Source organism: Sus scrofa, chromosome 2 (assembly GCF_054392235.1).
Source record: "Sus scrofa isolate SSC_HxYL_T2T_F1_AM1 chromosome 2, Sscrofa_HxYL_maternal_Yorkshire_Landrace_v2.0, whole genome shotgun sequence".
NCBI classification, from domain to species: Eukaryota; Metazoa; Chordata; class Mammalia; order Artiodactyla; family Suidae; genus Sus; species Sus scrofa.
The window spans coordinates 1,483,487-1,550,634 of NC_139384.1; the positions used below are offsets into that span (position 1 = coordinate 1,483,487).

Genomic DNA, 67,148 nt, shown 5'->3' on the forward strand with positions numbered 1-67,148 from the left:
CTCTCCGCATCCGAGGGCTGGCTGTCGCTGCCATTACGGAGCACCGGCTGTGTGCCCGGCCCACGCTGAGTGAGCCCGTTGCACCCGTGGGCTCTGCCTTACAGGGGAGCCGACGGGGCAGGTTGGAACCCAGAGCGGCTCCCCCTCCCAGGCCCTGCCACCTCCGCTCCCCACTACTCTCACCTCAGGACTCCTTTCCTTCCGTAAGCATCACCGAGGACCCCACAGAGCTTTGGCCCCTGCTGAGATCTGCCGAATAGAGGTGGAAACCAAGACCCGAAAAAATGTCCACATTTTTCAATTATTAGAAATTTAGAAAAATATTTTACAGGAGTTAAAAGGTATTCCATTCTGGGGGCGGGTGGGCATGCCCACGGCATGCAGGCATTCCCCGACCAGCGACTGAACTCGAGCCACGGCAGCGACCATGCTGGATCCTTAACCTGCTGAGCCCCTGGGCAACTCCAGACACTCCATATTCATGTAAACTATTTTTTAACCAAAAAAATGACAAAGCTTTTCAAAACAAAACACATTTCATGGGAAGAGTGGCATTGCTTCACGCCTGGATGGTCGCTGCGGCTTGCGGGACGACGAGGGCCCCCGCGGGAGCGCCTCCGCACGGCGCATCAGGACGTGGTGTCCAGGGAAGCGGGGTCACTTCACGGCCTCTCGGGTGCGCGTGGGTTTCCTTTTCGGCACCACACCCGGACTCAGCACTTGGGGGTTCTTAAACGTGAGAGGCGCTGCGGGGCTCGAAGCCACATCACTGACCTCCTCAGACTCTGTTATGTGAAAACCCATCCGTCCACGAGACCAAAGAGACAGACGAACAAACGCAAGGTGGCGCCTAGGTTGGGCACAGCAGGAGGGCAGAGCGGAAACCTTGGCGACATCCCGGCTTCGCCGGGATGTCGCCAGCTCTTACTTGACGCAAACATAGGGGGATTCAGGAACTCTCTTTACCGCATTTGCAATTAATTTGCTGTAAATCTAAAATCGTTCCAAAGCACAATGCTCACTGCAGGGAAAAACCCAGGGGTAGGTCTCGCCCGATCAGGATGTTTTCCCGTGCCCTCTGTGCGGGTGCTGCCCCCTGCGCTGGTCAGTGAGAAGTGTCCCTCCACCGACGACATGAAACTTCCCAGGTCCACGCTCTCTGCCGTCCTGGACGAAAACTCATCTCTGTGAATCTCCCGCCAGCTCCGCGGGAGCCTTCCAGGGCTGGAAGGACGGCTGTCCCGTTCCAGGGGGCAGGTGCACGCTTCCCAAAGCTCCGCGTCCTGCTAGGACGCTCAGACGGCATCACCCACAAACCCCACGAACTGTTTCCCTCGAGGCGACAGGCTCGCCCTTCTCCGAGAAAGCAGCCCGCACACGTCAGCAAGGGGCCAGCTGCGTTTGTAACTCAAATGGCCACATAGAGTTTGTCCTGGAGGCACCGGGTCTGTCTGGGCCGCACCACTGCACACGCAGAATATGCTGGGACACGCTCCGGGGTCCAGCTTCATGGAATTAATAAAGTTTACTGCTTCACCAAGTACATTCTTAAGTGTAGCTGGCCGCCAGCCTGGGCATCCGCTCCGAGGCTGCCTCTCGGCCTGGAACCCTTGTGCTGGGGGACCCTCTCTCCAGCCCCACCCCAGCCCCGAGCCCAGGCAAACATCCCTCTTGTAAAGACACCCGCTCACCCTGCCCTCCCCGCTTCTCCTTCCTCTGGATTCAATTCTCCTCCGTCTTTAGGCCTTCTTGGAGGCTCGCCTCTTCCAGGGAGCCCTCCCGGACCAGCCCCACTTAGAGGATGCACTTCTTGGAGCTCCCTCGGCCCTTCCCTCTCCCCCCAATGCAGGGTGTGGACTCGTGGGGGCAGAGTCCCTGCGCCCCTTGAACCCCCCTGCTTTTCCAGGCTGGAAGTGGGCCTCAAGTTCCGCCAGAAAGCCCGTCACTGCCCCTGACTGCAGCCCTGGTCGCGGCCAGACTCCGTGGGTTCTGGGAATTCTTCTGACCCCCCAGTGAACCGCTGAGAGCCAAACACTGGCCTCTCAGCTAATCACAAGCAGAGTGTGGCGGGAGCACGGCTCTCGCAGCCACGGCCCGGCCCCTCCTGCAGTAAGAGGCTTCCTCGAATGTCACAGGGAATTAGACTGAAATCCCCGCGTTGAGAGGCGTTTCCATGGAACTCATGGTGGGCGGGAACGACCGGGATTAAGGGGCCTGAGCCCCCTCGGGCTTCCTCTCCTGGGGGCCCCGGGCCGGGCTGGCCGGGGGTCGTGTGTTCCAGGGGCCCCGCCCTGAAGCAGCCCCTTTCTTCAGCTGTGCCTGGAAGTGGCTCTGGTCGGCCGGGGCCCCACCAGCCACGGGATGGAACGTGCTGGGTGCCTGGCCCCCGTCACCAGCTCAGGGGTGCCCCCTGCACGCACGATGCCTTGATGCCTCCAGGGGGGTACGCCCCCCCGCCCCGGTCCAGGGAGGGATGAGACCTGGTGATGGCCTGGACCGCACCTGCAGCAGGTAGAGGCACCCCCTTTCCTGTCACTCCTGCTTCCAGGCCCCGAGGAGGAGACCTCTCTGTCCAGTGACCCAGGCAAGGGAGTCTGGACACAGGGCCGCCCGGCTCCTCCTCCAAGCCTGGCAGTGCTTCCGGGCCCCTGGATCTGGGAGGTGCCTGGAAGGGCCGCCCCGCACGGAGTGGCCTCCCCCAGGGGGGCAGGGGACGGGGGGTGGTCCTTGAGAGACCCTGACATTCTTCCCTCTTGGTCTGCCTGCCTCCATCTGCTCACCTGGACCATGGGGCCAGTGACGGCAGAGTCTGCACCCCGGAACGTCGGGCACATGCAGAAGGAGTGTGCACTGGGGTGCAAGGTGCAGGCCTGGCGCCGGCCGCCGTGAGCTTCGGAAAACGTGGATAACACTCATGCTTCGCAGGAGGGGTGTGCGAGGGTCCGGGAAAGTCAGAAGCAGGTTCTGGTCACCTCTGCATGTGTGGCAGGAAGGTCACTCCGGACTGGGAGTGAGGCTGGGCCCAGCAGGGGTTGGCGCTCTGATCCCACACCAACCACACTGGGCTCCAGCCCTGCCCTGGGGAGGCCTCTGGCCATTCCCGCGGCTTCCTTTCCAAGCACCTCTTGGGGGATGCCCCGTCCCCACCCCATCCCATCCCCCACATGCGGGAAGCTGAGTCTGGGACCGCCTGGAAGGGACCAGCCCACAGGCTTGTCCTGCCTCAACCTGGGGAGGCGAGAGGACCCAGGCCCGCCCCTCAGCCTCAGGATCCTGGGGAGGGTGGGCTCGGCAGGCCCACGAGCCCATCCCTCTCTGCAGCGCGTCCTTATGTAACCGGCTCATTAAACACCCCGTTGGTTGTCACTCTCCCTCCAGACGGTGAGCCCTGGGCAGGCGGCCCGCAGGTCCGCACAGCCATGGCCCGCCCAGGCCTGAGCAGGGGAATTGGGAGCCATCGACGCCACTGGTGAGTCCTGGCCCTCCTCGGGTGACCTCCTGTAAGATGCGGGCAACGGGTACCACCGGCGAGGCTTAAATGATAGCCCAGATGTGCGCAGGTGCAAAGAGGGGCGCCCAGACTTATGGATGAAGTCTGCCCATAAGCATCCTTTTGGCCGGATGATAGGCACCTGGGATGTGCAAGGTGAGAGAGATGGGAATTGCTTCACCCGGAACGCTGGCTCAGGCAACCGAGCGACTGGCACGGCCACTCCTTGAGATGGGGGCGCCTGGGGGAGGCTGTGGGTGGAATGTGAAGAATTTGAGGTGCTCGCGAGTAAACTGAGCAGACGCTGGATCCAGGGTCCTGACCCTGGGTGGGTGGAACCAGGATCCACATGGGAGGATGCTTCAGGGTGTCCGTGACACTGTGGGTGGACGGCCTCCTGCCGGGGGACGTGTCCAGGATGGGGAAGAGAGAAGAGGCTGCAGGCCAGCACGGGGCACACCGACACCTAAGGGGAGGGAGACCATGCCCTCAAAAGACAGACGGGGACCCGGGACCCCACCTCACAGCCGCCCAGAGGCCTTGAGAATGTTCCATTGTCTCCGGGCTTCCGTGGTTTCTGCCGTGAGGTCTGTGGCCTGCGACACCTTGTTCTCGGTGACATAATGTGTCCTTTCAAATCTCTTCAAATTTTCATTTTTATCAGTTTGACTTTGATAAGCCCAGGAATGGTGTTCTCCAAATCGAACTTATTTAGGTTTTGCTAAACTTCTCGAATCTGTACATTTATATTTTTAGTCAATTTGGGCTTGCTTGCTTTTCTTTCTTTCTTTTTCTTTCTTTCTTTCTTTCTTTCTTTCTTTCTTTCTTTCTTTCTTTCTTTCTTTCTTTCTTTCTTTCTTTCTTTCTTTCTTTCTTTCTTTCTTTCCTTCTTTCCTTTTTAGGGCCATACCTGCAGCATACGGAATTTCCTGGCCTGGGGTCAAATTGGAGCTACAGCTGAGGGCTATGCCACAGCCACAGCAGAGCTGGATCCAAGCCACATCTGCGACCTATGCTGCAGCTCGCCGCAATGCTGGACTCTTAACCCACCAGTCGAGGCCAGGGATTGAACTTGCATCCTCACAGACACTACGCTGTGTTCTTAACCTACAGAGCCCCAATGGGAACTCCAATGTGGGCAGTTTTTAGCCATTATGTCTTCAATATTTTTTCTCTCCCCCTCTCTTTCTTCTCCCCTTCTGGAACCCTGATTACCCATCTGTTAGGCATTTTAATGCCGTACATAGGACCTTGAACCACTGTTCTTTTTTTGAATTTGTTTCTCTTCTTCACGTTTGATGACACCTACTGACCTATCTTCAAGTTCACAGACTCTTTTTTTGTCATCTCCTTTCTGCTACCAATGTTTTCCCGTAGTTTTTTTTTATCTGAGATTGTATTTTTCTGTTTTAGACGCTCTCTTAGATGTTTTTAATATTTTCTACTTGCTGAAATGTGCTATCTTTTCATTCATGTGCGTGTGTGTTCCTTTATCTTCACAGGCATAGTTATCATAGCTCTTTTAAAGTCCTTATCTGATAACTCCCGTATCTGAGTGACCTCAGAGTTGGCCTCGGCTAATTGTCTTTTCCCTTGAGAGGAAAACACGTGTTCTTAGCCCTCAGGTGTGTCATGTAGTTTTGGATTGTCCCATGGACTTTGTGAATGCTATACTGGAGAGGCTCTGAATAAGTTGTGTTTCTTGGATGGGCACTGGAGTGTTTGTTTCAGCAGGCAATTCACTTGATTAAGTTCCAAGGACAAACTCTGTCTCTCCTCTGGTGATAGGTGGTTCAAATCTTACTACAGGGCAGTAGCATTTGTGGTATAGTGGTGAGCATAGCTGCCTTCCAAATCGTACTACAGGGAGTTCCCACTGTGGCTCAGTGGGTTATGAACCTGATGAGTATCCATGAGGATGCAGGTTCAATTCCTGGCCTCACTCAGTGGTTTAAGGACGCAGCAATGCTGTGAGCTGTGGTGTAGGTCACAGACGTGGCTCAGATCTGGTGTTGCTGCGGCTGTGGTGTAGGCTGGCACTTGCAGCTCCGATTCAACCCCTAGCCTGGTAACTTCTGTATGCTGCAGGTGTGGCCCTAAAAAGCAAATAATAGTAATAATTTAAAATCTTATTGCATAATGCTTTCAGATCTCCCCACACCAGGAATGTGAGCAGAATTTATGCGTAGTATTTGGGGTGTCCCCTTCTCTGGCTCTTTTTGGATCCCCACTTACTCCCCAGCAACTTTGATAGCCCCAGGCGATCTGCTGGTTCCTCCAGCCAGAAAGATTGGGATTTTAGATGCCTGAACTGTGCTATGACTGCCCTTCCAAAAACAACCTGCTTTTGCTAATTCTCTAGAGCCCTTGGGTAGTTTTTGGTTTGTTTGATCATTTGCTGTCCAGGGTTTATGGTTGCTATCTGCAGGAGAGCTGGTTTGTTAGAAATTTGCTACTCCATGTGGGAAGTGTAACTGAGAGAAGTTTCGGTATGGGGTGGGGGTCGGGGCCAGCAGCAGCAAAAGTTCCTGAGAGATCCCATCTTTAAAAAAACAAAAAAAAGTGACCCTTGAATTGGCTGCAGGGATGTTTGTGGCGCTGCTGCAGAGCCACTCAGAGGATGATGGGTTAGCAGGTGGGACAGAGGGTCGGGGTAAGCGGTTAAACCTCTTCTCTGGGGCGAAGGGAGTGTCGCCTTATTCCCAGCAGATTACACACATGCTTTATAACTGCGAGTGTAATTTCAACTTTATGAAACCTGTTTGGGCCCCTATCTATATTCTTACATGGTTTTCTCTTCTCTCGTCCGTCCTATGGCCTATTAACAAGATGATATTAATGGATTTCTTAATGTTGAGTCATCCTTGCATTCCTGGAAGTAAACTCTGTTTGGTCATGGTGTGTTATTACTCTAATTCAATACACTGCTGGATTTAATTTGCTCATTCTTTTATTTACAATTTTTGTGTCTATCTTCACATGTGAACTTGGTCTGAGGTTTTTCCTTTTTTTGCGCTGTCCTGATTGGGTTCGGTATGAGGGTTATGTGAACACAGAACTTGCATCAGAACGCTGTTCACCGTCAGGCTCACACCCTTTTGCACAGCACAGGCATGATCTTGAACGTGGGGGTGGGAGGGGAGCCGTGCCCATAAAACCCTCCAGGCCCTGTGCCTTTTTCTCGGGTAGGTTTTACAGCTTTCACTTGGCAACCTGTCTATTGACAGGCTCAGACTTCTTGGTCCTCTTAGGACAATTTCCAGACGCGTGTTCATCCAGACAAGGCCTTTAAACTCCCTTGAATCCGCACATATCTTCCAATCCCTGTTGCGTTCCAGACCCCAGAAGTAGATACATGACAATCTGAATTGGCACACAGAACGTCGGTGAGGATCGACGTTCAATAGCACTCAGTCTCTGACTGCCCCCTCCTCCTAGGGACTATCGCTGTCACGAGGGACAACACGGGGGGCGTTGCTCCTCTCGCAGCTGCCTTGTATACGTCCACGCATCAGTTCAAACACATGCCCATCCCCGCATCTACCCATCCCCCGTCCACCCGTCCATCCACCTACATACGTGCATTCGTATATGTGTACATACGTGCGCACACATACATCTACCTGTCCACCCTCTTGTCCCTCTGTCCATTCAGGGAGCCCACACCGAGTCTCTACTCTGTATCAGATATTGGTCTGTATACTGGGGTCCATGGAGCTATGAGCTGAGTGCTTAAGGGCTGGAAGACCAAATAAACATCAAAGCGCCCCAGCAGGTGACATCATGAACAGAAGATAAGATGTGGCACTGGCGTCCGAGGAACCAAGGGGCAGATCTGGCTCATTTGGGGCGCGCCACTCCCAGGCTCTGAACAGGGCTGCTCTAGCACAGGGCCCACCTGAGCAGGGGCTGAGAGCTCAGAGGCCCCTTGGTGGTGGGCCACCCGGAGCAGAGGTCCAGGGTCCCAGGGTAACTCCCTTGACCTGGACACCTCCTCGGCCCTGCTGTCCCGGTTACCCCAGAGCTGACACGCCAGGCTCCTCCTTCACGGTCATTGTCTTCAGGGCAGGAATGGAACCTTTCTGGTCTCACTCGGAGCCGGGCACAAACACGGAAGAAAGGAGGCCGGGAGAACCGAGGGCTGGAGGCAGCGAGCAGCCCTGCCGATGTCAAAGGAGCTGGGAGGGCGCTGCCTCCGCGTGGGTCTGGCTTTCCTCCCTCCCACGGAAGTTCTGTGCCGGGGTCCCAGGCGTGGGAGATCCTCCCGCAGCCCTGACCCCCGTCCGTGGAACCCCCCAGCACCCCAAGAGGCCTGGAAAACCTTTCCTCCCATAGCTGCCTAGCCTGGGCAAGAGCCCGGCTAGGGAGTCCCCCAGGCCCCTGGGCTCCAGGAAGGTAGGGGTGGGAGTTGTTTGTTCTCACTCCTCCCCCTCACCGGCTCCGCTGAGAACCAAATCGCCTTATCAGAAACTCCCTCGAGTGACTGGTTAACCAAATAGCTAGAATTCCTGCTCAGAGGCACATCTGTTCCTGATCGAGGGGAGGCCAAGGATGACAAGGAGGGAGGGGGAAGCAGAGGTATAAGGCCAGACCTTCCCAAAATGATGCTCTGGCCGGGGCCGGGTGAGGGGACGTGGGCTGCCAGCCTGGCAGAAACGGAACCCCATTGTCTCCAGGGCCTGGGACAGGACGAGCCCCCCCAGCCCACCTCCAGCCCCCCCCCCCCACTGTGGGCAGCTGAGACCCACCCACGGGGCAGGAGAAGGGTGGCGCACCCCCGGTGCCCTGGAGCGGGGATGCTGGGCTCCACCAAGCTCCTCCAGCTGGCGTCCCTCCGGCCGACCTCTGCCCTTCCACCCCTAACACATCCCCAACCCTCAGGCTCCAGCTGGTGCCTCGTACGCACCTGAGCGGCTTTGCTCATGAAGGCGGCAGGTCGCCCAAAGCCGCCCACCTCTTCCCTCTGCCTAGAATGCCCTTCCCGCCCTCGGCATCTGGCCAACTCCTGCGCCTTTGGCAGCAAAGTCTCCCCATCTGGGTGGTCCTCCTTGGGCATGTGGGCTTCGAGGGCACCCTTGCCTCCCCCGCCACTGGTGCGTTTGTGGATGGGTCCCCCGCAACACTGGAGCCCTAGCTCAGGAACCCCACATCCTCCTAGGCTCTGGTTCCCTGGCACCGGCACCGGCCAGGATAACGGGAGGATGGGAGAGGACACGGGGCGGGGGTGGGGGGGTCAAGGAGGAGGAGACGCGAGGCTGAGGCAGAGGGGGGGGCGAGGAGGGAGGCCGTGCGGGGCGGGTCCCCGTAGGGCTGCGTGGGGACTGCGCGGTCTGGGATGATCACTCCCTGGTCCCTCCTCTGGGCCGGGCACCTTGCGTCCTGCCTGCCCCTGGGGTTGGGAGGGGCCCCGCCTCGCTCTCCCTGATGCAGGCTGGCCAAGCTCTCCACCTGCCATCCCATAGACACCGCCTTCCTGGGCGCCTGCCCCGGGACAGAGGAGTCTCTCACCCTGGGCTCCAGGGCTGCGCTGGGTGAGGGACGCAGGCCCTCATGTTAGGAGGGGAGGGTGGGGAGTAGGCGTGCAGGCTGCCGAGGAAGGCGGGTGACGGTCACCAGCGTCTGGTCACCCCAGGGGTCTGTGTGAAGGGGTGGGAGCGGAGGGCCTTCCTCGGAGGACAGCAGCTGGGGGCCAGGTCTCCTCCGGCCCCTCTGTGCTCTGTGGAACCCCCACCCCGGCTAGACGGGGGCGGGGGGAACCCCAGCGCCCAGCAGGCGCCCAGTCCCCAACACCCCAGAGGAGGCAGCCCCCCGACCCCAGCCTGCCGCTCTCCCCTCGGCCTGGCCCCGCACCCCTTCTGCGAGGCCGCCTAGAGTGGAGGGCTGGGCCTGGGGCGAGGGCCAGTGTAAACAGATCGTTTCTGTCTGCCTGGGGGGTGGGGGTGGGGGGAGCTGTCTTGAGCTTTGTTATGTTCTGAAAAAAAAGGCAAAAAATTTGGGTCACAAACCACAAACTGTTTTGCTTTCGGCATAACTGGCACAAACAGGCATTTTCTCTGTGGTTTCTGGCCGCTGAGGCCTGGGCTGGCTGGGCTGGGATGGGGAGGCTGGAGGCTGTGCTAATGAGGCCAGGGGGGGCTGGGCAGGTAGGGGCTGGGCCTCTTGGGGTGGCCTGTAGGTCTGTGTCCCCCCCGCCACTGGCCCTGCCGCACCTGCGCAGGGGTGCCAGGTGTGTGCCAGGCCCAGGCAGTTTGGAGGAGGACCCCGGCAGCCAGGACTAGCCAGGCAGGTGGACACAGGCTGCTGGGGATGAGAGCCAGGGACCAGGCCAGGCGAGGAGGCCCGCCTCCAGGAAGGCAGGGTTCTCCCTGAAGGAGGAGAGCGGGTGGGACAGGGCAGTGAGGGGTCCCCAGGAGCCGGTGCCCCAGGTCCCTCCCTGCAGCCTCCAGGGGCTTCTCCCTGGCCAGCTCTGTGCTGGCGGCAGCCCCGAGCACACCAGAGATCTTGGGGACCTGACAAGGGGCGGGCGTGAAAATGCACCTGCGGTTATGGCATGTCTGGGGGCAGAGGCAGGGGCTGAGTGCCAGACCGCTGTCTACACGGGCAGGGCAGCGCTGGACACCAGGGACTCAGGAGTTTGGGGAGCTGTGCCAGGGCAGCACAGAGGGGGCAGGGGGCAGGGGCGCCCAGGGTAAAGCAGATGCCAGTGGGCCCACAAGAGAGTCACTGGCCAGTGTGAAGCCTGGGGGTGGGGGGAGCATGGGGATGGGGAGAGGAAGAGCCAGGGGGTGGCTGGGGGCCTCCGAGAAACCGGAAGAACCTGGCCTGGGGTTTGCACTCTGCCCAGTGCCCCACGGGAGCCACAGGGAGTCCTAAGGGGAGAGCAGCCGACTTACAGGGAGCAGAGCCAGCTTGTCCAGGTGCATATGGAGGGTGCCTGGAGGGGAGACTGGAAGCCAGACAGCAGTGGCGTCCAGGGGCTGGTAGAGCCATGGGCCTTGTCGATCTACTGGGCACAGGGAAGGGGGCAGAGGACCCTGGAGCGGGCTAGGTTGGGGTCCACCGCGCGTGGAAGCTGAACAGCCCCAGCCGGTGCCCTTCTGCAGCTCAGGTAAAAACGGCAGGTGGAAAGCCAGGTGGGGCGGGCGGGTAGGTCCAGCTCCTCTAGTGAGGCAAATGGCTCGCGTCCTTCCCCGGACCTCAGTCACGCCTTGTTGCCACCTCCTGCCCTCCCCACTCTTCATTCAGCAAGAGGTTAGGGACAGGGCACCCCGATTGCTCGTGAGGGGGGCTCAGGGCAGGGGTCCCGGCGGGGGGACAGTTTGGCACCGAGGGATGAAGGCAGGACCAGGCAGATGCCTGCAGGGAAGGCCCCCCGGGGCAGAGGCAGGGTGCCCAGGCCCCGAGGCGGGAGGCCGAACGTGTGTTCAAACGGCCGGGAAGGGGCTGACCCAGGGTGGCCTCACCAGTCACTGTGAGGCCTCTTCCTGGCTCCAGAGAAGCCGAGAGAAGAGGCGGGACCTGGTCCGATGTTTTAAAAGACCACTGGGGCTCCGTGCGGAGGTCAGGAGGGGACACAGGCAGGAAACATCCTGGCAGGAGGGGCGGGCACGGCCACCTGCTCAGCCTGCTGCCGTGTCCTCGGCCCCTGGAGCAGAGACGGGCAGGTTAGGTACGGCTAGTTTCCTAAATGACCATGAAGTGGTGGCTAAAACTGTAGCTGTTCACTCTCTCCCAGGCCTGGAGCGCAGAGGTCTGAAATCAGTTTCACTGGACAGGAACCAAGGTGCCCAGGGCCAGGCTCCCTCCAGAAGCTCCAGGGAGGGTCCTCCTGGCCTCGGCCAGCTCCTGGGGCTCCGGGCAAGCGTCCTTGGGCTCCTGGCTGCATCCCCCAGTCTCTGCTCCATCCTCGCCCGGCCCCATCTCTTCCCTGAGAGAGACCCTGTCACTGGCCCTCCTTAAACCCAGGCTGACCTCGTCTCCAGACCCCCAATCACACCCGCAAAGACCCTTTGCCCACGTAGGGTATGTTCGCGGACTCCCGGGGTGCGGGCGTGGACGTGTCTCCGGGGCGGACACACGGCAGCACCATGAGGATAAATATCCTTGAGCGAATGACCGTGGCTTCCGACCGCATCTCCTACCCTGGCCCCCTCCTCTTGCTGCAGCCCCATCCTCAACCCCAGACCCCCCAGGGCCAGCTCCGTCTATCCTCCTGGGAGACCCCCACCTCCTTTGGGCCTGCACCCCTGACTCAGTTTCGCCGTGAGGCCCTCCTCCTCTCACCCCAGGGTCTCCCCCACCGTGACACACAGCCCATCTGTGTGTCTGTGAACCAACGGGTGAGCAGGGAGCGGAGCCCCAAGGGAGCTGAGGGTTTGCAGAGCGGGGGGGGTGGCGGGGAGCAGAGGCCGGCAGACCCAGGACACCTGGCCGGCTGGGCCAAGTAGGCCCCAGTCGGGGGAACGGGGGAGGCCTGGGCTAGCTCAGGAGGTCGGGGGGGAGCTGGCTGCTCCCCAGGCTGCCTGCCAGCCAGGCAGGTCGTGGGGGTCCCGGGGAAGGCAGGGTTCAGGCACAGTCATGGGTGAATGGGCTGCAGTGAGGGTGAGGAGGCTGGGCGAGGGGGCAGCTGGACAGGACATGGGCTCCCTGGAGCAGGAAGGAGGGGACACCCCAAGCCCAGCGTCCTAAGGGTCCCGGGAGGGGTCACCGGGCAGGCCTGCAGGGGAACTTGAGGGTGAGTCCTGTGTGGAGCTGGTGGGGGACAAACTTCAGGCTGTTCCCAGCAGAGTTCAGGGCTGGGCAGAGGGTCCCGACCTGGGGCCACACCCCACCCTCAAAGGGCCTCACTTAGGGGTGAGCTAGAACCGCTGGGGCCTGGGCCCTCTGCCCCTTCCCGGCCCCCAGCCTCGGCATCAGGCCCCTAGCTGCCCCAGGAGGGGTAGGGTGCCCCGGCCAGCTAGCTCTTCCCTGCCCTACCCACCCTTGGAGGCCGACCCCCTCCTCCAGGCAGCACCCCCAGCAGCTTCGTTCTCAGTGAGGGTGGACGCCATTGCTGACCCAGAGGCCACAGCCCAGCACCAGGCCAGCGACGGATGGAGTGAGCAGATTCAGGGCCCATGCCTCCCCAGCCCAGACGGGGGCTGTGAGCGCTGGGCCACCTGCCAGAGGCTGCCCAGCCCCCAGGCAGGGCCCACCGCCCTCTCGCACGGGGCCCAGGGGCACCCCTGCTGCCCGAGGGCGTGGGGGTAGGTAAGCATGAGGAGGGCGCTAGGCCAGGCCTCGAGCATCCGGGCTGCCAGCCGCGCTGCCACCCAAGCAGCACGGGGACCGTGACGGTCAGAGGCCAGGTGGTCAGGGCAGGGGCGCAGGGCTGAGTAGGGAGGGGTTTCTAGTGCCCTCTGCCATGGCCTCAGTCTTGGGAGAGACAGAGCACGCCCACGTGTGCAGGTGGGCCCGCAGGGGACTCAGTCCCCACGTGCGAGGAGCCCCGAGTTCCGTTCTCCAGCAACAGCCGCGATTTCCAGAATCTCTGAACGGGGCCGCATCCCATCCCCAAGGCTGGGCGAGTCCCAGGTGCTGGCAGCAGAGGCATTTCATCCCTCACCCATGGGCTCCTGGAGAAGTCCCCTGGGACCCCTCCTGTCCCCAGTCTTTGAAGATTTGTCCCCTGAAATGGTCCCATAACCCCCCACTCCGCCAGAGTGGCCAACACCCCTGCTGAGGCCTGCAGGTCTCAGGCTGCTCCCCCTGCATCCTGTCACCGTAAGGGGTCCAGAGGAGGTGTCCCCACCCCGAGTCTTCCTGCCAACCCTCCCGCCTGCCCTGCCCCCTCCCCAGGGCTCAGACCCTCCCCGCCCGCCTCCCTTGACCAGCTACGACCAGGAACGCAGAGAAAAGAGCAGAGGACTCGGGACAAAATAAATTTAAATGCTTTATTGGGACTGCGAGCATTAAAGGTTAAAGACAGAACCCCAGCGGTGGATTCTGCCAGAAGTACCAGCATGTTAGGGGCGAGTGGAGGCGAACACGGCCGCGAGGTGGGCTGGGCGGCCGGCAAGGTGACACTCGGTGGTCTGCACGTGGGGGTCCTCGGCGATGCTGCGGGGACCCAAGAGGGGGTCCCGCTGAAGACGGACAGGGAGCCTCAGGAGGAGACAGTTGGAGGGCCACCAGCAGGGCACGGAGGTCAGAGGGGGCCCGGGGTCTGATGGTCGCGACCCTTGGAGAGCTGCTCGCTGGGGGCACAGAGGAGGCTCGGCCGACGCCCCCGGAGCCCGGCAAAGATAGCCTGGGGTGCGTGGGCGTCCGGCTGAGTGGGCAGAAATTTGGGGCACCTTGCGCTTTGGATCTCAGGCCAATCTGTTGGTCTCCAATGGGGACAATTTGGTTCTTTAGGCTTCTGTCCAATGGTCCGAATGGCCCACTCCCCGGGCGCCGGCCAAGGGTCCTCTGTGCCTCGGGTGGGCTGGCACGGACCGCCCCCAGGGTCGTGCCAGCCCCGTCACCGGGGCCCAGAAGCTTCGGGCCTCTAGCTGGCTAGTCGGGCTGCTGTGCAGGGGGGCTGCGCTGGGGGCAGAGACGGGGGTGAGGTAAACCTCCCAGCCGCCCGGGGTCCCTGCCGCAGCCCTAGGCGCCGAGACGGTGGCTGGGTCGGTACCGCCAGACCCGAGGGCCTCGGGGCCCGGGTGACCCCAGCTGTCGCACACGCTCGCAGCTCTCTTGCTCGGCAGGGCTCATCCCTCTGGACCTCTCCTACTGCCCCACCTCACCCCGCCTGGACCCCAGGAAGCCCCGCAGAGCTCCGAGCTTTCTGGGGGCCAGACGGGGCGCTGAGAGGCGGGCGCGGTGTCAGCGAGGGGTGCGGAGAGGACTCCCAAGTGCACGGAAGGCGGCCACCTGCTCCCGCCCGACGGAGCCCCTCACTCAAGCCTCTGCAGCCCCTTCCCCCCCGGCCGGTGGGCCAGCCGGGGGCCCCACCCTGGTGGCCACCGAGCACCTTCCTGACACCTGGGGAGACACCTCCAGGCCCCCTCCTCCACCCCTCAGGACCCCCGAGGACCAGCCACCATCCCCGGGAGCCAGGCTGGGCAGCAGCCGTCTCCATTCCCCTGACATCTCTGGGGGGCGCAGTGGCTGGCGCCCCCACAGAGGCTCCCCTCTCCACTCCACCCAAGCGACAGGGACAGAGCAAAACAAAAATCAAATCAAGGGCGATAAATGGCGGAGGGCAGGACAGCGGCTGGTGCCGCCAAGGTGACGGATGGTGGCTTCGTGTGCTCCTCGTCCTTCGGTCACCGCCCCCCTGTTACGTGGGGTGGGGAGTACGTTTAATTTGGTGTTGAGCGCGTAAAAAGCTAAGGAGGGATTAAAAAAAAAAAAAAAAAAAAAAAGGAAAAAAGCCCCAGGAGAAAACAATCAAAGGGGGGGATAGATCAATTGGCGTCGATGTGGGTTCCTGATTCTACCTGTAATTCTGCAAGTCTCCTCGTCACTCCTTCCTCCTGACTTTGTGTCCAAAACCTTGCTGGACCACTTCCGACCCCGGAGCACCCCCCACCCAGCCCGCACTGCCCCCCACCCACCCCGCCAACCGCCAGACTTCCCACGCTCCCCATCACCTTTGCCAGCCTTCTGGGGGCCCCCATTTCTGAGAGGCTCCCCAGGAGGCTGGCAAAGATGATCCCTAGGTGTGCTGGGGGTCCCCAGATCTCACAGAGCACACCCAGGGGGTCAGGCTACGTGGCAGGGCATGTCTCACTGGCTACAGCCATCTCCAGTCTCGCCAAACCCATCCCCTACTGGGCACGATGGCAGGTGCATGGGTGCCATGCCGGGGGGGGGGGTGTCTGTGGGGGCTGTGGGGACAGGCGCCGAGAAGGAGGGGATCTCTCCCGTCTCGGGAAGATGGGACCGCCTGCTGAGCCCTGGGACACACCCTCTCCCACCCTAGGGCACATCCCAGGGGAAGGGAGGAGAGCACAGGACACGAAAACCTCATCTCTCATCTCGGGACAGCTTTGAGAAGAATTTGGGACGGACCGGGGTCTAATCTACATAGCTGGGCTCAGGGATCCCACAGAGAGAGAGAGTGTGTGTGTGTGTGTGTGTGCGCGCGCACGTGTGTATGCACGAGTGTGTGTGTGTGTGGATGCGCGTGCGTGCGTGTGTGTGTGTGTATACGCATGAGTGTGTGTGTGCGCGTGCGTGCGCGCGTGTGCGTGCGTGCGTGCGTGCGTGTGTGTGTGTGTGTGTGTGTGTGTGTTTCTGCAGGGATGCGTGTGGGTACAGGTGCTTTTTAAGTGGGGACTGAGATGAGAGGTCTTGGGCTGTGCGGGGGGCCAGTCATGTTGTACCTGTGCAGGTTTGGGTTTCTGGTTCCGTGCTCCCCTCCTCTGATCTCACGGGGTCTCCCAGCCAACTCCACCGCGGTCTCGGTCATGGGACTAGAGAGAGGACGGGACTGGGTCCTTGGTGCCACACCGCCAGTGGCCGGCGAGGGTGTGGCAGGAGGAGGGAGATGGCTGTGAGCGGCGACAAGCCTACCTGCAAATTTTGGTCCCTTCCTTTCTCTTGGATGATGGGTCACAGCCAATTTAACTCAAGGTCCGAAAAGAAAGAGAAGGAAGGGGGGGGCCAAATTCTTTTATTTTGCCAATTGTTTTTAAGCCAATTTATTTTTAGTATTTTTTTTTCAGCTAATTGATATTTTGGGTTTTTTTTTTTTTTAAAGCTAATTCGCTTTTCTGGTGTTTTAAAGATGCCAATTCGTTTTACGGGGGCTGATTGTATGTGGGTGTGGTTGAGGGGTTCAATTTTTGGTATGTAACTTGGGGATAATTGGGGGCATAATTTGGGGGGAGATACAGACCAAGCCAATTGGGTTTGTGGTTTGGATGCCCTCGGCCCGATGGAAGGGGCCGAGGAGAGACTAGCCTGACATGGGGAGGTTGGGGCACGGGGCCCGGGGCGGAGATGCCCGCAGACAGAAGGGTACAGAGATCTCAGAAGGGGGACCTGATGGAAGCGGTCCCGGTCGAGAGGAGGTCACGAGGTGGATGGTGGCACCGCAGAATTACGACAATTTGGCTCACTTCCGATGGCCGGACGCCTCGGGAGAGGCGCCCCCGTGGGCGGCGGGGTCTCGGGTGGGACGGGCGGTCAGGGGTCGGTGACGCTTGGCCTCTCTGACCGCCTCCAGCTCCTTGGCGAGCGTGCGACCCCGGCGGGCGCGCAGGAGGGCCGGCAGGCCCCTGCGCAGGCGTTGGGCGGACTGCTTCCAGGTGTCATAGCGGAAGAACTTGCCCACGGGGTATCTGGGGAAGTTGTCCTGAGAGGGGAAGGGCCCGTCAGGGGGGGGCCTGGCCCCCCAGCCCCTGTCCCAGAACAACAACCTCTGCGGGGTCCTCCTGCCTGCCTGCCCTGCGACAGAGCGAAGACTGCCCTGGCTTCTGGCCAGGGTCCCCAGCGGGGAAGGCCCCTCTGGCAGCACTTGAAGCCCAAGAGCCGGCTGCGCCCCGGTCCCCCGGCTCAGAGGAGACAGCCCCCCCCGGGGGGGGGGGCGCTGCCGAGAGAGGGGCTGCCTTACCGGAAGCACGGTCGGAGGGGTCGACACGTCCCTCTCGGACTTGGCGGGGGTGGCGCAGTAGGTCTCCAGCAGGGCCAGGTCGCAGCTACGGAAGCAGCACTCTTCCACGATGCCACGGCTGCGGCGGTTCACGCGGCTTGCCGGCCTGCCTGGAAGTCCCACAGGACCAAGGGGAGGGCACGTCAGCACAGGGGCCCCGGGCACGGACGGTGCCCCCAGCCGCCCCGGCCCCCGCCCTCCAGACAGGACGCCCGGTCACCTTGCGGGGACAGCCAGCCTCGTGGCCTCGAGCAGAAGAAGTGAGAGTGGGGTGCACAGGGGCCCCCCGGGGAAGGAGAGGGGACAGCGGGGGTGAGCGGGTGCGGGCGTGCTCGGGACCAGCCCCTGGCCTCTTGGCGCCTCCCTCCCCGTCCTTAAACCGGGCCCAGCCTCTTGGGCCTCGACCCAAGGCTGTTTGGAAAATAGGTGGACCGTGGCCCTGACCCGAAGGCCAGCGGGGACCCGAGTGCGGTCCCCAATGGATCAGCAGGCGCCTGGGCAGCCTGCGGCCCCGGGACCCGGAGACACAGGTGGGAATGGGAGGAGGAGGAGGAAGACGGGAGGAGAGGAGTGAGGACCAGCAGAAACCACGCCCTCCTCTCTTCCCGTCCTCGCCCTCGCCTCCGACAGCTCCGACTCGGCTGCAAGGAAAAGGCCCCAGCCCAGCCCGCCGCCACCGGGGGGGGGGGGGGGGGGAAGCCCCTGGTAAGGGGTCCTGGTAAGGGGTCCAGAGGGTCGGGAGCTCAGCCCAGCCCTCCTTTCGGGGAAGCCTGGCACGAGGGGGCCGCTCCCCAGGCCCAGCGCCAGATTCTATGGTGCCACTCCCTGCCCCCAAACGAGGCAGGAGAGAGAGGGCTCAGAGGCCAGGGCAGGCAGGGGCCTCAGAAGCATCAAGAAGCAGCAACGCTTTTTACAGAGAAGCTTTGGCATGCCAAGATGGGTGTTTTCAGCCCATTTCAGAGGGTGGGTAAGTAGAGGCTGCAGAAGAGGCTGCCACATGGGGAGCGATGGGCGGGGGTGAGCCTCGCGGCCCTTGACAACTTGCCCCAGCCACGTCCCCCACCCCCTCCCGGCCCCAAGCGCGGCTGGCTGAGCCCAGGGGGAGCACACACTCCCACCTTCAGGGTCAGGCTGGGCCTGCCCCCAGCCTCCCCATTGTCCCGAGGACTCTCTCCAGGACGCCCCTGACCCATCCTACAGGTAAGGACACTGAGGCCCAGCCTGCTGGGAGGTGCAGGCAAGAGCCCAAGGGAGGGTCCACCCTGCTCCCTGGGCACAGACGAGGCGGGAGCGGAGGTCTCCGCGGGCCCAGCCAGCCAGCCTCAGGAGCGGGACGGGGGCCAGAGAGAAAGATGAGGACGGCAAAGCACTCTGAGGCCAGCAGGCGGGCACCCTGCATGGCGGCCCGCCCCACCCATGGGAACCCACCCAAAGCCCAACCCCAGGGAGGGCAGCGGTCACCTCTCGCAGATGCCGCCAGCCACACGCGCCTTTATTCTTATTGGTTTTCAACCCATCTTATTCCACTTTCAATCCAACAGTCCATGAACCCATGCCCACTGCCAAGACGTCAGGCACCACAATACCATGGGTGAATGTCAGTGCCTGCAGCCCTGGCTGTGGGCAGGTCAAGGAGGAGCAGGAGGGGACAGGCTGTCATCCTGTGGGGCCTGCCTGGGCCACCCCGCCCGAAAGAACCCCTCGCACGCCTGCCACTCACGGTCTGCCTCCCCACCCCGTGCCACCCGTCCCTTCGGTTTCCCGTTTCGAGTCACGCTGCAGGAACGTCAGGGGGTGTGAGCCCCAGCCAGGCACATGGCAGGTGCCAATCAATGCGCACGGCCAGGGCGCCCCCGGTCTGAAGTCTCAGACCCTCGGAGGAGAGGTCCTCCCTTGGCCGCCCCCCGCCCCCCGTCCCCCACACCATCCATCCCGAAGGACCCGCACAGGTACCGGGGCAGCACCGATGGAGCACCTGCTGTGTCCGCCCCGCCCCCGTGCCCCGCTGAGCTACTTACTGAAGTAGAAGCCGCGGTCCCCGCAGACAAACTGGAGGGTGTCCACCAGCTCCCCGCCGCACAGAGTCTCACTGGGGCGGTAAGCAGCATAGCAGCACGAGGCCAAGGCCAAGAAGACGAGCAGCACGAGCAGCGGCTTCCTCATCGGGATCCCCATTGGAATCTGGGGGCAAAGACAAGAGGCGTGAGCCCGCCGCCCGCCACGTCCAGGGCCAGGCCTCTCCTGCCACCCGCCCAGCCAGCATGTCTCAAGAGGAGGGGGCCTCTAAGGGATGAGGACCTGCTCCAGTCGGAGACACGAAGCCCCGCCGGCTCCTCCCCGAAAGTCCAGCTGCGGCTTTCGAGCACGGCTGCGCCCTTCGTCAATCATTTCAGCCACAGAAGTGAAAGGCGCTTTCGTGGCCGAGGCAGGCGGGACACAGAATGGAATCCCACCCCAGAGCGAAGAGCCGCCGTGGGTGAAGCGCGTCTCTGGTGGGGACCGGGCCGGGAACTTCACATGGGGGTCGCTGTCCCCATCTCCCCATCGTCATTACTGCAGGGGCTCGGCCACACCCGGAGCTGCGGGGGCCAGTGCTGGACACTGGACCTGGCCTCCGTCCTATGATGTCATGGGGGCGGGGCCAGCACAGGGCAGTGGCCACACCTCGGGCCTCCCAGCACCAGCCAGGATGGCAGAGGGCCCCACCCCACCACGGGGCATGTACATCCCAGAGGACCAGCTGAGCAAGGCTTCCAGAAGGACCAGCCCCCCACCCCCACCCCATCCCCACCCCGCAAAGCAACAGGGGGGTCCTGCTGGACTAGTCTCTCCTCCCCGCCTCCCCCACTGCCTATCCCCCGAGTCTATGGCTGAGCGAAGCTTGGGTCGAGGCCCCGGCAGAGAGCTCATGGGTCCCAGCCACACTCCCAGGGGGTCCGAATTGCCCCCTCTCTCGATTGCAGTCTGCGCTGGGCATCCCAAACACACCAAAACCAAAAGCCTCCTTTCCCGGCCTCAAACCACACCCAGAGTCAGGTCCCTCCAGGACCACCAGCGCCCCCTCTCCACTTGGGGTGCCAAATAGCACCCCGGGAGCTGGAGAGAACAGGTCAGGCTACCTGGAGGCCAGGCCCCAGGTCCCTCAGGGCCCCGCCTGGGACACACCCCCTCGCAAGGCTGTGTGGCTGCAGGCCTGGAGCTAGAGAGCGAACCAGGCCCCTTAAGAGGCTGAGGGCCTGGGAAGGCACTTGGGCTTCTCTTTAGACAAAGCAAGCCACCCCTGTGCTGCTCAAAGGCGGAAGCCCCCTGGGCAGGCAGGCCCCACCTGCAGACTCCTAGCAAAGACTCAGGTGAGAGCCCCTCTGAGGGACACAGTCACGGCCCCTGAGCCTGCGGGCACCCTGATGCGACTGGAAGAAGGGCCTGCCCACGTGTGTCCCTCCCAGGCTGCACACCCAGTGAGCACAGGGGCACCAAAGAGCGTGACCCTTCCCGGCTGCTGCGGGCTTGGCCCATGGGGACTTTGATGCAATAAATCGTGTGGGAGAGGAGGGGGCTGGAGGAGGCACAGTCTCCCGTAAGCCCCTGACGCGCGGGGCCAGCTCCTCGAAGGCCTTCGGAGGGCCACCTCCCTCACCTCCTCCCCCCCAGCCCGTCTCCCGCCACCCCACTGCTGCCCCCTCCAAACTCTAAGAACAAATGTGGTCAGCCAGTGATTCGGGGCCGTCCGAGCAGCAGCTCCATCCTTCCGCATCCCCCAGCCACGGAGCGTGGGGTCCAGGCCAGGGCAGCAGCAGAGAGAAGACTGGACAGGAAGCATGCAGAGGTGCGGGCCAGGTGAGCACACCGGTTGGGGGGGGCAAGGGAGGGCAGAGGCGGGGGTGGGGTGGGGGGGGTGGGGGGGTGGGGGGTGAGGGGGCTGAGGCCCGAGGCCGGCGCTCAGCAGCCGGCAGGCGGGAGCAGGAGGGCAGCAGGTCTGTGCTCAACAGCCTCGGTTACCTGCTGCAGCTGGACAGGAGGCTCGCTGGGGCTGGAGGAGGAGGAGGAGGAGGAGGAGGAGGAGGAGGAGGAGGAAGCTGGGAGGCTGCCTCAGAGGAGAAGCTAATGTCCAGTTTGCAGGCTGGTCAGTGCCTCAGCTTTTATGTCTGAGCCGGCTCCTCCCAGCCCCGGCTCCACCCTACCCCCACCCCTCTCGCACTGACCACTCCCCCCGCCCCCTTTGCTCCCGCCCCCTCCCTCCTCCCAGCCATTCGCTTCTCTTCTGCACCCCCAACCGCTAGCCCCACCATCTCCTAGCAAAGTACCATGGGGGCGGGGGGCTCGTCCTGCACGCAGCCCCCCCCCATCTCAGCACAGGGCAATGGGGGGGGGCAGGGAGGGGGCTGCTTTCCACCTCCTTGTATGGAAACTTCCATCTGCCCACTGGGGCAGGGGCAGTTACCCTCGCTGGGGTTGCACGGTCCTGCCCTTCCCAGCCCTGGACCAGGCCCTCTCCCCAGACTCCTGGTTGGAAATGTTGGGGACGGGGAAAGGGAGGCCGTGGGGTGGGGGGGGCGCTGCAAATGTGGCGTCTGGCAGGACTCTTTTGCCAACTCAGCCCCCCTCGCTCCATCCTGGCCCCGCCCACCCAGTTTTCCTCTCCGTCTTGCTGGCACCGAGTCAACATACCAGGGTGGGTTTCTGAGCTTTGCGCCCTCCTCATTACACAGCCCCCCGCCCCCGCACGGCACAAATCACAAACTTTCAGCAACACCCCCCTGCACCCGCAAAGCGACCAGGAAGTCGCCTCGCAGCAGCTCACACCTCCCTTGGCACTTCCCAAAGTCCCTGCCCCGGCCCCCCCCACCCCCTCCTCCGCGGCGCTGGGGAGCGCGCAGGGTTCGCCACAGGGAATGTGACCAAGAGCCCCCCACCCCGCTCTGCCCGGGGCCCCGCCGCCGCCCCTCCCGGCCCGGCCCGGCCCGCACGCCGCTTACCTGGAAGCCGGCGCAGGGGCCGCCCGCCTCCCTGCTGCGTATCGCAAACCGAACAGCGGGCGTTGGCCCTCCTGCCGGACACTCCTCTGCCAGCGCCGCTCTGGCCGAGTCGCTGGGGCCGAATGTGCGACGGGGCAGAACGGGGGGATGGCTTTTTTTGGGGGGGTGGGAAACTCGTCTGATTGTTTGGGGAGGACGGGCCGTCTGCGGGCTGGGGCGGGCCAGATGTTGTACTTTTGGGGGGGGAAGGGGATCGGGAAGTGAGGTCAGCTGTTGTATCAAGGATAGAGGGGGGCAGAGATAGTGAGAGACACAGAGTGAACGTGAAACGGGGGGGGCCGAAGAGAGGGCGAGAGAGAGAGAGAGAGGACAGCGAGAGGCGGGCAGGCTCACAGCGGGAGAGGAGAGCGGAGAGAGAAACAGAAAGCGTATAATTAATCCACTTTGGGACGGCGAAGGCGAGAGGGCGGGCGTGGAAGGGGAGGGAGTTGGAGGCAAGGAGCTGGGGGGGGCGGGAGGGAGCACAGGGAAGGCTGCGGAAGAAGAGAGGGCCGGGACCAGAGGCCGGAGAGGGGCTGGGGAGCGCAGAGAAGCGAGGGAGAGGGCGCAACGTCGGGGGCCGGGGAAGGTGCTGAGGGGGGCGGAGCGGAGGCGTCACCCGGGCCGCGGGCGCCCAGCTCGGTTTGGGCCGACGGAGCCCTCGGCCGTCGCGAGCCCGGGCCTCGGGGGGTGGGGGGGCGGTGGCGGCGGCGCCGGGGCCGCTCGGGACGCAGCGAGGAGGGGGAGCGGCCAGGCTGCGCGCCGGGGAGGGCTGGGGGGGAGCGCGGGGGATGACAACGCCGGCGGCCTGCGAGCCGGACTGCCTGCGGGGGGGACCGCCTCCTCGGGCGAAGCGGGACGGGCGTTGAGGTAGATGAGGAGGAGGCGGCGGGGGATCCGCAGGCCGGCGGAGCGCGGCCCCGCCGACGGCGCCCGAGATGGGAGTCAGCAGCGTAGCGACGGACGGCGTCGACGCGGGGCCGCCAGCCGGGTGGAGGCGCTGGCGGGCCGAGCGCGGGCGGGCGTGGGCCAGGAGGCGGGGGCGGCCGGAAGGGGGGGGCCGGGGGCCTGCCTGGCCTCACGCAGCTCCGCCGGAGAGCAGGCGAACTCCGGGCGCCAACGCCCGGCTCTTATAGCCGCGCCACCCTGCGGCGCGGCGCCCGCTCAGGCCCCGCTGGCCGTGCGCCCGCGCCAATGGGCGCCCGCGGGGCCCTCGCCCCGCCCCCGGACCGCCCCCGCAACTCGAGACGGGGGGGGGTGGGCTTGGGGTCCGGGGGGGCGGCGGGGAGGGGGCTGTGGGGTGCGCGGGTGCGAGATTGGATTGGGGGCAGGGATCTGCAGAGTTCGAGAGAAATCCCGAATCGCTGTACGAAAGTGTATGGGGGCCCCGTCTTAGGTTCCGGGGTGTCAGGATCCCTACATTCGTGCGCGGGGGGACGCGGGGCGGCCAGGGTGGTAGGTGTCACAAGCCCTCGCGGCGGTGCGGGCACAGGTGGCTAGACGCTGGATCCGGGGGCCCCGAGTCCCGCTGGGACCTGCGGGGTAAGGGGTCGTCCCTGGGCGCGGGCCCGGCGTGAAGCCTCCACCTGCCCGAGCAGGCGCAGCGCCTCGAGCCGCAGCCAGAGCCCGAGCGCCCCCCGGTGCCGCGCGGGAACCGGGGAGTCGTCTCGGCGGCCGCCAGGTGCCGTACGTGGGGAGGGCCGGCCGGCCTGGCCGCGCCTGCCCGAAGAGAGAGGAGCAGGGCGGGGAACCTCGCTCCAAGCCTACCTGCAGGACCGAGCTCACCGGGGCGCGTCTAAGCAGCTCGCTTTGGGGGCCCACCCAAAATATCCGGATAATGGTTCCCCCGTCCTCAGCGCGTTGGCCTTGCGTAGACGCGGGTTCAGCCCCGGGGGCCACCACGATAATTTGGGGGTCTGGGGAAACCATCTCCTGGAGAGTTGGGGCGACGTAAAAAGTCGTTGTGATTTTTACCAAGTGGAGACCACGCACAAGCCCCCGCGCCCCGCCCGCCCCCAGAAACCCCGGCCGCCCGAGTCCCTCCGAGGGGAAGGGGCCGCCGCCGGCGGAAGCCCGCGATCCGCTGGCCCCCTCGCTCCGCCATCAATCACTTCGCCCGCGCTCCGCGCGCGCCTCCCGGGATCCTCCGCCCGGCGGCTGGAGGCGCCGCGCTGCGCCGCCCCAGCGGGGTGCTCCTCTCCCGCGTGTCCCTCCTTCCCAACGCCCTGCCTGCCCCGCTTGGGGGCCGCCGAGGCGTTTTCCCCACGGTTGTGACCTTTGCAAAGAGCAAACGAAAGCCGCGCGCGTTTCAGGGCGCGCGGCCCGGCCGACGGGCTGGCCTGCAGCAGGCTCCCGCGCTCCGCTCCCGTGTCCCCGGCAGTCGCCGGAGGCCAGTGCCAGCCCCAGCGGGACGGCGGCGAGTGGGTTTGGGAGCCGGGCCGGGACACGCGAGGCGACGGGGAGCTCACCGCAAGGCTGGAGGCCCGGAGGCTGCGTCCCCAAGCGCGCTGGGAGCCGAGAGACGGAGAGCGAGCGCTCTGCAGCGGGCGGTGGACGCGCTGAAGGTGAGCGAGACCCCGGGGGCAGTCCGCAGTGTCCGGGGGCAACGCCCAGTCCGTTGGAAGACCCAGGGACAATGCCCAAATTTGGGGGAAACTGGGGGCAATGCCCAGTCGTTTTCCTGGACGCGGGAGAAGCTCTGCCTACGTCCTGGCGGACACACTGCCGGGCCGAGTGTATTTGGGGAACGCAAGAGACAGTTCCCAAGTCCGAGGAGCTCCGGGGACTTGTAGGAGACACCAAGAGGCCCAGACCCAGTGCCCGTCGTGCGCGGGATGGGGGGAGAACCGAGACCGCGGCGGGCGGGGAACAATGCCCAAAGGCCTGAATGCAAGTCAGAGCAGCCTGATTTGCAGGCAAGAGAACCCATGTCCCCGACGTGGGGACCCAAGGGAGCCTGCGTCGGAGTGGAGAACTGTGATTAATGGCTAAATTCGAGACTCCAGTAAAAGAGTCCCAGTCTGAGGACCAGGGAAATCACTCGGTGAATCTGGGGGACAGGGGATCGCGTTTAAGTTGGGGGACCCCAGCATGTGGGTCGGTAAGCTTGTGGGGGCTCCCGGACTGTGGGGAAGAGGATTTGGGGATGACCGAGGAAGTCTCAGCGGGAAACTTGGCAGAACCCGAGAGAGGCATATTCTCTAAATAAAATTTGGGGGGAGAAGAACAGCGGGCACGTTTGGGGGGTCTGAGCAGACCCTCGGGGTGGCGGAGGGAAGTGGAGGCTGATTTCCACGGTTTAGAAATCCAAGTTGGTGGCCTGGAGGCTTGTGGCCCCGAAGGACAGTAAATTCCGTAGTTGTGGTGGCTTCCTCGGGAAAAATCCTCAGGGTGCTTTAGAGATTCAAGCAACACCGTCTAAACTGGGGGCAACCTGGGCTGTGAAAAGTACATTTGGAGAACGCAGAAAATCAAGGTCATTTTAGATTTTAATTCTAAAAATTGGTTTCAATTAGTTTATTTTTGGCAAACAGGAAAAAAAACGCCCCTATTTTCCCGGGCGCTGTCTGCATTTAGGGAACCCTAGTAAGATAGGGCCCCAGTTTTGGGGATCCGTGGATTTGTTCATTAGGTAGTGATCTCTAAACTTCAGGGAACCTGGTTAGTAGCAAGGAGGGGTGTCAGCCGCAGGCCTGTAATACCTGGGATTTCCAGGACCCGGGGATATTTTTTTCGGCGGGATCTGGGCAATTTCATTTTGGGAGGCCCGTGGAAAATGGCCTACATTTAGGGGGACTTGGGGCAAGGGTCATAAAGTCAGGGGACCCATAAATCAATGGTCCAAAAAAGTCGGATTGTTTCGTGGAAGGTAAAAAAAAAAAAAAACAAAAAAACAAACAAACAAAAAACCCTGCAGTTTATTTTGGAGGACTGGCAGGCAGCACCTCAATTTGGAGGCCCCAGAAAAATAGTTTTTGAATCTGGGGGTCCAAAGACGTTCTTGAGAGTCCTCGGGAGAACTGAGGATCCGAATCTAGGTCTGGGGGAAAAGGGATTAAGACCGTCTAGGCGGTGGGTCCTGAAGAACCGGTGTCCGCAGTTGGGAGTTTGCAGTGCGGAGGGAGACCCGGGAAATGCTGACTAAGTTTGGGGTGACTCGGGGGTGCATGGGCTGCTTTGGAGCCCAAGAAATCAGTGCCTTTCTGTGACCAAAGCGTCACTTTGAATGCATTTGGGGTGCCTGGAGGACAGCGCGTAATACTTAGGAGTCCAGTGTGTCCAGTCGGAGGGGCTCCAGATTGGGAGAGGGTCTGGCGTTGGCCTGGGATTTGGGAATCAGTTCTGAATTTTAGGAAGCCCGGATTCTTGTCTGTCAGCTCCGGGGGCCCAGGGAATTTTTTAATATTCCGAATGTTATGAGGTGGAGAAAACACTCAGACTATTTGTTTACTGGGACACGCAAAGCGCTTGACATAACAAGATATGGGATCTGTGCAAGAGTTTGCTTTGGGCTTGGCTGGAGCCAAGGATACCTGGGGCATTTGTGACTTGGGGGAGCTGCATGACCCATGGTCCCTGTCATCATTAAACGCAGCTCCAATAATGGCTCTGTGTGCCTCTGGGGCCTGGGAAGCTCTGTCTAAGTTTTAGGGAACTTGATTATAGGCAAGGGAGTTTGGAGAGCTCCGGAGAGAAATGCCTCCTATCTTTGCAGCCCCCACAAAAAGATTTTTGCTCAGTGAGTTTGGGGGACCAGAAATCATGCTCTCAGGGTTGTGGAAAGCAGGAATCAGAGGGCAGAGTGCTTCTGATTCAGCAAGGGCATCAGCGCGCCCTGCGCGGAAAGCCTCAATTTTGGTGGAGGCTTAGGAAGCCACGTTCCAACTCCGAGGGTCCTGGGGCCATCGCTTCCTGTACTGGAGTTGGGGGGGGGGGCTGGGGTTCTTTGTGTACAATTTAGGGACCCCAGCTTGGGGCCAATCAGTTTGTGGAACTTGGCAGATAAAGTCCCAAACTGTCGTGAACCCCAGGGAGCAGGGCTTCGCGGTGTGGGGGAGCCAAACAGGGGCGCTAAGCTTGGGTGCCCCTGGCGTCCAAAATTATGGGGACGCGGGAAAAGAGCTTCACGTGTTTTGGGGGAACGGTGCCCAAATGCCAGAAAAACACTGGTATACCTTCTGGGGAGTCAGGCACATTGGGCAGCCTCACCCCGAGACCAGGAGTCAGTGTTTAAGTTTTCTAGAGGAGGGATTGGCACTGCGGGACCTGGGCGCGAATGGGTGGGATCACACCGCGAAGAGCCTGGGAGACAATCCCCAGTGAGGTGGGGACCGAGGCCACTAGTGGAAACCTGGGAAAGCCAGTAGGGGCTCATGTGCTTTGAGGTCTCTGGAAGTTAGTGCCCGAAAAACCCACTTGTGATCTGGAGAAATGGTGAATGTATCTGGGGGACCCTGGAGCCAGGCTGTCCTTTGGGAGGTCCCAGAAAAAGTCGTGTCTGCAATTGGGAGGAGCGGGCAAGTCGCCGGGGGCCTGGAGCCCTGGGGATGCGGGGCTGCGACCGAGAGAGAGGTTAGGATCCCGGGCCGGCCGGGGAAGCGCGCGGGGCGTCGGGGGACGCGCGCGCGGAGCAGTGGCGCCCTCCCCGGGGGACGCGAGCGCTGGCCGCGCGGCGGCGGCTCCAGGCGGTGCGGGGCTTCTGCGGGTCCCCCACCCCGCGGGGCGCACGCTTCTCCTGCCACTGAGAGCGCCCCGGTGCCGAAGCCCGGCCGCGCGGGCGCCGGCTGGAAGGGAGGAAGCCGAGAGCGGCCCGGGGCGCGTCGGGGCGCTGCTCCCCGGGCGCTCCGGGGTCCCCAGGCTCCCCGGTCGGCCGCCTCCGAGGAGGCCCGCGGACTCCCCGCCGCCGCCGCGCCCCACGCGCTCCCGCGCTGTGAGCCTAGGCGAAGCCGCGGCCCGGCTGCCGCCGCGGGCAGGCTCGTCCCTGGCTCGGTCCGGGGGCCCGGGAGCACCCCCGGCGGCCACCCCCGCTCGCCCCGGCGCTCCGCGGGCGCTCTCGGGGACTTCAACAGTCCCCGGAGGAGGGCGAAACCAGTTTTGCTTGGGGAATTGAGAGAGTGGAAGGACTGGGAAAGGAGAGGAGAAAATGGGGGGGGGGAGATGGGGGCAGGACCGGCCCTTGGCCGGGGGGTCAAGCGTCTCCTTTCGTTTTCTCCAAGGGAATTTTCTCGAAAAGCCTCCCTCTCCCGGCTGCGAAAACCTGGTTCCTTAAAGGCAACTGCTGAACCCTCCCCAGCCCCAAGGCACTGCTGCCAGGAACTGGCCAGCCCCTCGGCACTGGGCAGCCTTGGGGGCAGGGGCCAGCCGCCCCAGGGGCAGCTGTGGGTTGAGGGGCTGCCAGGGAGGGGGCACTGCTGGGGAGCAGAGCGGCAGGTCCCTAGGGCCAGTACACTGGACACAGCTTGTCCCCACTGTCACCCCACAGAGGGACCCCGCTGGCAGGGGGTCCCCTTAAAGCCTGACTCTCCGGGAAGGCGGGGGTTAATGCCATGGGACAGGTGTGGGGACCGGGCAGGGATGAGGCAGGCCTTTCACATTCGCTTGGCAGGACAGGGAGACCCCCCCCCCCATGAAAAACCGTCCATTTTCCACCCAGAGCCCCAGGCACGTGGGGAATGTTCCCCCTTCAAATTCCAGTCGGCATCAGTCACCCCCGTGTCCCTTTCCAAAAACATCTGGCCTGTCTCCCCCCACCCATCGCCGCCCCCCTCCCTCCCCAACAGCCTTCCACAGTCCCCGTCCTTGCACTCAGGCCTGTGCCTATAGGAGGGAGGCCCAGGAGGGGACCTCCTGCGCTGAAGCCAGGCCACTTTGCAGCGACTCCCTGCTCTGTGGCCACGTGGCAATTTGGGGGTGGGCCGTATTTTGAAAGTGCCCTCTGCAGACCCCAGCTCCCTGGGCCCCCCGGGAAAGATTTCAAGTCCCGGAGGAGGGGCTCTGCTCCCCTTGGCCCTGCTCTGGGTTCCCCATGTCCCCTCAGGCCTGCGTCCCCGGGCTGGGGGTGGGCTGTCCCCTTCGCTGGGGCTGCCTGGGGGCATTGGTGCCAGTGGCCCTTTGGGGAGCCTCACCCCTGCTTTCTGCCCTGAGCAGGCACCAACCCTGGAGAAGCTTCTGCTGGTGCTTGGACATGCGCCTGGACCTTGGAGGTAGGAAGGCCGAGGCCACCTTGGGGTGCCAGGCTGGGCCATCAGAGCCAGGGGTGGGGGGCACGGAGGCACTTTCTCCCCGTGGGGCTGCCCGCTGACCTCTCGCCTTATTAGTCGCGAGTGTGGCTAACAGGGCAGGGTTGTCAGGGGCAGATCCAGGTCACTGCGGGGCTCAGAAAGGGCCCTGGCCACCCCTAGCCAGGACCAGTGGCCCGGGCCTCCCCAGCTTCCAGCCCCTCAGTAGGAAGGGACCTGCCAGCAACCCAAGCATGTTATGGGGTTGGGGGTCTCCGCTGCGGCCTGGCTGGCAGGAACCTCAGCCCCAAGCACCATCCCCTGGCCCACCCCCCCACCCCGGCCCTGCTCCAGCACTACCCCCCCATCCACAAACCCTATTCCAACAACACAAGCGTCCCCCCAGATTCGGACTCACCCCGCGAGCCTGGCCCCTGCACCAGGCCTGCGGCCGCCTCGCGCCTGCTCCGCCAGTTCCCTCTCTGCTCGTCCTGCCTCTCCCCTCCCCGGTTTCCTCCCCCGGCTCTGGCTCCGAGCTGCCGCTCCCCCCTTCCCTGGGACCAAGCCCAGCATTTGACAAACCCAGCTCCGTTCTCAGAGTCCCCTGATCGTCCCTCCCTCACCCCTGCAGGGCTCTGCTGCCTGGGTGAGGACCCTGTTCCCACCCTGGCTGGAAACAAGGGACCCCGGCCCCCCGCCGGACACGGGGACTCCGACGGCACAAGACACCCACGCCATGTGATCGATAAACCAGAAGTCAGTCGGAAGTATGTATGGGCGGGGTGGGGGCCCCAGAAGAGGGGCTGAGCCCTGCTCTCCTGGAGGACACAGGCGTCGCCATTGCACCATCTAATGTAGAGTCTGGACTAAGACACCTTTAAGCAACGTTCTTGGCATCTCTCTCGGAGGCGACACCGGCCTGCGAGGGGACACCTGCTGGGCCCCTCACTGCAGGCCCTGAAGAGCGGACTCTGTCGCTGCGGGGCAGGTGCACGGACACGGCCCACGCCTCCGCCTCCAGAGCTCTCCGGGACCCTCTGGGGCAGCTCAGCCTGCGCTCCCAGCCCAATACCTTATCAGGGGATGGGGCGGCCACCACCACAGAGCTTGCTCCACCAGGTGTCCGAGGAGGATCTGGCCCCTGGACCTCTCTAGTCGCCCCCCCCCGCCCCCCACTCACACACAGGAAGCCCTGCCGGCTCAACACAGTGGAATCATGACACAGGGACTCGTAAGGCCCCCGAGCCTCTAGGCCTTGTCATTGTCACGTGCTGCTCGCGGGGATCAGCAGCCAGGCTTGTGACCCCGGCCACTTTGACAGATAAGGACACAGAGAGGCCACAGCACTGGTGTGAGGCCCCACAGCCAGCAGCCCAGGGCAGGGAGGACTGGGTCTCACCTGCCTCAGCTGGGCCCAGCCTCCCTGGGAGTCCCGGAGTCTCCCCAGCTTAGGAGTGTCCCTGGAACCCTCTTCTCTCCCCTTCCCGCCCTCACCCGGACCCCCTGCCTCCCCCCCACCAACCCCCTCCCCCTCCTTCTTCCACCAGGAGCTCCCCGCTGAGGACCCCGACTGTCCCTGCTCAGCCCCCCTCCGAGCCAGCCGCCTGGGAGAGAGGCACCTGGAGCCCTGCACCCCAGCTCTGCGGATGCACCCCAGCCCCTCTGAGCCCCACCCCTCCCCCAAGGGGAGATGGGAACTAAAACGGCCTGGGAGGTCTGGGCCTGCAGCACAGCTCTCTGTGCCGGGGGACACCGGGCCCTGCCCTGGGGTCTGGAGACACTCACCGCTGTGGGCTGGGTGGGCTGCCCGCCTCAGTTCTGAGCCGGCGGAGATCTCCTGGGCCACAGGCTGCAGCAGCTCACCTGGGGGCTGGGGTCTCGGGCAGCCCTGGCCTGCTGCAGCTCAGGCTGGGGGGCAGCTGGGGCGCGCGGCTGAGCCCGAGGAGATGTGGGGCCCTGGGGCTGGGGGCTGGAATCCGGCTGCTCGTCCTCAAGTTCAGGGGTGACTCTTCGGCCCCTGGGGAAAATAAAGAGTGTGTTCCTATTTGTTCTCTTTTCAAACCAAATCCGCCCCCCCACCCCGACTCTTGGGTGGAGAGGCCCGCAGGTCATCTTGTCAGACCTGGGGCCGTGGCTCCCCTCCCTGTGCCTCTGGCCCCCCAGCTCTCCTTCTTTAAATACAGGGCATGGAGGAAGGAAGGTGCCCACGGTTCACCCAGAGCTGGGTTTCCCTGCAGCCAAGCAGCAGGAGACCCTTCTGTCGGGCAGGCTGGCCCATCTGCCTGGGCCTGGGGGCTGGGGGGCCGCACACAAATGCCCTGCCTCGGGGGATCACAGACACAATATAAAAACTCTTCTCCTCCCCCCAACACTTCCACCTTGAATAGAAGCAAGGAGGGGGCCAGGCACACAGCAGAGGACACAGCTCTGCCTTGCGAAGGCGGCTGAAGGTGGCTGAGGGGGGAGATGGGCTTCTTTGGAGCAATGAACCCCTTCCCCCCAACACCAGCCTGGGTGGGCGGGACAAAACCTTCATGCACAAAATAATGCATGCCTGGAGACAGGCCCTGGCCCCACACTCAGCCCCCCGGGCAGGGGAGCGTGACGGGGGCCAGGGGGCGGCACACTGTCCGGAGGCGAAAAGCTGTACGTTTTAAGTCCCGCTGTGGGACGGGAGGGGACAGTGCCCCTTCGTCGTCCTTCTCACTCCCCTTTCCAGTTACGTGGTGGGATTTTTTGGTGAAGGGGGACATGTAGGGAGTAGGGGAGAGGGAAGCTTTGCTTTCAAAATGGTATATATGCATATAAAAACAACTCCAAAATCTCGGGGCTCTGGCCCCTCTGCACAGTGTCCTGTTTGTCTTTGGTGGCGGGGGTGGGGACATGCAGCAAGAGGGAACTTCTCACACAGAAAAACCCTGCTTTTTTACATTTGCAGAAACAGCTGTGCCCTCCTGCTGGGGGCGGGGGCACTACCCTCCACCCCTGCCCCTCCCATTTTGCCTGCTGCATTAGTGAGGGAAAACCTATTTTCCTTGCAAAAGCCTCTGTGGCTCCGGGTGGGCGTCTGTACAGAAGAGGGAAGTGTCCCCTCTCCACCTGTCTTTCCTGTCCCCTCCAAAGTCGAAGCTTGCCAGGATCTGGGGTCCTCTGGAAGCAGAGGTCCCGCCGTTCCTGTTGGCTGCCCCAAGCCCCCAGCCCACCTGCACCCAAACACTCAATGCAGCTTTTCTCACACACTCTGAGGGGGCAGCCCTAGGGAGGGCAGACCAGTTACCTGCCCTCTAGTCGCTGTGTAGTCCCTGAAGCTCCTGGGTGGTGGATAAAGAGGACGGGGGAGTCACTGGTGCCCCAGACTCTCTGCCGAAACTGCCTGGCCGGTGATCCGCTGGTTGGGCCAATAGTAGCAGTCGCCACCAAAGTAGGGGGCGCTCTGGCTGTAGTGGCCAGACCCTCCAGCCGGGTTGCCGCTGAGGAGGAGGAGGGGGACAAAGCTGAGGCTGGAGAGATGGTGAAGGGCGCTTTTAGCGTGTGCATCATAATGGGTCCCTAGAAGCAAGAGAGCCTCTCCACGCTGAGCGTGGCACCTGCTCAAATGCTAACTGAAATTAGTTTTGCCCCTCACCTCCTCATCCCCTCCATGCCCTTCCCCAAGCCCCTCCAAATTTGGGTAGCTTTGTGCCAACTTAGTGGTTCTGGGGCTGCTGGGGCAACTGGCTCTGGCACCTTCCCACGCCAGGGCACAGCATGTTACAGGGTGGAGATTTGGTCCAGCTCTAGGCTGACAGAAAGACATTTGTGGGCATGGGCATTAGCTGGAAGTTCTCCCTGCCAGCTGGGAGGTGGGACTATGTGGGGGGGTGGAGAGTGGGCAGGGCCTCAGTAGATTGACACTTGTCAGTCACTTGACACCCCGGCACACCAGTGGGCGTGGCACGGGTAAAATGGGGGCGGGGCATGATGGGGAAAAGCAGGGTTCGAGAAAGATCAGAAAAATCTTTCTTCGGGGCCTCCCAATGCAGCTGCAACACAGTGCGGTCATGTCCATCTTGCTTCCAGAGGCAGGGGACTCACCTGGGAGTTTTCTCCCTTCCCCAGTGGCACCTGATACCACCCCCTGCACCATGTGTGTGGTGCCGGACAGTGACAATACTGCAGCAAATGGCAGGCAGCAGCGTCCTGCCCACAGGCACCCCTGGGTGGGATGACTGGGGTCCACAGCCTCTTGAGCTTGGCCAAAACTCCAACTAAGGCGCAGACTCAGAGTGGTCAGCAGCTGGGGAAGGGCCCAGATACAAGCGCTGCCTGGTTAGACCAAGTGTCCCTGGGAATTTAAACTTCTTCCATAAGCCTGCAGATAGAGCAGGGGCAAAGCAAAGACTCACCTAATGGCAAAGTCACATGTAGTTTCCAGAAGGCCACCAGCCGCTACCTTCACTGCACCCCTGCACCCTGGGGTGTCCACCCCACCCAGCTTGCCAGCCAGTGTTGGGGTTTAACTCTCCCCCTCTTCCTTTGTCATTCAAGGCCCCTCCTGAATTTCCTTGCTCAGCTAAAGGGATAGGGCCTCTGGTGGGAGGACAGGGTTTTCAGTGGAGGAAAGAGTCACACTTGGGGGGACTTAAATCTAGCTGGGGGTGTCCTAAACAAAATGCAGATGCCCCAGAGCCATAACAACACTAAGGAGGGGCAAGTGGGGTGCCTCACTGGGTTCTTGGGTGGGGAGGGATGCAGGGAGGCTAAAGGCCCTGTCAGGTCCAGGGCACACAGTGGGGAGTGTGTGACGCAGCCCACAGTTCTTGGGGTGGGGAGCAGTCACTTGCTCCTGCTGGCTCTGCTCTGGGCTCTGCAGCTTCAAGTGTTCACGGCCTGTGCCCCCTACCTCTTATCTGTGCCCAGATGTCACAAGGGCTCCTTCCAGGTCCCTACGGAGAAATTTAGCTGGGACTTCCCAAACCTCCAGTGGGGCCAGGGAGGATAAAGGGCTCACCCCACGCCAGATGATGTGGTTCCATGGGCAACCCGCCAAAGGGGGGGGTCCCTAAATTGAGGAGGTGGGCAGCTGAGGGGCTGAAACGGAAGTAGCATTTACAAACCACCAATGAAACTCCTGGAAATGTGGCACCTGCCATCCCTAACACAGTATGTGGAATCTGAGCTCTGCCCTGGTCTGAATTCCCACTTCTGGCACAGCCCCAAAGAGGAACACACCAGTGCAGGGCTATTTTATTCCATCAGAACCTTGAAACGCAGAGCATTTAAGCAAAGGGAGGGGAGCAGAGGACGGGTCAGGGTGGGGAGGACCCAAGGGGGACCAGCCAAGCTGCGGTGCCCCTGAGGCAGGACCTGCAGCTTTGGGGCTGTGAGGGCTGTGACCCGCAGCCTCGCACTCCGTGTATCGTCCACGGTGGGGACACAGGGTAGAGGGAAGGAAGAGACAATTTGGGGGTACAGTGGACACATAAACCTCATTGCCCCACTGCCTCTTAGGCCTGGGAGAGGGTTATCCCTTCCTGGGGATCAGGTCAGCGCCTATTTATTCAGGAGACACTCGAGGGACCCTTAGGAACCCCCAGCTCCAGGTTTCCGCCACATGGATGCTTAAGTGGCCTCCTGCTGACACCTGGTGGCCACTTATAGAATTACAGCACACAGCCCAGAGGTCTTAGGAGCAACAGTTCGGGGCACCCTGGGGAGAGGGCTGGGTGGCAAAGCGACATTGTTCTTCCTACAAGGGGGAGGCCCCCCTGCAGTGTCGGGGTCCAGGCGGGCTCCCCACCTCTGCGCCCAGCCCTGAGGTTCTCATCTGCCCCCACCCCAGCACTGCGGAACTGATGATGAGGAACTGATCTCTAAGGGATGCCTGTCTTTGGGGGCTCCCGAGCCCAGGGGTGTGGCAGGGTGGCTGCCTGCAGCACAGGTGAAACCTGCACGCCCTCCTAAAGCATCTGCTGGTTTCTGAGAATCAGAGGAAACTGTGTTCTAGCGGTAAAATCCCACACATCACTGACAGGCTCTGGAGCAGACTGCTGGGGACCACGTCCTGACCCCAGACCCGCAGGAGGCAAGCTGAATCTGGCGCATGACACCCGCTCCCGCAGGGCTTCTCAAATCTGACCCGAGCCCGGCACCTTGTGGCCACGTGGAGAAGTGCAACCACAGCCTCAGAAAACACCTGGCTCTTCCAGAAATCAGTATTGTCATCACGATAAGAGAAGGGCCACCTCACCAAACCTTCAGAGAGGAGGTGGCATGACCCCCGTCCTGAACTCACCAGCGGTCCCCAGAGCCCCGCACCTCCTACGACCCAGCCGCCTCTGTACGGGCAGCCTGAGAGGCCAGGGTGTGGTCGCCCTGGGCGGCACACACCTCAATGTCCGCAAGGCCACAGCAGTGGGGCCGAGGGCTCATGCTGTGCAGCTCACATGGCAGTGTTTCCAGACGGGTAGAGGACTGGGCAGGAGGAGGCCTGGAGGCTGACCCGGCTCACGTCCCAGGTGGGCCCAGCCACCTCTGGGCCTCCCCGCCCCTCCCACCTCACAGGCCCAATGTGTCGGGGCCCGGATGCCCGTGGGTCGGCGTCCGTCAGACACACGTGAACACACGTTCAGCGTAATACTCTCCCGAAGCAAAGGTGTTTTTGCCCCTGACTCCCAGGACCAGGGGTACCAGAACGTTCTTTCCTGGGGCCACATGGAAAGGCAGCCTAGGGGGGTGGTAGCTGGTCCTTAGGCACCTGCCATCCCCCACCATCCCCCACAGGTAAAAGTTGCCACCTGAGAGGGCCCTGGAATTTGGGGAGAGGGAGACCAGGCAGGCCTTCCCAGTGGCCAGGGGCCTGGCAACCCCACCCCATGCCCATGGGCTGCCCCGGTCCTCGCGGAGTCGGCTCCTCTCCCCACGGAAGATGCATCAGCTGCCCCATCCATGCTGCCTGGAGCAGCACGGGCCCGGGGGCTGCCCCACGGCTCTGCGGCCCAGGGAGGGGAAGCAGCTTGCTGGAGACACACAGGGAGGCCCTGCAAGTAGCGCCCGGGGCTGCAGGTCTCCCTCAGGCTTCCTCACCTGCATGTCATGGCCGGGGTCACAAAGGAAGTTGGAAACCTGCTTGTCCTGATGAGAAGGACCTGCTGACCCCAAGGCCGCGGGCCTGGCAGGGGTCCCCACTCACATATCAACCACCCAGGCAGGGGGAGTCTCCTGGTTCCCTTTTGATGGATGAGGGGACCAAGGCCCAGAGAGGCTAAGTAACATTCCCAAGGCCACACAGCCATGGGCAACAGAGCAAGGACTTAAACCCTGGCTTCCGGGCCCGCCAACTCTCACCCTTCAGGCCTGCAGTGGCCCAGAAGGGACACTCTCGCTGGCTCCGACAGGCTGGGGGCATTCCAGGAGGACAGACGCCCATAGGACGTGACCCACTGTGTCCTCCAGAACTTGGCCGGGGCCTCCTTGGCAGCCAGGGCCTGGAGGACGCCATCTCTGCATGAACACGGCTCCCAGGGTGGCTCAGGGGAGGTGGCACAGGCGCTATCTGAACATGGCCATCCTGGGGCTTGCTTTGCCCCCTCAGCCATGACAGCCAGATGCAGAATTGACCTTCAGGTCAGGGAGCCTGCATGGGGACACAGGACGCCTCCCCCAGGAAGCCTCCCTGTCGGCCCATCTGACCTCCTCTAAGCTGCACAGCCGGAGGGAGGGGGCCCTCAGCCCCGCCTGGTCCCCGGATATCTCTTCCTCCCACACAGAGCCTGGCGTCTCTGCCGTCTCTGTCCCCACAGCAGGACCTGCTCAAGGAAGCGCCCCCAGCAGGCCACCAAGGACAGACCCATCTGCTAGGCCTCCACCTGCTACGCGCGCTCTCCCCCTGCTCCTTGAGGCTTTCTTTGGACAGGCCGAGCTTGTGCGACCTCGGGTGGGTGCCAGGGCGGGCCAGGGAGGACCGGGGAGGACCGGGGAGGGCCAAGGAGGCCAGAACATGAGTTCCGAGCCTCAGGCTCGACCCTGAGCCCCCAGCTTCACTCATCCCAGCCCCGTTCTGGTTGCGCATGGAGCTACCACGAGGACATGCCCCACAGCCTGGAACCCGAGGCCCAGAGAGGGAAGGGTCCTTCCAAGGTCCCCAGCAAGTGGGCCCTGGGTGCAGCAGGGGCAGGCAGGGTGCCCCGAGGGAGGCTGTGTGGGAACGGGGCCAGGTTCTGAAGCGAGGCTGGGCTTTGAAGAAGGGAGGCGTGTAGTTTGAGACACAGTGTGGATGCGGCCGCAAGCTGCAGGGCTGCCTGGGCGCCGGCTCTGTTTTCCAAAAACACAGATGGGCTGAGGAGGGGGTCAGAGTGAGGCCGGTGGAATGTCCCCCGCCCCGTCCCCCCCACCCCCCAGGCCCACTTGGTTCTGATGGTTCAGCAGCCTGATCCACGTGAGCTGCAGAGGGTGGGGTCCCCCAAAACCCACAGGCTCTGGACTCCCAGGCTGCAGGTTTGGGGGCCCACCTCCCTCCCTGGCCAAGCTCAGAGCCCGGCCTGGCTGGGGCCCACCCTGTCACCTCCACTCCGGGGCCTGCACCCAGGTCTGTATCTCTGGGCATTCTGGGGGGAAGGGAGACTGGGGGGCAGCACCCCGCACCCACCCCTGGGGGTCCAGGGGTGCCCTCAAGATCCCATATCTCAGACTTGGAGGGTGGGGTGGGGTGGTGACAGACCCAGGCCCAGCTCCTGGTGGCAGCTTTGGGGACCCCTCAGTGGACTCCTGGAGACCGTGCCAGGGGCCTGCGGGAGGTTGGAGCCGAGTGGGCGGGCTAGCTCAGGGGGTGAGCTGAGGACCCGAGGGGCCCCCCGCCAGTCTCCACTTTCGAAGGAATCTGCCTCGCTGTCCCTGCACCCCGGCCAGAAACAACAGTGCCGGAGGGGGCGGGGGGCCGGGCGCCCCAGGACCTCGCTGTCTGTTTGTTGTTTCCACAGCTCCCAGACCCCTGACCACCCCCCCATCCCCACGCATTCTTTCTGCCCTGGACCTCCTCTCCTCCCAGCAGCGGGAGGGCGGTGGACATGGACCCGGGAAAGAACGAACCCTGGCCCAGCTGGACCCCCTCCAAGGCCTCCCGGGCCCGAGGGTCCTGTCCCTGCAGCCCCCGCCTCATGTGAGCCTCCTGGCTCAAGTGGCCGAGGCGGCTCCAATCAGAGCGAGGGGCCTCCTGGCCCGACAGTGACACCCCCCAGCCCCCAGCCTCAATTTCCCCAGGCCTTGGAGACCCTCAGCAAAGGCTCCAGCTGGGCACAGGTGCCCGGCCTCCTCCAGCCTCGGTTTGCTGGGCCGCAATGTGGGCGCTGAAGAAAGTCACCCCCAGGAGTCCCCTCGTTCCCTCCTAAACTCCATCGCCTCCAGAGCTCAGGGTAGCCGGCCTGTTGGGCACCCCCCGCAGCCCCTGTGAGTGCTGGCAAGCGGCAGCAGGGGTGGCAGAGCCCTGCAGAGAGGTCCACCTGCCGCCTGGACTTTCGGCTCAGGGCGAAGGGGAGTTTGTCAAAAGTGGGGCTTTGGCGCCCTCTGCTGGTTCTGTCTGTGAATGACCGCTCGGACCACCTTGCCTGGTGGGGACAGGTGCCCACCCAGTGAAGCACTGGCACCAGGGGTGCAGCCCTGCCTGGGTCCAGGGGCCGGGCTCCCCAGTTTGAAGACTCACAGCCTAGCTGGACACACACCAGCCGGAACTCTGCCAGGGGGCCTTTTCCAGGAACACAGGCCTCTGGTTCCTAGTCTCGCTCCTCCTTCCCAGGCTGGCCCCCACCAGACACTGGGCCCTCAAGAGCAGGGGGCTGCTTGGGCACCTTTGTGTCCACCTCCCATGCCCCTCAGGATCTGCTCCGGCCTGGAGGACAGGGAGGACAGTAAATATTTACTGCCAACAGGAGAAGGCAAATACAGCCCTAATGGTCAGGCAGAGGTGCCAGTTCATCCGTGCCAGAAGCAGATGCAATCCGGGGGGCCAGCCTGGAGGCAGCTGCACCGGCAGAATGTCCTTAGAGGGTGGGCAGCAGCGGGCCTGACCCCAGCCTCAGTCTTCCCATCAGGAACACAGTGCCACAGTGCCACACAGGGCAAGGCGCTACGGTGCCCCAGCATGGCATGTGTGATGACGGGATGCGGAGCAGACACAAGGCAAGTGAGCAGGACGTGTGTGGGGGCTGCCCTCAGCACGGGGACCCACCGCTCACGCCAGGGTGTCATCCAGGGCTGAACGCAGCTGCCGGCCACTGCCAGATGCCAGGGCAAACGAAGCCAGGTCCGAGGGCGAGGGCGGGCTGTCCTCCAGTTCCCAGAAGGGGCGGAACGTGGGCCTGGGTGGAGGGGCTGAGCCAAGGCCTGTGGGCCTGGCTTCTGCGGGTGACGGGGGATCTCAGGGAAGCAGGGCCCTCTGGGCTTCAACGCCCAGGGGGCTGCTGAGCAAGAGGCCAGGTCTGAACCCAGGCCCCAGGTGTCCCTGGGCAGCCGCCTCTCCTTCCCTGCGTGACCTCGTCCGTGGGAGAGCCCCCTCCCCACCTGTGCCAAAGCATGTCACTGGGCCCAAGGGCCGGCGGGCAAGGCTCGTGGGGAGCATACAGGGTCTCAGGGCTGGATCTGGGCTCGGGAGAAGGGAGACCCCCCACCCGGCAGGCCGAGGGCGCTGTCACACCATGACTCTCAGCCTTCCCCACCCGACGGACAAGAGTGACCCTCTCCCAAGCCCCCACTCACCCAGGACCGCACACCCCGTGAGTCCTGCGAGTGGGGGCGGCTCAGGGGCCCCGAGTCCCAAAGGAGTCTGCTGGCCCTGGGGGGGAGGGGAAGCAGCAGGGTGGTCACGGGTCTCCCTGGTTGGCAGGACCACAAGCTCAGCCCGCTGCCTCCCAGAGGGCAGCCGGACACCAACCAGTCCGGGGACCCCACGTACCTCAGCTGCTGCAGGTGCCCCTGCCTGTACTGGTGCCAATGGGGCCGCTGGGTGCTCCCATGGACAGCTCGCCACTCATCCCAGCCGCCTACCCCCCTTCCGGGTCCAGTGTCCGGCCGGCCACCCGCCTGCCCAGCCCTGGCCTCCTCTCCAGGGGCGGGGCCTGCTGGGGGCCTGTGACTTCTCCCCAGGGGTGTCTGTGTGGCCGTGGGGAGGGGACGACACAGGTGAGAGCCTCGTGTTGAGAGGTGAGCTGCCCAGCTGGCTGGGTCCCAGGCGGAGAGCCTGCTGCCACCCCTCAGGCCCACCTCTGGCGGGTGTGCAGTCCCTGGGGCCCGGGCGCCCAGCTCTAGGCCCGGCCGCCCCCAGTGCTGGCCCGGGTGGAACCTTCAGCAAAGGTGCAGATTGGTTTGGCCTGGGCGACTGGCAGGCTGGCCAGGTCTTGGTCCCGCGGGGTCACTCTCTGACCTCCCAGACCGCAGCCAGCCCAAGAAGCCCCTGGGCTATTTTGTGTGCCCAAGAGCAGTCTGGGTGGGTGCCCTGTGACCCTCAGAGTGACCCTGTGCAGCAGTGGGCACCCAGGAGGGGGTGTCTGGAGCCCTGAAAACCAGAGCTCGCCACATTGAAGGGCCCTGCCCTGGGCCCTGGTCCCCCGGTGCCCATGTGCCTGTGGGCACCCGATGCATGTGGAGGAAGCTTAGAGCAGCCGATGTGGCGAGAGCAGAGAGGGGTCGCAGGCAGGCCCCCCACAGCCTTCTGGCCCCTCCCCCACCAGGGCCCCCGCCCCAGGCCACACAGACCACAGGACTCGGCCGGGCTCATTCAGGACTTTATTGGGTTTTGGGGTGCGGGGAGCAGCAGGCGCCCTCAGGGGCGGCCTAGTTGCAGTAGTTCTCCAGCTGGTAGAGGGAACAGATGCTGGTGCAGCACTGCTCCACGATGCCACGCTTCTGCGGGGGCCCCTCCAGCGCCAGGGCCTGCAGGCCGCCCAGGCCTCCGCCCAGCTCCACGGCACCTGCTGCGGGGAGAGCCGGTCACACAGAGACAGCCACCCCCCACCCCGCCCACCCTGGAGTGGAAGCCGCAGCAGCCGCCGGTCCTGGGCCTCCCGCTGCCTGCCCGGCACGGGGCCCCCTCCCAGGGGGATGGGGCATCTCCCACGGGCATGTGGGCCGGCAGACGGGACACCACGGCCATGTCACTCGGAGACCAGCGGCACCCGGGCCTTGACTCCGTAAGATTCCTCCCTGGAGCCGCCTCGGGAGGAGGGGAGGGAAGGGGGGCTTCTCGAGCGGGACCGGGGCGTGGGAGGGGTGTCTCTGGGCTCAGCTCCCAGGGAGTTGGTCACTTTTACCAATTTCCTCCTTAAAAACTCCCCCGACCGCTCCCGGGACGCCCCCTCGGCTCACCCTGAGGGTTCTCCGCCTCCCGACGGGCCTTGGGCGTGTAGAAGAAGCCGCGCTCCCCGCACACCAGGTACAGCGCCTCCACCAGGTGGGAGCCGCACAGGTGCTGGTTCACGAAGGCCTGGGCCGGGGCGGGCGCCCAGAGGGCCAGCAGGGCCAGCAGGGGCAGGAGGCGCGTCCACAGGGCCATGGCGGGGGGTGAGGACCTGGGGGACGGGCGGCGTTGAGGCCAGCCAGGGGCACCTGCAGCCCCCACCAGCCTCACCCCCCAAGGGCTCCGAGAGAGGAGCCCACGTCCTCCTGCCGAGATGCCCTGGCCCCAGCAGGACAGCCCAGACCCAGCTGACGGGAGCCCAGGGGGACAGACCTGCTTGCCGGCGGCCTGGGAACGCAGCTGGTCCCAGAGGGCTGGGGGCGGCTGGGCCCGGCCGGCTTTATAGCGCCTGCCCCCCGGCGCCCGGCCCCTGAGGGCCTCCAGGTGGGTGGCAGATGGCTGGGGGCTGAGGTGGCACTTTCTGGATCATTTCCCTGCTGCCAGGCCTGCGGGATCATCTCCGTGGGTCATCAGCGCCTCTGGGGGCCTTGAGGTCATTAGAGTCTTAACGAGCGGCCTGAGGGCCAGGCTGTCCCCACTGGCTGGGGACAAAGGCCAAACCGCCCGGGCTTGGGCCGCATCTTCCACGTTATAGCCCAGGGAGTGGGGGCGCGAGAGGACACCTGCCTGCAGACCCCGGTCCATCCCTGAGGCCCCAGAGATGCTCCGAAGCCGTGGGGGGGGGCTGCTCCCGGCCCCATAAGCGCCCCCGCCCCCAGCACAGCAGCCTGCTGAGACCCCGGGCTGCTGCGGCGGTGGGGGGGGGGGGCGCTGAACTCAGGGACCCGCAGGCTGGCCCCTGCTTCTCATCTCCAACGGCGGGAGTGGGGGGGGCACAGGACTCCTGGGTGTGGCCCCACCACCTCCCCCCACCAGGTACCGCTCAGTGGCCCTGCCTCCTGGAGCCCCTGCCCCTCCCTGCTGCTGACCCCTTTCAGACCCGGCCCCACGACATACTGCTTCCCTTCGCTGTCCCATGGGCGGGGGGGACCCTCTGGTACCCACCCCCCCGGGACAGGCCCCTGTGGGGAGGCCCCACCCCACGCGGAGGAAGGAGCTGGGCCCTGGCTTCCCAGGACAGCAGGGGGTCCTGAGGCCCGTCTGCAGCCAGGGAAGATCTGGGGGCCTCTATGAGAGGGTGTGCAAGGCAGGAGACTGGATGAGGGCAGAGCCCAGGGCCCAGGGGTTGGAGGGGAGGAGGCCGGCCGTCAGCCCTTCCCAGGGGCCTCCAACCTTTGGAAACAGCCTCATTTGTGGCCTCAAAGGCCGAAAGGGCACAGATCCAGGGTGGGGGGCTGGGAAGGAAGGGTTTGCCCAGGAGGGTCTTGACGGATGAGTAGGAGTTTTCCAAGACCGACATCCTAAGAGCCTAGAGTCAGGGCTCTGGAGGTAGGAGGGGGAGGAGGGGGGCACCCAGGGAGGGCGCAGGGCCTGGAAGATAGGCTGGTGCTTACATCCTGCGGGAAGTGAGCCCAGGGTGTCCTCCGCAAGGCCCAGGGCAGGGTGGGAGGGGCACCCCCAGGGCTGGGCCAGCCTGGGAGATGCTGGGGGCACCAAGACCCAGAGAGGTGACCTGGGAGCCAGCTCAGCTGAACTCTCTCTGTCAGCACACATTTGGGGATCCTTCCCGGGGGCTCTGGGGGTGGGGGAATGGGGGTCAGAGGCAGCTGTCATCTGCCTGTCCTACCTGCTCTCACAGGCTGGCCCTGGAGCCCTGGCCTCCTCCTAGGGGCACATCAGGTTTTGGGGGAGGCCCAGCCCACCGTCCCACCTCCAAGACCACAGCTGGGAGCCTGCCCCCCAAGCCTAGACCTAGTGGGGCTCCTGCCAGCCAGGCCCCCACCTTCATGCTGCCACCCACCAAGGTGGGACAGTGCAGCCAGGACATCCAGCTTCTGGAGCTGCCCGAGGCTCAGCACAGGCTGGTACCCTAGGGAGCAGGTCACCCAGGGCCGCCTGGCGAGGCCTGCGGGGACGGGGGGTAGGGTGGGCAGCAAAGGAACCTCTGAGCTGGGCCGGGCGGGGTCGGTGAGGGCCCGGGGCCGCGGGCTGTGTGCGTGGCCCCTGAGCCCGTGCAGACGCAGACCCTGGGTGGGTTCTCGGAGGGTTTCTTTGTTTTATTGAGATTGCAAATGGGCAGCGGGCAGAAGCAGCACAAAGACATCTGCAGGCAGAGCTGGGAAGCGGCAGGGGTGGCAGGGCGCCCTCCAGCAGGGGGGTCACAGGCAGGCTCTTGGGGTGCCCTGGGCGGGCGAGGGCAGGGCCAGGAGACCCTGGCCATGGGGTGGCGCCCCCATGCCTAGCCGATGGCGCTCAGCGCGTGGGCGAGGGTGTGCAGCTCGTCCTGGACGCCCTCCAGGGAGCGCCGGATGGCGTGGGGGCTGTCCAGCACGTCGACGGCCAGCGTGTACGGGTCGAACTTCACCGAGAAGGGGCGCTGGATGCGGGAGGCGTAGCTCCTGGGGAGGGAGCAGCCCGGCCCCTCAGTCGCCCAGCGGGGACTCGGGGGCACGGGGGCCTCTTGGGACAGGGTCTGCGGCTCTGGCCGGGGCTCCTCCGTCATGTCAGGTTCAGAGCGCCCGGGGCTTTTCTGAGCCGCCTGGCTCTCCTTCTGTCCGCCCACCCAGATAAGACGGGGGCTGAGGCCCCCCCACTCCAAGGGCTGGGGGGTGTTTACAGTGGGAGGGATGGGCCTTTTCTGGGAGAGCCTCTGCCAGGTACTCCACCACTCCTGCTCCTTCCTAAGGCCCAGCTCAGCCAGGCCTCCTCCTCCAGGAAGGCCTCCAGACTGTGTGCCCTGGAGAGGCCGTTATGTCCCTGTCCCTAAGCTTGTGTGTGAGAATCACCCCCCCACACACACACCTGGGGCCTCAGTTTCCCCTGTGACAACAGGAGCCTGGCTGGACAGGAGGCGCCTCCTGAGGGTGAACGGGTGGCTGCGTCATCTCTGCCTTCATCGCACCCCCGCCCCGCCCCCAGCTGCTCGGAGGGGAGGAGGCTGGGAAGGACCCTGCACCCCCTCTTACAAAGTCAGACTTCACCCCTAAAAGCCTGGCCTCGACCTGGCCTTGACCTGGCCACAGCCCTGCAGGTCCCCCCTCCGCAGGCTTTCTGGGGTTCCAGCTGTGGGAGGGGGGTTGTGACGGTGGGGTCCGCAGCAGCTCCCTCTGCTGGGAAATGGGCTCATAGGCGGGGCTGCAGGCTGGATCCTCCAGTTTGGGGGCCCCGGGCCCCGGCCCACCTGAGCTTGTCCTTGGCGTCACTGAAACTCTCAGACACGAAGTAGACGGGCTGGTAGGTCTGGTCCTGGTAGGGCTGCACGGCCGCCGCGTCGGGGTCGAAGGCCCGGATCTCGGGCTCCTCGGACAGGGAGTGCTGGCGGGAGGCCAGGGGTCTCAGGGACCCGAGGGAAGGGAGCCCCGTGTCCTGACTCCCTGGTGGCCCTGGCTGTGCACCCACATCCCCCAGCAGGGGTCCCCCCAGGGCCCAGGCACAGGTGTGTGGAGAGGGGCGCAGACCAGCTTTCTTGGTGCCCCCAGGAGGGCAGCCCCTCGCTCCAGCCTCCCGAGAGCTGGAATCCACAAGGCACCGCAGGGGTCACCTCCCCCGGGGACCCAGGCCCCAGCGCGTGGGGGAGGCCTCACCAGGAGCTCCCCGTAGGAGGACAGCAGCCCAGCCCCGTAGGCCTTCACCTCGCCGTTCTGTTTGCAGAGCCCAAACTCCACCGTGAACCAGTACAGCTGGTGGGGACAGGCGGCAAGGGGGCTCAGACACGGCTGGGGCCCGCACCGCTGCCCCTGCTGCCCGTGGCCCGGGCACCGCCCACCCAGGCAGAGCCGATCCAGGCTCCCGGGCGGTCACAGCGTGAGGACGACACCCCTTGGACAGGAGGGCCTGGCTGGAACCCAGGGCCCTGCAGGGGGAGAAACCCACCGTGGACAGCTTCTCAATTTCCTCGTCCGAGACCCCCAGGGATGCGAGGCCAATGTCCTGCGGAGGAGGAGGGGGGGAGAGGCTCAGCCCATTGCCACCGCCGCTTGGGCACCTTGTGAGTGGCAGCTGGGGTGTCCGCAGCCCCTCCAGGGGTCTCCTGCGAGCCCACTGCCGGACCCATCCAGGGCCCCCACCGCCTCCGCAGTTCCTGGGAGCGCCAGCAGGTGGCAGCACGAGCTGTGGGAATCGGCCCCTAGCGGGCCCCTGGGCTCCACCGCGTGACCCTTGGGAAGGGATTTCTTCTGAGGCTCTCTTCTTCCCAGAGCGGGTCTGAGCATCCCCTCCCCAGCCCCGGCGCGCCCGCCCCGCCCGCCCGCCCCTGTATTCCAGGACGATGCCGTCTCCCTGAAGCCCAAGCAGGAAAGGCGGGCAGCCCCCCAACCCCGGCCCCTCCCCGGCCCCCAGCTCCGGAGGCCTGGGGCACACACCTGCGAGAACTGGGCGAAGGTCCGGTCGGCCAGCATGGGCACATGCCCCAGCAGCTCATGACAGCAGTCCCTGGGTGGGGGGCGAGAGCGGAGGGGGCTGGGCAGGGGGGCAGCCTGACCCCGCGCCCTCCCCCGTGGCCTGGGCTGGGCACTCACGGCTCGGGGGAGTGCATGGGCGAGGAGGCGTGGCGGATGTACTGGGTGCACTGGAACACGCGGAAGGCCAGGCTGGCCAGGAAGTCCCGGGCGGACAGCAGGCCGGCCACGGGCCGCAGCTGGAAGCCAGTCCGCTCTGCAGGGGCCACAGGTGGTCAGGGCGCCGGGGGGGGGGGGGCCCGCTGGCCACGCCGAGGCCGTCCCGCCCCGCCCTCCCGCTGGGCCGCACCCTTCAGGAAGCGGGAGACGTCCTCCAGCTGGGGGATGCTGTCCTCCCGGTACCCGCAGAATCGCTCCAGCAGCTCGAAGGCCTCCAGGTGCTCCCGGCAGGCGTGGGTGGCGTAGAGGCCTCTCAGGGTGGTATAAACCTCCTTCCTGTGGGCAAGGGGCTCAGGCCGGCCGGGCACCCCCCCAACCCCGCTCCAGAGCTCTGCCCCCTGCAGGCCTTGGGCAGCCTCACACACTCGGGCTGCTTCGGGGGGTTCCGGGGGCAGGGGCGGGGCCTCGGGAAGCCCCTCCTCCACCCGGACTTTGTCCTGCTAGAGGCCACCACGCTCCACGCGGGAATTCTGAGGTCTTCCTGTCCCTCCCCCACTCCCGCCCCTCCCAGCCGCTGTCACAGGGCCTCACCAGGTGGCAATCTCCTCGGCTGTGTACTCCACGCGGGGAATAGGGTCACCTCTGAGGAGGGGACAGCTGTCAGTCCCGGGCCCCTCAGGGAGCACGTGTGGGAGCCGCAGGAGGGGCCGGGGCCAAATGCTCCGCCAGCTGTGTGGCTTCAGCAAGATGCTTAACCACTCTGTGCCCCAGTTTCCTCAGCTGTGATTTGGGGACCCAGAGTCGGTGACCATGGTGACAGTGAAGGTGGTGGCGTTGGTGACAAAGACAACCTCCCTTCCCTCCACCCCCAGGTCTGGCGTGAGGCCCAGGCTGAGGTCTGGGCCCCCAGGCTGAGGCCCTGGAGGGACTTACTGCCTGTACTGGAAGGCGATCTGGGCAATCAGCTTCCTGCGCTGGCGGTACACCTGGTCCGAGAAGCCCTGGTGACAGCGGGGACGCCATCGGAGGCTGCCCTGCCTGGCCGCCCTGCCCGCCCAGCCCAGACGCGGCCCGTGTCATCGGCGGGGGCCCTGGGGGTGGCACCCAGCCAGGCCTCTCTGTTCCGCCAGGAGCCACACAGCAGGCCAACATCCGTCCCAACCCGGGGTTCACGCCCAGTCCCGGCCCTGAGTGTGGGGACACCCCTGGGGATGGGAGACGTGGCGGCGGGGGAGGGGAGGCACCGGCTCACCGGGTGGTCCAGGTCCAGCTCAGGATCGAACTTGGTGACCAGGTGGTGGCACTTGTCCAGCTCAGAAACTTTCCTTGGGAACCAGAGGACTTCCCAGAGGACGGCAGGTGGAAGGGCCAGAGTGGGTGCTGGGCCCATGGGGAGGATGGCCCCAAGAGCAGCCCCGCCCGGGGTGGGAGGAGCAGGAGGGGACCCGGGACACAGACGAGGGGGAGGAAGGGTGGGGGAGGGCGGGGCCGCATCCGAGGTCCCCTGGGGCCCCTGCGGGACCCTCTGCACTCCCAAGTCTCAAGGGCCTGTGGTCACAGTCAAGGGCAGAGGGACCAGCCTCACCCTTGTTCTCCCCGGTGCCACGCACATCTTCGGCCACCCGGCGCACGGAGCTGAGCAGGCCGGGCAGGGCGGCGCTGGGCACCTCGCAGCGCACAAAGTACTCCAGGTGCGGGGCCTCCGCCCGCGGCTTCTGGGCCGGCCGAGTCTCCAGGTGGTGGATTTGGGCCTCAAATGTCTTAGGGAGCAAAAGCCAGCAGAGTTGGGGGGAGAGATGGACAGACAGACGTGGGGGGCAGGGGACAGGCGCGGAGGGAGGGAGCTGGGAAGCTGCCCGGGTCACAGCCCACACTGTCCCCCAGCTCCTGCAGCCAGCACCTCACATGACTGCTGCAGACTCAGGGTGAAGCCCGCTGCCCTGGCAGGTTCCCACTTGGACACCGGGTTTGGTCTAGTTTGTCTCACAGCAGCTGTCACAGGGTCCCCAGGCCCAGCATTCTGGGTGGGGCCTTCTGTATGTCCCTTCGCCGCCTCCTTGCCCAGTGGCCTCATAGGGCCCACTAGCCTCCCCCAGGGCTGGGGCTGGGGCTCTGATGCCACTGTGGCGAGGTCGGGGGGCCTTGACCCCCTCAGTGACCCTGAGCGTGGGGCCTGGCCGGAAGGCTCTGCTCCACTGCCAGCTCCATCACCAGCAAGGCGGGGAGCACAGGTCGCCCTAGGCCCTCGGCCATCAAGGAGCTCAAGAGGCTGCGGCTGCCACATCATTCGGGCACCTGTGCCCAGAGCCAGTGCCTCAGTCCCAGGGCCTGGGCTCAGGGAGCTCCCAGCAACAGGATGGGGGGCGGGCTGTGGGACCCCCTCCCCTCAAGGTCCCGGGAGCCCTGGCCGCCCCCTCACCTCGAATGTCTTCAGGGCCCGGGACAGCGAGGGGGGCTTGGTGGCCCTCAGGGTGAAGAGCAGGTTCAGCAGGGCCTTCCCGTCCCGCTCGGCAAGGGCCCCCACCTCCAGGGCCTCCCCGGGCTCGGACGCGGCAGCCGCGGCCTCCGCCTTCTCCCGTTCCTTGCGGGCGTCTTGGATGAGGCTCTGCCGCCTCCCGACAAAGCGCGGGGACTGTGAGGACAGATGCCCAGCTGTCCTGCCCTCGGTCTGGCCCGCAGGACCCAGACTCTGCTCCAGCCTCACCTGCTGGGCGCCTTGGGGCAGGGGCATGGGGGGAGATGCCATGTGGCCTGTGTCCTGGGCCCCGGCTGTTGGGTTAGGTGACAGGAGGGACAGGAGCGGGTGTCTCTGACCTGCTTCAGCTGGCCCTGGGTGGGCAGGGCCAGGGGACTTGGCGTCCTGCGGTCTGGGAGGAAGCTGCCCACCCCGATCCTGGGGACCCCACTCCAGCCCCACTGAGTGACGCGCCCCCCTGTGGTCCCACCGCCAACCCTGCCTCACACCAGAGGGGCTGTGGCCACACCTTGTCCACAGCCTGTCCCTGAGACCACGAGCCCCCGGGCTCAGCCCCCTCCTCACCCCTGGACCGAGGAGAAGCCCCCACCTGGGCTCAGCTCTTGGAGCTAAACTTCCAGGAAGGTTCTGGTGCCCTCGGGTCTTAGAGCATGGTGGGGAGGGGGATGCTGGTGGGGGCGCAAGCCCTCCCCACATTTCGCACTCGACCCGGGTGGGGTGGGGACAGAGCCACGGGCCTCCGTGGTGGGGGGACTTCGCTGGGAGACCACGGGGTGGGGGCTCTGTCCCCACAGCAGGTGCCCTGAGACGGTGCCTGCAAATTAAATTTCTGGAACCCAAAGCATGTTTTCATTAAAGCTCTATAAACAAAAGCCGTTTTCAACGGGCAGGGAGCTGACTGTTCTGGGCCCTCCCAGAGGACTCGATGCCCTCTTCCAGGCCAAGGAGCCCCCGTGGTCCACTCTCACCGAGGGGCAGGCCCGGTGGGTCTTCCCAACACAGCCCCCCTTGAACTCAGGCCTCCTGAGTGGCAGGTCATGGCTTGGGGGCTGTCCTGGGTGGGCAGGGAGGCCCAGGGTTACTGGGCAGGGGGGGTGGATTTCAAGACAGGTGGGTGGATGGATGGACAGGCAGGTGGGTGGATGAAATAGCCCTGGAGCCCAGACCCCCCATCAGCTCAGCAGAACTGTCGCCCCCGCAGCCCTGCTCGCCCTGCACCCCACCAGGAGCTGCCGCAGGCCTGCGACCCTATCACACACACACTGGGTCCAGCCCGACCCATCCGCAGAGATTCGAACACCCAGGGACGGGGTGGCCCACCCGGGAGGGGCGGGGCTCCGGGCCAGGACTGGACTCCAAGCCTGGGCCCAGGGTGTCCAAGTGGACCGTGGGGTTCTGGGTCGTTCTCGCCCGCGGGCAGCAGCTGCCCTCTTACCATGATGGCCTCGGCCTGCTTGGCGTCCAGCTCGGAGACGGCCCTGCGGAAGCCCTTGGCCTGCGGCGGGGCAGCGCTGGGGGTGGGCATGGTGCGGCGCGGTCCGGTCCTGGCTCGTCTACACAGCCCTCTGCCAGGCGGCCTTTTATAGGCTGAGCTGACGTCAAAGCCCCCCTGGGTCCCCCACCTCCCACCTCCCACCTCCTCCGCGTCCCTCTCCTGCCGCTGCCGCCTGAGGGAGGCGGGGTGGGCGAGGAGCAGGAGGCGCGGGAGAAAGGGCTCTGTCCCATTAAATCTAATTGCATCTCCTGTCGCAGGCACCCAGGCAGGCGGCCGGCCCTCCGTCTGAATCATCGCGGCTCCGGCGGGCGTGCTGTGCCCTCGCCCCCAGCCCATGCCCACGCAGGGTGATGGGGGTACATGGAAAGCTGGTGTCTGGGCGCAAAGCCCCGAACGTTGGTGGCGGTTGGTCCAGAAATCCAGACTCAGCCCTCAGAGGTCGGGAGACAGTTTGCTTTTCCAGAAGATTCTCCACTTCACCACATCTCCCGGCAGGGCCCCGAGGCGGGTTTCCACCACACGCCCTCAGCGGGAGTGCTATCGCCGCTGCCCCTCAGGCCCCTGGCCCCGAACCCCAGGTGCGTGCAGCGGGGCCCAGCGTGTTCCCGAAGGGCCCGTCGCCAGCGTGGAGGAGGATGGCGGGCGCCGGGGACAGGGGCGTCCCTGACAGGTGTCCCGCCGCCTCCTGCGCGGCCATCCTCCCTCCCAAGACCTCTGACCACCTCCGCCTTGGGCGTCGTTGCCGTGGGGACGGGACCCTCTCTGAGCACCGAGGGACAGTCTCTGTGCGCCCACGCTTCCTCAGGTGGCCCCTGGGACACGGGGCTTCCGGGACCTGGGACAACCCCAGCCCAGAGCTTCTCTTGAGCACCCTCTGATGGCACCTGCACCTGGGCATGGCCCGGCGGTGTGAAGAGAGGAAGGGCCGCCTGGAGGCAGCCGTGGAGGTGGGCTTTCTCGTGTCCGGCAGCCCAGAGCCACGTACTGGCCGCGGCAGGAGGCCTTCTCCACCTGCACAGGTCCACCTCGGCTGCCCACCGTGTTATCTCAAGGAAGCGCCCACTCTTTATCACAGTGGCCAGTCACCCCTCTTCTCCCAGACCTTCCCCCAAAGTCGTCTGACCATAGCACTCTCTTGCTCCATAGCATTCTATGGCTCCCCAAGGCCCCCTGGAAGCAGCCCGAGGGATCCCCCCTCACCTCCCCCTGCTGATCTCACCCCTGACTATTCCTATTTCCTGCTCTGGGAGGGTTTGGGGCTCCATGACACCCAGTTTGAAATACCATTCCTCGGTCCCTTCTCCTGGCGAACTCCTATTCATCCCACAGAACCAGCTCGGTTAACTTGCACTCTGCAATGCCCACCCTGTCTTGCCCCTGATATTAACCGCCCCCTCCTCCACTCTCCTGGCTTTCCTCCCCTCTGCAAACTCCCTGAGGACAGGAACCTGCTGGTATTGGCCATGGCCTGTCTCATCTCCTGGACTCTGGGGTCCTGGAGAACCTGTCTCAGTGGCCCCTGCCCCCAGGGCCTGGCCCGGGAAGCACCACAGGGCTGTCTGCCCCACACGGCACTCAAAGGATCTGCCAGAGACCTCAGAGCTGGGCTCTGCCTTCCCGGGCTGACACGGAGGGCTGTGGCTTCCACCACCCCAGGCCACAGCCAGCCTGCCCAAGTCCCTGAAGTGTCCCCAGAGGTGGCCCTGCCTCCACGCCCAACATCAGGCCTGCTGCAGCCCTGGACGGCCCCCTGTCCCCCGGAAGCCCTCGGGGCTCTCTCGCGTCGCCTCTGGGGAACCCTCGGTAATGTGGCCCAGCCGTGCAGTGGCCGGATCATTTGCTCAGGGGGGCCCAAGGCAGGGGGGTGACACATCCGCAAGTACCGCATATGCACAGGATATGGATTGGGTGTGGATTTAACCTTTTCGCAAATGTCTCTGCCGGTACAAATATTGTTTCTAATCCTCTGCCTCCCTGAGCCGGTGAGTCTGCCCGGGAGCTGCGGGGAGCTGGCTTGCTGAACCTGCCCTGGCCCCCACCCCCAAGGGAGCCCCCGGCCAGTGCTGAGGGCAGGAAGCTTGGGCACAGGCTGCAGAGGCCAGCGCTGGCCTCAGTCACCTGATCCTGTGTCCCCCTGCCCATCGTCCTGGGAAGGGAGGCCCACACCACCGCTCCAGGGCTGGCCGGCCCTGGCCCGAGTCTGGGGCCCCCGGGGCAGAGACAGCCCCCTCTCCTTTGGCCCTACCCCCCTCCAGCCCAGAGGGCGGGACCTGGGGCCCCCACGTCTGCCCCCTTCCAAGCCCCTCTCCTCTGGTTCTGCACCCCGGGCCCCTTCCTGCCTGTGGGTACCCCTAGCCTGGGCCTCCTGGGGTGACGGCAGGGCCTGCCCCTCAGAAGGGCCTTCGTGTACCCATTCCGCAGGTGGAAAGGCCGAGGTGACTGATTTCTTTGGGTCACGTGGTGCGTGTTGAGCCTGCTTCCCGCCTCCTGAGACGTGGCTCTTTCAAGGACCCACTGGCGTCCATCCCCAGGGGCCGAGGGCTCAAGGGGAAAGTCTAACAGAGGCTGTCTGGGCAGGCAGAGACCCCACGGAGGGACGGGCTGGTGGGGGTTCTGGGGGAAGGTCAGGCCATGTCCCTGCGGCCTGGACATGGTCCCCTGGGGGCCGAGCCCCGCGGGCTGGGACTGGGGGGACGGAGGGAGGGCCAGGCCCCGCCGCCAGGGCCCCCTCAACCCCTGCTGTCCTTCCCCTGCTCCGGGCCTCACGGCCCCACCTCCCCGCAGGGCCTCCGCCCCAAGCAGCCCCCACCCCGCAGTCGGGCTGCACAACTCCAGCCGCCTCGCCAGGCACGGAGGAGGCGCCGAGCGGGATCGTTTGCTCTCAGCAGGCAAGGGCCTCCGAGGCCTTAATAGCCCATAATGACAGCGCCCGCTCCTGGCATGGGGCCCCGCCTGGCATGGGGCAGGGCAGGGCAGAGCAAGCAGCATGCAGCTTCTACCTTCTTCCTGACCTCGTGGCCCCTTCCGAGGCCTCAGGGGGTCCCCCGAGTGGGACCCCAGCCCTGGCTCTCCTCTCCAGAGCCAGGCCCAAGGCTGGGAGTGGCCCAGAGATGAGGGTGCCCGAGCAGGGCACTGCCTTGGCGTCCCCATCCCTGGCGCCTCAGGGCCGTACTGTCCAAAACCAAAAGAAAGCAGTCAGCAAAACTTCTCCCAGCAAGCTGGGGTCAAAGGTCGCTTCCGAGGCGTGATCAGGGTGGCCTTTGCTACTGTCACCGTGTGCCCTGGGAGAGGCACAGGGACACAGACACACACCTCCGAGAACCTGGGGCTTCCAGGGCGTCAGGCTGCCTGGGCCATCCCGGGCCCCTGTGGTCCCAGGATCTGCCGGGACCGTGAGGCCTGCGTCCCACCCTCTGCCTGGGACAGGCCCCACAGAGCTCACAGCCAGGGGACCGGGGACAGGGCCCCGCCTGGGCCACCTGCCTCCAGCCTCACCCAGCCTGGGCCCCAGGCCTGTGCCTGCGACACCCTGAGTCTCAGGACGGGCGCGGGACAAAGCCGCCCGGCCCCTCCCCCGGCTGGGAGGAGACCCGCGTGGCCCTGACGTGTGGGCCTGTCAGAGCTGAAATGTCACAGCAATTAGCCCTAACGAGGCCGAGGGAGGGAGCGGCGGGGAGGCCGGCGGAGGGGATCCACGAGCCGAGGGCCCGGAGCTGGCCACCCCACCGGTCGATTCCAGGCACTCAGGGATAATTGGGTGTTTAGAAGTCAGGCGGCAGCAGAGAGCGGGCCAGGCGGGCTGTGCCCCCCCTCCCACCGCCCCTTAACAGGTGCCCGAACACGCAGGTCTGGGGAGATGCTGAGGTCGCCAAGGGCACCCCTGGCCGTGCCGCGGGTGCTATGCTGGTTCGGCACCATGGGAGCTGCACCTGCAGCTGTATTGGTCTGTGTGTGTGTGTGTGTGCACGCGTGTGCGTGTGTACGTGTGTGTGTGTGTGTGTGTGTGTGTGTGTGTGTACGTGGGGGGGGGGGGCAAGCCCGTGCATGTGGTGCACAGCAGGGATGTAGAAGGTCTGACCCACCATGGTGGGACTGCCCCGGTGCCCCCTGGCTCCATGTCCCCCCAGACCCTTGTAGGAGGTCTCGGCTATGGCCCCAGGGTCCTGGGGTGCCCTCCAGACCCGCCTGCCTTGCCCCCATGCTGGTGACGCAGCCAGCCTCCCACCCCTTCCCCCGGCCCTTTTAGTCTTCTGACAAATTAGCCGGAGAAAAGCAATAAAAGCCACAATCAGCTCTCGTTAGTCACCCCGGGCAGCTGAGCTTTGACGGCAATCAGGTCTAATTGCAAGAGCAGGTCCCTGCCTAGCCTGGAGCCCCAGCCTGGTCACCTGTCCCTGCGGCTGCTCTGGGCACCAAGGGCCCTGGACGGCCCAGGGTGGCCTCATCCCGCATCCCCGCAGAGGCCGCCTTCACATCCCATGCGGGAGCCTGGCTTCCGGCACCCGGCTGTGCCCTCGCTGTGGCCCTGGACTGCTTTCGCAGAAGCATAGGGGCCACAACATGGGACAGCCTCGCTCTGCTCGCTGTGGTTCCGCTGAACCTCTCAGCTGGACATCTGGGCAGCAAGCACCCCAGCTTTGCTTCAGGCTCTGGTTCCAGGCTGGGCCCTCCTCGGCCCTGCCCGCTGGGTGCCAAGCAGGGCTGGTCCGGCTGTGCCCCCGGGTCTATAGAAGCCTCTGCAGGGCTTCCTACAGCCAGGCTGGGATTCGGCGGCTGCCCGGGACTGAGGCCCCCTCTGAGTCTGACCCCCCCATCCTTCCCTCCCACACAGCCCCCCGCCCCCGCTTCTGCTTCAGTGAGGCCCCACCCTGCCTCACTCGCTGACATTTCCAGAACAGGGGGTTCCAGGAAGCCCTGAGCCTGCAGGGGACTCAGTGACCAGCCGCATCTGAATTTTCCCTCCTTCTGATCTCTGGAGACACGTCTGGCTCAGCCTGGCTCGAGTGCCCTGAGCTGGGGACCAGGACAGACCTGCAGATGGAGGTCTGAGCCTGGGCAGGGCAGGGCCCAAGGCTCAGGGAGAAATTGCAGGTGTGAGATCAATGACCGGAGCCTGGATGGGGCCGCCCTGGCCAGGGCAGCTTTCTCCCTGCAGCTCCCTGCCACTGTCCCCCCCAACTCTGGGCTCCTGCTCTGGACCCAGTTGTGTGTTCCCCTCCTCCCAGCCGAGCCACCCTCCCCCATTCTGCCCCCCCCAATCCAACACCCTATCGTGGGAACCAGTGGAGCTGAAAGAAGGACCCCCCAAGGGCCCCCCAGCCGCTGTAATCCTTGGGGGCCTCTGCCCAGGTGCCAGGTCTCGGGCAGGAGGGGCCGCGGGCACAGCCGTGGCAGATGCGCCCCCCAAGCCTGGGCTCGGAGGAGCCCCGCCCCCACTGACATTTCCAGGCCGCCCGCTGCAGACCCGGCTGGCCGTGATATTTAGACAGGGCTTATTTGCCGTGACTGGTTTTTGATGACTTTGGGGCCCAGGATGAGCTCAGCCGAGCCCGCGTTGGCCCACCTTGGTCTCAGCTTGGGTTTGATAATATAACGCGTCCAGCTGAGCCGCTGCCGCCTGCGTGGGCCGAGGCCCCCCGGGCCCCAGAGAGCTAGGCCCACGTTCTCGCTCTCTGCTTGGGGCCTGGGGCTCACACCAGGGCAGGCCCCACGGAGCCCCAAAGCTGAGGTTGCTGCCCCCCCACCACCACCCGGACCCCCAGGGGAGGGTCCACGGGCGCCGGGAATGCCGCTGCTCCCCCACCCGCCAGGGCCTCCATTCGTTCGTCGCCCACAAGCATCCCCAGGGCGCTTTTGAACCAGGACCCTTCCCGTGGAAGGTCACTGCCGTCCAGGCCAGGACCTCCTGGGGCCCGCCTTCCCCAGGCTGAGTCCCGAGTGCAGAGCAGGGGGCGCTCACCCCTGCCCAGCCTGGCCGGCAGAGGGGGGACCCCACACCTCGGCAGGGAGACGGCGGTCCGGGGTCTCGCCGATGGACAGCGGGGTGGGGGATGGGGACAGGAGCAGCACTTTGGGGGTACCTCCCCTCACCCCAACTTTCTGGAAGACTTCCCAGTTCTTGAAAGTTCCCCAGGAAACCCAGACTGAGAGAAGCCTCGCCAACCCCCCAAGAACCCAGAGAAGCCGGGTCGGGGGGACGCTGTGTGTGCAGACCCTCTGCCCTGCCGTCTCGGCCCCACCTGGCTCCGGCCTTCCTGGGTCCCTCCGCAGAGCCAGGGCCAGGGCAAGCCCCCAGCCCAACCAAGTCCCCCTCGCTGATCCCCAGGGAGGCCAGACTTGTGCCTCGGATACCCTCGCATGGCGGGGCCACGGCGGGTGGGGGGCGTCTGCGCGGCTGCCCTTGGAGGGGGACTTGGAGACTGTGGTCCAGATGCCAGGGTGGGGTCTTCCGGGGCCTCCCTCCTCCCCGGGGCCTGGGAGGACCCCCTTCCCCAGCCCAGGGGGTGCTCCGGACCCCAGCCCCAAGCTGCCTTTACAGCAGCGGGGGGCCTGTTTGCTTCTTGATGTGACCGGCTGGCTAAAGTCAGTGCCCCCCTCCTGGTGGCTCATTTTGGGTGTCACCAGCCCATCTGTCTCCCTGGCAACGGGCCCCAAGCTTCCGTGAAGTGAAGGGACACAGACAGAATTTTGGGGAGAACCAGGCTCAAGGCAGCAAGGTCAGGGGACTGGGAGCCACTGGCTCTTCCTTCCTGCCCCCACGAGGCCCTGCCCCTTCTCAACACCCCTCGCCCACCCACCTCCCCCGGCCAAGGGTGCCACTCAGGACCTTCAGGGCGCCTGCCGCGGCCCCACCACCCACCAGCCTCCACCCTAACTGCTCTCCATGTCATTGGCTTTAAGAAAATTATTATTTTTAGGAGCTCCCTTTGTGGCTCAGTGGTAACAAACCCGAGTAGGATCCATGAGGCTGCGTATTCGATCCCTGGCCTCGTTCAGTGGGTGAAGGACCCAGCATGGCCGTGGGCTGCGGTGTAGGTCACAGACCTGGCTTGGATCTGGCGTTGCAGTGGCTCTGGCGGAGGCCGGCGGCTACAGCTCCGATTGGACCCCTAGGCTGGGAACCTCCATAAGCTGTGGGTGCAGCCCTAAAAAGCAAAAAACCCCAACATATATATATATATATATATATAATTATGGTAAAATACACATAAAATAGAATTTACCTTCTTAATAATTTTCAGTGCACAATTCAGTGGCACTAAGCACATTCATGCGGCCGTGTCACCTGCTCCAGAACTTTCCATCTACCCAAACGGACTCTCCGCCCCATGGAACACGCCCCCTGCCCCTCCCCCGGCCCTGCCCCGCCAGCTCCTCCCTGTGTCTGTGGATCCGGCTCCTCCAGGGACCCCGTGCGTGGGCTCACAGAGTGTGTGTCCCTCTGTGACCGAGCGTCGTGTCCCCGAGGCCCGTCCTGTGGCAGCTGCGTCAGGACCGCCTCCCTTCGAAGGCTCAGTGACGGCCGTGCAGTGGACACGCAGCCCGCACCCCTTCCCCCTCGTGGACGCGTGGGGCACCTCCCCCTGTGGCAGCATCTATTCGATCCCTGTTTTCACGTCTTCTGAGGACACACCCAGAAGAGGGGCTGCAGGCGCCCATGGTGACTCCATGTGTTCACTGCTGAGGCCTCTGCAGACCGTCTCCCGCAGCAGCCGCACCCGTTTCCATGCCACCAACAGCGTGCGAGGCCGCACTGTCCCCACGGCTGTGCAACTGTTTTGAATCTGAGTTATATAAGCAACAGACGCTCCTTCAAACACACTCACGTGCACACGTGCGCACAGGCGCACAGACACACACACGGAGTAATAGGCCTCCCCCCCCTCCCTGAGCCCAGAGGGGGCCTGGGGCCCTGGAGCCTGTGCTTTAGGGCCTTTTAGGAAAGCTGGTGCCTCCCAGAGGGGCCGCCCCGAGCGTTGGCTTCCCAAGTCCCCACCAACCCTCGACAGACTCAAACGTTGGTTTCTTTCGTGCTTTTGCCCAAGGGATGGGCCCGAGGTGGCCCTGCCTGAGGTTTCAGCCCAGCGCCCCAGGCACCCTTTCTCTCCCGGTCCCCGGCCACTTCCTGGGACAGCGGGCCTTCCCCCACGTTGTCCCCTGGGTTGTCGTGCTTTTCGTAATGAGACGGAGGCAGGTGCACCTGTCCTGGGGTGAATTCTCTTCTGCAGGAACTCGCTTCCCCGGCGCCTGGTCTGTCTGTTCCTCGGTTGTTGGAACCTCTCGTCACCAGAAAGGGTGGCTCTGACGTCGCCCTTTCCCTCCGTGGCTTTTGCAGTCTGGGTCTTGTCGGGGAACCTGCCCCAAAGAGGGGAGTGACCCCCCACGAGGGAGACGTAGCTCCTGTGGCGACAGCACCGGGGGCCCCCAGATTCATGGGGTTCACGCTCACAGTCGCATGACGCTGCCTTTGGACGAGGGCAGCTCAAGGGAAGCTTGTTTCCTGCCACGAGCCACAGGCAGGATCTGCTGGTCTGGGGGCTGGGGGACGGGGGGCTTGACCTCCTGGGGCAGAGGCTGAGGTTTTGATGGTCCTCAAAAAAGGTCAGGGGGGCACAAGGCAGGGAGACAAGTGCTGACTAGACCGGGCGTCCCGAGGATGGAGTGGCAGGGGCCTGTCCCCCACTTTCCGAGGGGGACAGCTGTTCATACCCCTCAGTAGCGTGAGAAGCCCTCGAACTGTCCGGGGGCTCATTGGGGTGGGAGGCACCTTGCAGGGCGGGGCCTGGACTTGGGCAGAGCAATCACTGCTTCCCCGAGGATGGCAGAGACTATTCCAGAAGAAAGGCTGCAGGAAATCCATCCACCGTCCACCCGCAAGGAGTTGGGGTCAGAGGTGCCGCCAGTGGCAGGGGGGCACCCACAAGGGACACTGACTGACCCCCAAAGGGACTCTTCCCTCCCAGCCTCAGCCCTTGGGACGTTCGGCCTCCTGGCCCCCAGAGTGGGGGGTTCCATGCGCCCACAACCTGGGTCGGCTCTTCCTCTGTGCCCACGTGGGGCCCTTGGAGGCCAGCGTCCTTGTTCCCCCTTGCCCGGCCCCACCTGGCCGTGCCCAAGTCGGGGTCCCTATGCCTGGGCTCACAGCCCACCCCCAGGTCCGCCCATCCCCCGGGTCAGCACGCACGGCCTCGGGACCGCTCTGCCGTGCCCTGGCTCCAGATCTGTGAGACCCCTTGGCGGGCCAGGACCCCCCAAGGTGACCGAAGGCCTCAGCGCCCCCAGCCGCCCCATCCCCCTCTTTCCCGACACAGGATTTTTTTCCCACCAAGCTCTGTTCCCTTGGTCACGCTCTCACTTGAGCAGCCTCAGGGTCTCCCGGTGCCTGTATCCACGACAGCGTGACCTTCTTGGTGTGTCAACCCAGGACCCCACGCTGGCCAGCCACGCCTTCCCAGAGCACCCCCGCCCATCCTCAGAGTCCAGAGGAAAGGCCCCCATTGACCCCAGAAACCAAAACGCAGAGACTCTGGGACGCCAGCAAGAACGTACACTGACTCCCACCTGCTTCAGGCACGGAGGCAGGGGTGGGTTATGAGCGACCCCGTGGAAGGGCCTTCTTGTCCATCGAGGGGCTTCCAGGGGCTCCTAGACGGGGATGAGTGTGGCAACATGTCGCCGCATTACAAAAGACCCTGCAGTGCTGCTGGGATGGGTCCCCCGGCTAGAAAAGCAAAGGATTCCAGCCCAGTCGAGTAGGAGGCGGCCTCGGAGGCTGCAGAGGCGCGGGGGGCGCTGACCACCACTCGGCAAGCCCCGTGTTGGAGGGGACGCCCGGCCCGGCTGCAGCCGGTGCGCCTCCGGATAAGCTCCTAAGAGGCCGCGTGCCCCATGCACGCGCGTGCACACACTCGCTGCCCGAGGGTCCTTCAGCACAGACCTTGTGGGGACGGAGGACCTGGCAGGGGTGTGGCTCTGGGGAAGGGGTCTGTCCCAGGAACCCTGTTCTGGATTTGGGGGTGGGCGTGGATATCCCGTCCCAACCTACAGAAGGGAGGGGCTTAAAAAGAGCCCCTTTGGTGTGAGGGGCCAGCAATCCTTTGGCTTTTTCTTGGCCCACTTGGAGCTTGACGTCTGGTCAGTGACTGGGAGCCAGGGCCAGAGGGGGGCAGCCGGGCTGAGGCAGGTTCAGGCCAACCATCTCTCGGCCACACTCCCGAGGTCGGGCAGCTACGGGGCCCCCAGAGACACAAGCCCCAGGGGTCCTTCCCCCCCGCCCCCTGCCCCAGATCACCAGGAGACCCAAGCAGCTCTGCCTCCCCGTGCCTGAGAAATGCCCCATCTGGGTACCCAAATCACCCTCCCAGAAGGTAGAGTGGGGGGCCCAGGACAGGGGGACCCCAGTTACAGAGCCCCAGGCAGGCTTCCCAGGGGCGAGGGGACTCCGTTTGGGGCACAGACGGAGGCAGAGCGGGCTGATGGATTCTCCCCCGGTTCAGGGATGCTGGCTGCCTGGCCTCCAGGAGCCGGCGGTGCCATCTGATCTGATTAAGGCCTGCAGTCCCAGCTGGGCGGGCACAGCCTGGGGGCTCGGCGGGCAGGGAAGAAGGCGCTGTCGCCCCAGCCGGTCAGGCTCGCTTTCTCTTCATTTCCTCTCCATTAAAAGTGTCAGAACCATTTATTGATTTTTTAAATCAGGACGTGCTGTCCGTGACACAGCAAAGTGAACAAAATCAGAGCAAAGAGAGGCCAGGGCTGAAGCCCCAGAGGGCGGCGCCTCCAATCCGGGTTGTGCCCCGGGGCTCCAAGCCCCTTCTTCTTCTGGGGTCCTGGGCGTAGTGGCCAGGGCAGAATGCACCTGCCGTCATCCTGGGAGGCTTGGCCATCGCTGGCTTCTGTCTCATGACGCACCGTCGTTCCATATCTACGGAAACAGCTTCGCATTAACAGGCAGGGGAGGCGGTTGTTTCTCCTTTATCTGCCCACCATCGGCGCTGGGGCCACGTGGAGCCCAGCCGGCTGACTTCCCGCTCGCACGCAGGGCACTGATTGCAGGAACGAGGACATCCAGCCCCCGCCTCTCAGTGCCCCGGGTGCTGAGAGCATCTCGCCCAGACGGCCTGGGTGGGACAAGGGATGGAGCTGTGCGCCAGGGGCCTGGCTGGGGCAGGAGGGGGCCTGCCCGTGTCTGCCCGTGGCCTCCAGCACCCTCGGCTGCCAGGCTGCTCTGGAGAGGTGCCCGGGGGCCGAGGGCCAGGGGCACCTGCTCTGCCCCACGTCTCTCTGTCCTGCTGAAAGTTCCACCAGACGCGTGCTATACCCTGGGAGTCAGGAGGATGGGGGATAGTTGGGGCTTGACGTCTGTTTCTGAAAAAACACCGTTTTCCCTGAAATATATATGTATTAATTTTTCGTCAAGATAAAACTGTGTATAGTTTTTCGTGATGAGAAAACGCATCCATCTTCCTTAGAAAGCCTGAAGAGGTACAGGAGCCTATAAAGGACAAGATGACAGATGCCTCTAACGCACACCAAATGTGCGGTGGCCCCCAGGGGACCGCATAGACGGGGCGGCTCCAGATGGCCACCGTGTGCGAGGGACACGGTTCAGGGTGGCAGAGTATTCCTGGGGGGGGGGGGCTCAGCGGTTCCCATTTCCCCCTCCCTTCCTTCCTTCATTTCTTTCCTTCTTTCTTTCTTTTTGTGGTTTTAGGGCCGCACCCGCGGCGTGTGGAGGTTCCCAGCCTAGGGGTCTAATCAGAGCTACAGCTGCCGGCCTCCACCACAGCTCACGGCAACGCCGGATCCTTAACCCACGGAGCGAGACCAGGGATGGAACCTGGGACCTCATGGATCTTAGTTGGGTTTGTTCCCGCTGAGCCACAACGGGAACTCCAGCCATTCCCATTTCTTGCTCCAGTTCCAAGAATTCCAATTCTTATTCCTGTTCTTTAAGGCCAGAGGCGACAGCCACGCCGAGTCCCAGAAGCAGGGCTCAAGGATGCTGCTGTTGACTGTGTCCGTGGGCGGGGGGAGTTGATAAGAACCCCCAACACAGGGTGGTGGCCAGCAACGGGGGAGGGAGGAGGGGGGCTGGTGGGGAAAAGTCCCCTGAACCCCATGGGCTGCCCCCTCCAGGCTGGGGCACGACCCCGAGCCCCATGGCCCGAGGAGAAACGGTCCCAGCCCCAGGCTGGGCTCCCGCACCCCTGCCCTGACCCCGCCCCCGCCCGTATTCCACACCCAGGAGGGGGCAGCGACCGAAGCCACCTCCTGCTGGCACCAGGTTCTGGGTCTGGGGTCCTGTCCAATGCCGCCTGCAGCATTGGGGAGACAGGAGGGTGGGCTCAGCCCCCTGCCCAGAGGCCCCTCCCAGGCATGGTGGGGTTGGCCTGGTGCCACTTGGGAAAGGCCCCTCGCTTGGCCACTCTCTGGTGGGCCTCGGCATCCCCACCTACAGGGGTACAGGGGTCCTGACACCAGTACTGCAGGCTGCAGGGGGAGCTGGCCGGTGACAGGGCGGCAGTCAGAGTCGACTCACAGGGCCTGGGACCCCACCCCAGGTGCTCCTGCTGCTGCGGCCCACGGCGCCCTCTCCGGGTCTGCACAGTGACCTTGCCCGCGGGCGCCTCGGAGCCGCTCTGCGCTGTGGCCTTTCTACCCGCGGGCCTGGTTTGTGTCATCCTGACAGGTGACACTGGCTCCTCCAGCAGGAGTGGAGGGAGGGGAGCGGGTGGTGGAAGGAAGGACGGGGTGCAGCCTGGGGGCGGAGGGGGGGAGGGTCCCTGGGGGTGATGGGGCTGGGGGGCCGGGAGAGGTCCGTGCAGCGCGGCGAGGAGCAGGACGGAGGTGGGGAGGGCAGGGCGCCAAGCTCCAGGCCACAGAGGCTCTGATGCCCAGGGCCTCTCCCGCCAGGGCTGCCCCCGCCCAGGCCTGAGCAGGACAAGGGGACGTCTGGACCCTCTGTCCAGTGCTCTTGCCCTGAACACATGGTGCGTCAGGAGCCGGCCCGTGCCCAGGGACCTGCCACGCTCTTGGTGGACGGCGGGTGTGCAGACCTGTCCACAGCAGTGACGGTGGCTGCAAGAGGGACAGAACCTGCCCTGAGGGAAGGGAAGGGACCACAGCTGGGGGCATCCAGCTGGATCTGGGGTCCATCCACGGCCATCACCACCAAAGCCTCCCCCCCACAGATGGGGGTCGGGGGACCCTGCATGGCTTCCAGCGGGGTGGGGGCCCTCTCTGGGCACGAGGTTCTCTCTCTAGTGGAGGGGGTATTGGGGGGAGTGGAGGCTGCCGTGGGGAGTCCTGTGAGCCACATGTGGGCATTCCTGGGGGCTGGGTGTGCCCTCGTGTCTGTGAGGGTTTCCGGGGGAGCAGGCGGGCACACACTGGGTGAGGGCGTGGATGGGGGTCCTCCACTCCCAGAGCGTGTCCTGAGGACCCAGCACCTCACGCGCGGGCTCCGAGTCTGCACCCGCCTGCTCCCTTCTCCCCTCACCCTGTGCCCTGGGCTCCGGCCACATGTACCACCCGTGTGCACGTTCCCCCGAGGCAGCGGTGTGCCCGGCCATCTCCACCAGGCTGTGGAAAGTCCCCAGGCCACATGGGTGCACAGCAGCCCTGACTCCTGACGGTCCAGCGCCTTCCTGGGGTTCCCTGTGGGCTGGCGCCCCCATGTGGCCATCTTCGGTATCACTCCCTCTTGGCCACAGATTGCTGGGGGGCGTCTGGGCGGGAAAGAGGAGGCAGCCCCTCTCCGGGAGGGTCCAGCTGGTGGCTGGGGATCAAGTGAGCCCTGCAGGACAGTCTGCTGAGGGGTGTCTGGGCTCCTCAGAGGCTCATGGCCACGGGCACTGGGAGGATAGCAGGTGGACCCCTGCATCCAGGTCCCAGGTCCCAGGTCCCAGACCCCCGGACAGGCTTTCTATCTGCAGGAGGGGGGCTCCTGGGGCAGCAGGGATGTGGCTGTGAGGCCTCGTCAGTCTCCCTGTTTCTATCTCTCTCTGTATCACACACACACACACACACACACACACACACACACACACGCACGCACGCACACACACAGAGGCGTGACCAGGGCTGCAGACAGGGCCATGGGAGGACTGCCCGGCAGTGCACCCAGATGGCCACACGGTGGGGCCCTCGTCCCACTTTTGCTGCTGATGCTTCCGCCCAGGCTGCTGGGAGCAAGCACTAGCTTCCCAGGGCTCTGACCAGAGAGGGATGGGAGGGGTCAGGGGTCAACAGGCGCCAGGGAAGGGGGAATAGGATCTGAGGGGCGGGGGCAAGGGGCCCAGGCGAGGCTGCAGTGCCCAGAGCTCCCTGCACCTGCAGGACCAGCCACAGGCCAACAGCTGCAGGCAGAGCAGGGCTGCTCCTGTCCCCAGAAGCTGGCACAGCACATGGGGTCTGACAGCCCCACCCCGGGCCTCCCACAGAGGGGCGGGTCCCCCAAACTCCTCCCCCGTCCCACCTCACAGCTCAGCATCTCCACTGCCTGAGGACGAGCCCAACACACGGGCACACACACACATGCACGCACACACATGAATGCACCTGCAAGCACACACTCACACGTAAGCAGGTACACACATGCATGCACACAATGAACACACATGCACGCACACACGCATGCACACACGCACACACACTCAAACACGTACATGCAAGCACATGCTGGTCCTTTGTCCCCGTGGAGGGGAGGATGGAGGCCCAGCCCGTGGGGAGGGCAGGTGGAGTGTTGGGGGGCTGGCTCCAACGCCCTCGCTCAACAGGCACCAACGCTGGACTGAGATAAGCCGGGGCGCTGGCTCCCTTGGGGCCGCTCAGCAGGTTTGACGCCCACCACAGGTGGCACTGCCTCTTTCAGAGGACGGATGTGGCCAGGCCACCCTCACAGCCCCCACCAGTCCCCCCTCAGCTTCAGTGGTGTCCCTGTCACTGTACCGTGGGCCTCCTTTCTCCCAGGGCAAAAGCGAGTTCAGGGGACAGTGGCGCCCCCATAATTACTCACCCCAGGGTGCTGTCCTCTGTGGTGGCCTTGAGGCCAAGGTGCTCCCATGGGGGCCCACAGGGCTGGCAGGGTCACCTCCTGAGAGCACCCAGGGCCAGGGGGTGGCCCAGGCCTGGCCGGTCCCCATCTGGAATGAGGGCCTTGCGCAGAGGCGGTGCACCCCTCTTTACAGCAGCCCCGGGGGAGAGTGACTCCTGCGTCATGGACCTGGGGGCTGACCTGTCACGTGTCTCGCCCAGTTGCACCCCATCCATTTCCGGGTGGAAGGGACAAAGCCATCCTGGTCGTCTCAGAGGACCTCTGGAGCCTCTTGGCCCCAGCAGCCCAGCCCCTCCCGGGCCCGCATCCTCTGCCCACCCAAAATCACCTGTGCCCACAGGGTCCCCTTCTGGGTGTCCAGGGCGACCCAGAACTGCCCCTGCAGACACACCCAGCCCAGGACATGGCCGCCTTGCCGGGCCTGTCTGCCTGGGGCAGCCTGACTGCCACAGACAGGCCGCTTGGAGGACCATCTGCCTGAGCCCCCAAGGCACATCCCACGGGGCCCACACAGCCAGCGCCTGTAGACGATGCCACTTGGGGTGGGGGGAGGGATCGGGGACACAGCTTCAGGGGCTCCCGCCTGGGAAGGAGGGGAGGCCTGGCCGGACCTCCGCCCTTCCATCTGGAGGCCTGGGTGAGCTGGCAGGAGGGCCAGGGTGGTGGGTGGGGCCTGGGGCCTGGGGCAGGGGGCCCGGGCAGACCCGAGGGACCAGCATGTTCTGTGCCCGAACACCCTGGTCCGTTGTGCAGGTGGCTGCCCCGCCATCTCCACGGGGCCCCATGGACCACTCGCCCTCCCCCCATGCCCCTCCCCCACAACCACGGGGGGCTGGAGCCCTGGTGCCCTGGGGGTCTTCGAAGGATGGGCCAAGGCTGCTGGGGCTCCCTGCACCCCACACATTCAGCATCTCCAACATCAGGAACCCCTTCCCTCCGCAGCCCGGGACTTCCTAAGCCTGGGGCTCTGGGTGGAGCCTCCAGCCAAGCGGGCGACCTCACGTCAGTCACAGCCACCAAAGAGGAGCCCGAGCCCTGGCCACTGGCTCCCAGGAGCTCCCACAGGGGAGGCCGCCTGAGCTGAGGTGGGGGCCACCGGGCAGCTCCCCCAGGCCTGGGCTGCTCCCAGGGCTGGCGGCCAGGCCTCAGGGCTGTATAGCATCCAGCTCAGGTGAACTGCCCGGGCCTCCGACCCCACCCGGGCTGGCCGGCCAGCTGGGTGTGACCCCCAGGCCCAGCGCCCCCGGTCCCTTGATGGTCCAGAGGCCGTGGGAGGGCCTCCTCTGAGAGGCTTCTGTCACACGCCCCGGAGGCGGCCCCCCATCACCTGTCCTGGTGCCTGGCCAGGGAGGGTCTCGCTGGGGTCTGTCCCCTGCACCCCCACAACGGCCTCCGCACACCCCCTCCTCCCGCCCTCCCCAGACATCGGCCCCGGCCCCACATGTGCCCTGCACCTGCTGCTCCCCCTGACCCTGATTAGACACAAGAGGCACCCACGCCGTGGACAGGGGCCTCCCACGTGCCAAACAAGCATGGCATCTCAGCTGACTGCCACCTCGGGCCGGCCAGGCCTCTGAGAAGGTGAGAGGTCATCTTTACAAAGCAGCTGGCAAGCAGCTGGACGAACGGGGCGGTCCAATCACTTTCTCATGATTTCATTCATCCAACAAAGATCCCTGGAAGCCCGTTCCGTACCCGGCCCCCTAGGGCTTCTAGAAACACGTGGACTCTGCCCC

At 64.5% G+C, this 67,148-nt stretch overlaps 3 protein-coding genes and 1 non-coding gene across 16 annotated transcripts; all 4 read right to left on the minus strand.

Annotated features, from left to right (window-relative positions):
- Nucleotides 1-13,408: 13,408 nt before the first annotated feature.
- Nucleotides 13,409-40,399, minus strand: IGF2 (insulin like growth factor 2). 13 transcript variants are annotated; one of them, XM_021080585.2, is made up of 5 exons: nucleotides 24,598-24,695; nucleotides 23,897-24,061; nucleotides 19,133-19,295; nucleotides 17,076-17,224; nucleotides 13,409-16,817 (listed from the first exon to the last, which is right to left on the minus strand). In XM_021080585.2, exons 2-5 carry the CDS (start codon nucleotides 24,056-24,058, stop codon nucleotides 16,578-16,580), a joined length of 714 nt encoding a protein of 237 aa, XP_020936244.1. In that variant the 5' UTR covers nucleotides 24,059-24,061; nucleotides 24,598-24,695; the 3' UTR covers nucleotides 13,409-16,577.
- MIR10383 (microRNA mir-10383) lies at nucleotides 18,669-18,739 on the minus strand. Its single transcript, NR_162164.1, has one exon. It is a non-coding gene; the product is annotated as a microRNA mir-10383 (primary transcript).
- A 687-nt stretch (nucleotides 40,400-41,086) lies between the features above and the next one.
- On the minus strand, nucleotides 41,087-42,094 carry INS (insulin). Its single transcript, NM_001109772.2, has 3 exons — nucleotides 42,044-42,094; nucleotides 41,680-41,882; nucleotides 41,087-41,288 (listed from the first exon to the last, which is right to left on the minus strand). Exons 2-3 carry the CDS (start codon nucleotides 41,864-41,866, stop codon nucleotides 41,149-41,151), a joined length of 327 nt encoding a protein of 108 aa, NP_001103242.1. The 5' UTR covers nucleotides 41,867-41,882; nucleotides 42,044-42,094; the 3' UTR covers nucleotides 41,087-41,148.
- A 1,778-nt stretch (nucleotides 42,095-43,872) lies between these two features.
- Nucleotides 43,873-50,417, minus strand: TH (tyrosine hydroxylase). Its single transcript, XM_021085452.2, has 13 exons — nucleotides 50,298-50,417; nucleotides 48,806-49,018; nucleotides 47,972-48,146; nucleotides 47,639-47,727; nucleotides 47,320-47,387; nucleotides 46,978-47,028; nucleotides 46,577-46,722; nucleotides 46,348-46,483; nucleotides 46,192-46,261; nucleotides 45,704-45,760; nucleotides 45,415-45,510; nucleotides 45,012-45,145; nucleotides 43,873-44,229 (listed from the first exon to the last, which is right to left on the minus strand). The coding sequence occupies exons 1-13, from the start codon at nucleotides 50,385-50,387 to the stop codon at nucleotides 44,070-44,072; spliced, it is 1,485 nt and encodes a 494-aa protein (XP_020941111.1). The 5' UTR covers nucleotides 50,388-50,417; the 3' UTR covers nucleotides 43,873-44,069.
- Nucleotides 50,418-67,148: the final 16,731 nt, after the last annotated feature.

Bases quoted from the DNA above. Each gene is read 5' to 3' on its own strand.
- TH (XM_021085452.2), bottom strand. From the start codon at position 50,387: ATGCCCACCCCCAGCGCTGCCCCGCCGCAGGCCAAGGGCTTCCGCAGG. The intron at 46,723-46,977 runs GTGAGGCCCTGT...CCTTGCCCACAG, and splicing joins GCCGAGGAGATTGCCACCTG to GAAGGAGGTTTATACCACCC. The intron at 45,146-45,414 runs GTGAGGCCTCCC...GCCTCCCGCCAG, and splicing joins CCTCCTACGGGGAGCTCCTG to CACTCCCTGTCCGAGGAGCC.
- INS (NM_001109772.2), bottom strand. From the start codon at position 41,866: ATGGCCCTGTGGACGCGCCTCCTGCCCCTGCTGGCCCTGCTGGCCCTC. The intron at 41,289-41,679 runs GTGAGCCGAGGG...CTCTCCCCGCAG, and splicing joins GGAGGCGGAGAACCCTCAGG to CAGGTGCCGTGGAGCTGGGC.
- IGF2 (XM_085009636.1), bottom strand. From the start codon at position 24,058: ATGGTTTCCCCAGACCCCCAAATTATCGTGGTGGCCCCCGGGGCTGAA. The intron at 19,296-23,896 runs GTAGGCTTGGAG...CTTTGCCCCCAG, and splicing joins CGGTGAGCTCGGTCCTGCAG to ATTCCAATGGGGATCCCGAT. The intron at 17,233-19,131 runs TAAGTAGCTCAG...TGGTCCTGTGGG, and splicing joins GACCGCGGCTTCTACTTCAG to ACTTCCAGGCAGGCCGGCAA.